Source organism: Anabrus simplex, chromosome 1, assembly GCF_040414725.1.
Source record: "Anabrus simplex isolate iqAnaSimp1 chromosome 1, ASM4041472v1, whole genome shotgun sequence".
NCBI classification, from domain to species: Eukaryota; Metazoa; Arthropoda; class Insecta; order Orthoptera; family Tettigoniidae; genus Anabrus; species Anabrus simplex.
Genome location: NC_090265.1, coordinates 482,764,426 through 482,836,514, shown reverse-complemented (window position 1 = coordinate 482,836,514; position 72,089 = coordinate 482,764,426). Strand labels below are relative to the sequence as shown.

The following is a 72,089-nucleotide window of genomic DNA, read 5'->3' as shown; positions in this document are numbered from 1 at the left end:
CCGGCATAAACTGGAGCGTCTTCAAACTTCAACAAGCTGCCTGGAGCAATCACCAAGTTGGATAAGAGTGGCTTTCCCTGGTGGAGTCATTTAGGGCTATGGAAGAAGTCAGGAGAAGTTTTGACCGAACCTCTGGGAAGGTAGCCGCTGTCAGCAAAACGTTACATAAGAGTCCTGGAGCAGAATCCATGATGGAAAGCGACAGTAAAAGTAGCCAGGATGCTGCGAGGTGAGATAGACGAAGCAATTAAACTAAAACCAGATGAAGTGGCTTCATTGAAGTTTTGTCCAATCACTTTCTGTGATATTGAGAAATCTTTCTCTCAGTACAAAACATTCTGCCCGACAGGAGAACAAGATTGTTACCGTAAAACATTGAAAAGGTGCTTGTTGTAATTTCCTGTTATAGTTATTGAGTGTGTTATTAAATTATAAGTATTTTTTCATGCCTATTTTGTTGCCTATTTTACACATTAGTGCCTATTTACATGCCTATTTTGGCTAATTTAAGAGCCTATATGCCTGCCTATTTTAACTGTTTTTAGTGCCTATAATTCTCGTCTCTAGATATTACCATACTTCCATACATGCAGTCATTAAGAGACTAATCATAGAAAATATTACAAACCTATTACAGCTCATACAGAGACTACAACTCATGAATTTCATGGTGGTTCCGTACTGACTATATAAATAGCACAGAGATCTCACTGGTGATGAAGAATTGTGAAAAATGAATATACGCAGCAGACACAGAATTTCTTGCTACTGGTTTTATGTATCGCCCACTCAGGCAGGTCTTACGATAATAATGGGATTAGACTAGGAACAAAGCAACCGTGGTCTTCCTGAGTGTGGAAATGGGAAACCACAGTAACTGAGGATAAGAGAAAAAGAAATTACTCTTCCAAGACACAAAATAAATTATTCTAAGAGAACTTTTGTCAGGACTGGAAGAAAAAACACTTAAACACCAAACATTGTTAGCAAGGAACTGTTTCACTGTACCAGCTGTATTTTAGATATAGAAATGTTCTTGTAAGATTACTTCCAAAGCAATATCATTCTAGTGCTTCTGATACTCCTACATATTTTACACAAGTCAAAATATATGAAAAACAAATATATATATTCTTATTTACAAAGTAACAAAAGGATTAGTGAAGTTAACCCATAATCCTACTACATAAGGACTCTTGACTAGGAGCGACAATTCATGTTCATTTGAAACCTATTCACTGGAATGAATAATACAGAAATATGAAACTGAAAAGAGGGAAGTTAACTTATACAAAGAGTAACATTCATCATTCTTTAGACTATAAACTTAAGTCTCATAGGGCAGTAACACACTACAATAAATCTACAATAAACAGAATAAAACTATACTAAAAAATCCATTTAAGCAGAAAACTTGAAGCTCTAAACTTTGAACTATGTTATTCTGCTGCCTAGCTGAGGTCTATGAGGGAGGTTACATTAATTATTCATATTCATAAACAGTAATACCGATGACAACTTGCTTTGAATCAAAGCAATATATTGAACACACAAAAAGGTAAGTACAACATCTGAAAATTACTGTCAACATGATTTAAGATCTCTGCTGCTAATCTCACATCTTAGTTGTGTCAACTGTGTCTACAGTGGAGCAAAAGAGGTAACTGTAACATCACATTATATTAAATCTCTTGGACTAAGTCTTCATCAGCAGTGGAAAATGGCATAGACATCAGTTGGGCACAAATTTCAAGTAATGTTGAAATGATGAGCACATTACTAATGCTGCCGTTGATCCAGTTTCAGTACAAGACAAAGACAACATAAATGGAAACTATGTAACATCCATGGAAGTAAATAAAAATAAAGAATTCTAATGAAACATTTATAAGAAATGCCCATTTACATTAAATATATAATGCTTTTCTAGTGACAACAAAAAAAAAGAAGCACACTGCACAGGGGACAAGGAGAGTAAATTTCTGTGAACAACAACATATAGAAAATGCTGGTCACAATATCACAAACGAGGAAATGTTCTTCTCAAATAGCAACATTAAATGTGTGATTCACTTGTGATTTAGGGTGAAAGTTATATGCTTCACCACCACCACCACCACCACCATCATCATCATCATCATCATCATCATCATCATATTTTACCTGATGATAATTACTGTCTATAATTTAAATCTCTTATGTGCTATACAGAATTTGTCTCTTTAGCTTCATGTTAAAGATCATTGGAGCAAGCGTTGTGCCTGGGTATATGGACAACAAGATCATCTAGATTTCCCAGTACAAGTTTACTGACCGTCGAGAAGGAACAGTACATGTCTTATAGCATGAAGATTAAGTCTTACTATCAGCAAACACTGCAGATGTTAAGAAAAAAACATCAAATCATAATATGCATGGAATCTCTGTTTTTCTAGCTTCAACATCTGGTTAAAGCTAAACATACCATAATTAAACTTAAACAATTTTCAGCCTCTTGAACATGCTAGTTCAAAACATAATATATAACATTATAGCATAACTGTAAAAAAAAACTACCACACTAATAAACACCATAAATATATTTTTACAGGTGGAATATATTTAAAGACTCATAGCGGAGTACGGAGCATAGGAGTGTAAAGAAGCGGTGACAGCAAGCGGACATAGTCACCTCAAAGAAGCGACATGATTACAACTAGAGAAACTGAATGAAACCGAACTCATCAGCTATATACATGCTCAGGATAAATAAATAAACTAGTAAATGAAACTGAACTCACCAGTATTTACAAAAAATGTTGATCTCCTTGAGCTGCACACCATAAACCCACCTTCACATCATGCAGAGGTGTCTGCTGTAAAATGTGCAGATTATCTATATCCCAGATCCTATGTTCTGTGAGCTGACATATTATCCACTTACATGAAACCATGCTTCGTTACTCATAAAAAAATAAAGTTTAGATACACGATACCATCGTGGATGCTATTCGTTAAACAAAAACCCCATGGCACTACAGCCTTGATGGGCCTTGGCCTACCAAGCAACCGCTCCTCAGCCCAAAGGCCGCAGAATATGAGATGACGCATGATCAATGCAACAAATCCACTCTGTTATTATTTTCTAGACTGGGGTTGTCATCTTACTGTGAGATAGCACCTCAATTGTAATCACCTATGAAGGGACTTTGAACCAATCTTCAGGACCAAGTAAAAATTCCTGACCTCGCCAGGAATCGAGCTCGGGGCCTCCAGCTTAGAGGCAGGCATGCCACCCCTAGACCCTATTTATTAGCCAATTGCAAAATCTTATTCTTGCAATGAAATCTGTAGGCTGTATGTTATGGACTGAATGAGTCCAGTAAGTCACAATTATAGAGTTGGGAGTCTCCACTTATATTTTATTTTGCAAGTTGCTTTATGTCGCACTGACACAGATAGGTCTTATGGCGACGATGGGACAAGAAGGGACTAGGAGTGGGAAGGAAGTGGCCGTTGTCTTAATTAAGGTATAGCCCCAGCATTTGTCTGGTGTGAAAATGGGAAACCACGGAAAATCATCTTCAGGGCTGCCGACAGTGGAGTTCGAACCCACTATCTCCCGAATACTGGATACTGGCCGCACTTAAGCGACTGTAACTATCGAGCTTCATCTTATTATAGTTACAAGTGTATGTATTTACATTAAAAATATATTATAGTGAAGTACTTCAGCTGTTGAAGATTTCACGAACATCAAGTAACAAAATAGCAAATACATAGTCGAGCAGCTTGTCTCCTTTCTCCCAAGTCTTCTCAGCCCAAACTCTGCAACTTTTTTGTAATGCTACTCTTTTGTCGGAAATCACTCAGAACAAATCGAGCTGCTTTTCTTTGGATTTCTTCCAGTTCTTGAATCAAGTAATCCTGGTGAGGGTTCCATACACTGGAACAATACTCTAGTTGTGGTCTTACCAGAGACTTATATACTCTCTCCTTTACATCCTTACTACAACCCCTAAATACCCTCATAACCATGTGCAGAGATCTGTACCCTTGTTTCCCGGGCTGGTTACTTGTGGTTCTGGTGAAGGCATGCTGTTCCATTTTACTTAAACAGCATGATAACACTGTTCACTCACCAATTTTAACCACACATATTTTACTATAGATTCTGATCTAAATATTTGACTAATGTGTGCCCACTTACTGGCACGATCAAAAAGCTAATATAGATGAAGTTTTTACTATTCTAAGACCATGTATGTAAACTTCAAGTGGAAGAATATTTGGTGCAACTTAATTGCTAGAATATACGACTGTGCAAGTGAACTTCAGGAAAGAAACTCTTGACATGAAATTCACTGTTTTTAATCTGTTGTTGTCACATTTTATCACTAGTAGTCAGGACTGTAGTGCAAATCTTAGAATAAGTAATTGATGTATTTGCTGTTTTGTTACTTGATGTTTATGAAATCTTCAGCAGCTGAAGGTGATCTCCTATTAGATTGAAACTAGTGCTGGGATATAATGTATTTTTAATGTAAATACATATACTTGTAACTACAATAAGTATTGATTAGGTGAAAATGTCCAACCCTATAATTGTGACTGCTGAATTATCAATATGGACATGAAAATAATAACATACAGGTCCAGTAAGATCATAAAATGTAATAATTTTGTTGCATTACGTGCGGATGAACGTGAAGTACCAGTTTCCTGAGCTACTCTCTGAAGAAACTTGTGTGAACTGACTTGCAGTCTAGCCTGCATATCTTCTAACCTCTCTTGTGTGAGAGCTGTTCTCCTTCACTGTGTTTTTTTCTTATTAGTTGTGGAACCAGTATTATGCCACTTGTGAACAAGTTGATAAATGTTAACATTTTGATGGTACTTTAGAACCGGAAAACTGTCTCCGGAATTTTCAAAGGCACGTTTTAACTGGTTTCTTCTTCTTGTGCAAACAACACTTGATCAAAAATATTCTCTGCACTGTAGTGTACTTAACCCTCACAATAATAACCTTACAACACACCTTAAAAGTCCAATTTTTACTAGCGAACTGAGCAACACATCTAATGCCTGAGCTGTTAACACTTCTTATCATGCCAGCCTTGACACAAGCCATATGGCACTAGCTTTGGGATTCCCATGGCCTGTGAGCAGAGGGTGAAGTCAAACTATACTCTCTGTATATTATGTCTTGAACTAGCATGTTCGACAGACTGAAAAGCTTTTAAGTTACCTTAACTATGTCGACACTAGAAATTATGGCTTCCTTCTTAACAAGTTACCATAATTATTCTGATAAAGCTTGCACTGAAAGAGGGGAGGAAAAAAAATATATAATGGACAGCAAACTTGGAGTTTCATACCAAGCAATTTGGCTGAAGGACTCTTCATACTGAAAATAATACCCCAATATCATCTGGCTAGGAAGCAATCATCTTGGGAGGTCCAAAGTAGAGGCTGCATAATTTTATATCTGTTTCTTTGGTTATTTATTTTCATTATCCTTGTTAAAAGTTCCTTGCAAGGGCAAAACATGCAAAGCTATTCTCTAAATTACAATACAGTACATGTACCTTTTGTTTGGCCTCTTGTTATTTTGTTTTTGAACTGACAATGTAATCATTTATTTAATCTACTACAAATTTGAATAATTTTATAATTTGTTCCTACTACTTACTGCATTCAACCTTGTTCACAGGGTTATTTTTGCAATTTTACTGCATTTGGAAATGTGAATATTCCAGCTCTCTTTATTAAAATGCTTACATACGTGAGATAAAAAACTCATCAAAGTTAAAGGCAATAGGCTACTTTACCCATAATGCTGTAAGGATGAACATCATAATTAGTGCAGGGATTTTAAGGTGCAGCACCTTTCCAAAAATATAGCTATTAGGTCAATATATGTATTTGGGGACATGAAATGAAGCAAAATAATCACAATTTGTTGCACCTTTTGGTGAAATTACTCATTTGTGCCACCTTTTCCTTTCTATTTCATCCTTCAGCATGTTTTCCCCCTCTTCTTGAACAGATTTTTAAATTGTGTTGTTTATTTATTTTATTTACATATTTTACGCCCACATTGGAGCACTGAAATCAATACATTTGAGTTAATTTCTTCTTCTTCTTCTCCCAGAACTTTTTCATCCTCTCCGACCTGGAAGCCCTTTGTGTGTCCGATATAGTATATTGTTTCCGTTCAACTGCTTTTAGTTTGAGACTTATGCTTTTGTTCTTCAAAATCCTCTTCTCTTTTCTGTCTTTGATTTGTTGCCGAGTTATACCCAATTCTTCCAAATCGTCCTGAACTTCTTTGAACCAATTATTATTGATTTTATTCTTCAAAAAGTAATCGAATAGTTGTTTCAATATCCTGGTGTCTGCTAATCTTGATATGTGACAGAAAAAGGAAATTCTTCTTTTACGCATTGTAGATATTATTGATTCACATTCACGATAGACAATGTTGTTAGGCAACAATCTCCACTGTCCATCAACTTGGTGTTTTTTATTAATAATTGTTCTAAGAATTCTTCTCTCAGTTTTCTGTAATTTGTCTGTTGTAGATTTTACATTTAATTTGAATAAAGTTTCACTAGCATAGGTTGCCTCTGGTTTAACTATGGAATTATAGTGTTTCAGCTTAGCGTTTATCGAAAGAGATTTTTTTTTATAGGTTGGCCAGGTAAGTCTTTGTGCTTGTTTAAATTTAGTTGTTCTGTGTTCTGTGTTCTGTGTTGTTTAATCAACAATAGTCAATAAATGCATATTAAAATATAATAAAGGCCATGGCCACTTCCTTCCCACTCCTAGCCCTTTCCTATCCAGTCGTCACCATAACAACTATCTGTAACAGTGTGATGTAGAAAAGAAAACTGTAAAAGTAAAATATATGGAAACTATGAGTAATTCATATCTTAGCAACCATGGCCAATCTGCAGCTGTGAAATCAAATTAAAATTTAAACAATGATGCTGCAACAGTTTGTAATAAGTTCAGTTAGTACTGGCATGAATTTAACAATTCCGCCTATAGACTATATACTCTCTTGTTGGCCATGTCTTTTACTAGTCCGGACCAGAATGTATTTTTCACAACACAAAATCTCACCGAAGGATAAGAAGGAGAAGTTGTATGCACTTGCAGAAAAATTCAAGATGCAATTTATTGAAACTGATGGCATCATTCTTCGATGTGCCATCTGCGGAAGTAAATATCGCAATCGATGGCAAGCATCAAAGAAACGGAATAAACCAGCACATCCATTACAGAAAACATATAAAGAACATTGAAATTTGCAAGTCGAAACCCAAGCAAACTACCCTGATATATGCCTTTGCATCAGGATTTGAAAAACACTGGTCATTGCACGAGTTCAGTCTGGATATTGCCATGGCATTAATCCAGTCAGAAATTTCAGTCCACAAGGTAAACAATCCAGCATTCAAACCATTCCTTGAGAAGTACACACAAAGGCCAATACCAGATGAGAGCACTGACAAAAAAAAAATACGTACAGCATGAGAATGTCTTCGAGAAAATAAAAGGAGGCAGTCGATAAACATGAAGTGAAATTCATTTTAGATGAACCTATGGATGAGCTGCAAAGATATATTTTGAATATGCTGATATTTCTATTATCTATTATCTGGTGAATATGATGCTTTTTAAAAGGTACCAACTCCAGAAGACAAATGCCTGCAACAATAATGCAATCATTCCATGACTCATTTATGAACCTGTGCCCAGGAAGCATAAAATACGAACAAGTCAAGCTTGTGGTGCTGATCAAGCATGCTACATGCTTTCGGCTTTCCTACAATTGAAGGGCATGTGACATGTATTTTGAAAGTATCAGGGAGAATTATAGCAGAGTAAATGGCTTCATTGCTGCTCTGAAGAAAATTCTTGTAAAGGCTCTCAGTCATCAAGTTTTGTACCAAGAAGTGACTGGGCTCCACCTTTCACAGTCCTGTCACCAAATGTTGGGGGTTCTTGGTAAGATGCACAGTTTTCTTGTGCGAAAACTCTGATAAAATCAAATGCTTCATGTGTGCCCTAGACTCAACAGATACAGCAGCCATAAAGCAGGTCCAACAATTACTCAACAACCTAGAGCTGGAATTTTTTGCAGTGTATGCCTACAAGTATTTACCTGATGTGATTCAGAGTGTGGAAGAAGAAGGTGGAAGAAATGGGATGAGTTTTAGGGACAACCTTGATGGATTTGCTAAAGACAAATTCAAATTAAATTTGAAGAACAATCCAGATGTGGAAACATTTGCGACTTTGGCTGAGTGCTGACAAGATATGGTCCATTGGTTTCTGTAGATGTCGAGCGGAGTTTCTCTATAAGGATCTACTGAGATCAAAGTGCCAGTGACTTACTGTCAAAAACATTGGAATGTTATGTGTAATCCAATACAACAAGTTTATTAATTATTAGAACCCAGTAAATGGGATAAAGATAGTGCATGTAACTGATTTAAACCTTAAATTGATTTCAACAACACCTTTTTGTCTGTATTTTCAGAACCTTTCTTCCCCCTTTTCTGATCATACTCTCCACCTTAAAATCCTGTCCCTAGTCATAATAATGTTTGGAGGCTTTAAGTAACACTAGTCAGACAATACAAAAGATCACATCCAGAATAATTTTCTATCTACCTAGTAACATAGTAATGCAGATCAAGGATTTAAAATATTCAACAGTAACAAATTGACAGCTAATCAATACTCTTCGGCACATTTATTGTAGGTGATCTGGTTTTGTGTGGCTATAACCATCCTCTAAATGAAATATATGTTTATGATACATTATCTGGTCTTTTATAGTAAAGTTGGTATCATCTTTGACAGCATTAATGTACTGATACTGGCATATAACATGCAGTGACTGAAAAAACACCACAGAAAGGGTATGCAGGCTTCAAAAGGGGGAATTTTGGCCAATATATTCAGTTCGATGGAGATTGATAGTACAACTCATTCAAGAGAACCCATGTCATTCCAACAGAGAATTGGCCCAGCAGTTCAGATGCTCCACGATATCATCATCCGTCACTTGCGCTTGATGGGTAAGGTACAAAATTTAGGCGCATGGGTGCCACACATGCTGAATAAAAAAACAAACTCCAGCGTACACTTAACAGATAAGGTACAAAAACTCAACACACAGGTGCCACAAACACTGAACAAAACAATCTCCAGCATCACACCAGGCATCAAGTGAAAACAAATCGAAATTTCTACATCACATAGTCACAGATGTTGAACAATAATGTGTATACCAACTGCAAAAGAGGAAAGAATGGCTGGGTCCCAACAGGCGAGCAGCACCTTGAGCAAATCTAGAATGACATCCATACACAATTACGATCGATGTATAGTGAGATTAGAAAGTTATCACAACAAAATACTGAAAAACTACACTGTAGCGTTTCATTCAACATCATCATCGTCATCATTTAATCGTCTCCAGTTTCCTAGGTGCGGTGTGTGAGCGCTCGCCACTTTAGTCGATTCAGGTACCGTTCTTCTTTCTGTACTTGGTTCCAATCCACTCCTCTATGTTCTAGATCTTATTTGACCGAGCTCGATAGCTGCAGTCGCTTTTAAGTGTGGCCAGTATCCAGTAATCGGGAGATAGTGGGTTCGAACCCCACTGTCGGCAGCCCTGAAGATAGTTTTCCATGGTTTCCCATTTTCACACCAGGCAAATGCCGGGGCTGTACCTTAATTAAGGCCACGGCTGCTTCCTTCCCATTCCTAGGCCTTTCCTATCCCATCATCGCCATAAGACATATCTGTGTCGGTGCGACGGAAAAAAAAAGGACTAGTTTCGACGCGGACTTGCGTCATCTTCAGCTTTTTTTGAAAATGTTTGTCATTTTGTTTGTTTATTGAGCGCGGCTAGTAATAGCATCGTCTCACGGCATTTTGAGGTTCCGCATTGAACCAGGAAACATTGGTTTCACAAACATCATAAGAAACCACGTTAATGTTTCCACCTCATAGGCCTAAGACACAGAAGATTTTATGCAGAAAATTCCATATGACCAACCTTCACGTTTTTCGAGATGGTTCAGCAGTATACAAGTTGTAGTGAAATGGAACACAACATTTTATCTATCGCTCAACAAATTTAAGGACTCCACAACTGCTTGATCTCAAGAATATCATTTAACCAATGAACTTTTATCATACGACTGACTTGCAAGTCTTTTACTTGTCATAATAGTTTTTAATGAGTTGAGGTTTTAATTATAGATTTAACTGGTTTTCATGCCAAACATTTTAAGACATGTCATGAATTTTAAGGTTGCCTATTTTCCGAAAAAGCTGAAGATGACGCAAGTCCGCGTCGAAACTAGTCCTGTGAAATTTAATATGTTGTAATTGAATACAGCATTAAAATTGTATTGAACAGGTGGAAATATCAAGTTTATTTATTGTAATTCTTGGTTCAATGCGGAAAAATGAAATTTCTTACGTTAACGGAAAAAAAAAAAAAAGATCGTTTGACTTGTTCGATCCATCTCCTTCGAGGTCTGCCTCTAGTTCTTTTGCCGTCTAAGGTTTTCTCCAACCATTCCTTAGCTACTGAGCAAGAATCCATTCTCATTATATGGCCATACCATTTCAATCTTGATCTGATTATGATATCACATAACGATTCTCTTATTTGAATCTCTTGGCGAATCCTCTCGTTGTAGAACTTATCTCTCCTAGTTTTTTGTAGCATTGTCTGGAAGAATTTGATTTCTGCAGCTTGGAGTCTACTTTTATCTCTGCCTATGATAGTACAAGTTTCAAGGCCATAGGTTGTTATGGGCAAGAAGCAAGCTTGATAAAATGTTCGTTTGGTTAGTATTGGAATCTGGTTGTCCCAGAGAAGGCTTCTAACCTGATAGTAAAGGACAGCTCCTCTTTGAGCTCTATTTGAGATTTCAGCATTTGATCACTTATCTTCAGTCAGGACATTACCAAGGTACTGGAAGTGGTTACCTTCTTGCGATTGCTGTCCGTCTACTGTGATATTTGCTCCTGACCTTTGTCTGTTCACTGACATAACAACTGTTTCCTTAAGGCTGATTTTAAGTCCAAATTCCTTAAAATGACAATTCCAAGCATTAATCTTTCCTGGAACTTCTTCCTCATTACCTCCCCAAATTATCTGCAAATGCAAATGCCTTGAATGCATTATTCTTGCTGTGTTGTTCCACTCTTTTCATTATCTCATCCATCACTGTGAAATAGTAGAGGTGACAAAGTGCTGCCTTGTTGCACTCCTTTACTTGTTACAAACCAGTTGGAATAGCCATTTCCTATCCTTACACAGCTCTGGCAGTGTTTGTACAACATTTTTACTTTACTGATGAAAGATACTGGACCATTTCTCCTTCTCAAGCAATGCCAAAGTTTATACCTCAGTATGCTGTCATAGGCTTTTTCTAGGTCCAGAAAGACAAAGATGACATTTTTTCCCTTTTCCAAATGTTTTTCCATTATCATCCTAACAGCAAAAATGAGATCTGTTGATGATCTGTTACTTCAAAACCTGTATTGTTCATTCTCAAGCTATGGTTCAATGACCGTTGATAATCTTTTCTGTATCACTTTCTCCAGGAGACAGGAGTGTGATTCTTGTATAATTGGCACATATCCGTTTTTTTTTTTTTTTTGAAGAGGGGGACTATACAACCCTTAGTCCAGTCAGTCGGGATTTTTTCTTCATTCCACACAGCATTCATCAATCTAAGTAACCACTGAAGTCTACGAGTTCCAGCAACTTTAATCATGTCTGAGCTCACCTCGTCAAGGCCAGGTGATCTGCTTTTGTCAGAGCATTTTCAATCTCAAACCAAGTCAATGGGGATTCACTTTTTTCCAGCCTTGTTCCCAGTATCCAATTCCAAATCTTCTTCTTCTTCAACATCTTGAAGCTGAAAACATGCCTCAGTAAATTCCTTGTGCTTAGTAGGAGAGGAAACTAGTACCAATTTATGGACCCAATTGGATTCATCTCTGAGGACAATGCCAACCTTAAATGGAATGGCATCACTGCATGAATCTATGTGACAATATAAGAAATTGTGGTGTGACAAAACCAGGCAGGAATATTGTGAATCAACTGACTGGGTTAGGAAGAAGACTCAAGAGCATGGTAAAATTCCAGAAGACTACTTTAAAGAACTGGCTCTAGCCTCAGGCTGACACTAACCAAACCCATTATATTAATTATTATTGTTATCATTATTATTATTATTTATTCTTTCTGAAACGTCTGAGGTTATCAAACTGACAAAGAATATCATTCAATACGTATTCAATAATCTAGGTAAACTTTAGGATAAAAGGATACACAATAAATCTACTGATAATATAAGAAAAGCAATCATCAGTGACAAAGTTATATAAAAGAAGCAGATATTATATAAAAGAAAAATACATTCAATGATTTAATTAAGGGAGTGATATGAAGAGGCGATGTCTCAAGATCAATATCGGGGCTTTTGATGTACAGTATGTATGCCCTAGTTCACAATGGTCTCATTCATCACACAAAAGCAAGCAGAAACAAGATATCGTCAAGCAGTTTTCATGGCACAAAGGGTAGCTATGACCTTAGGGGGAGTAATGAAAGGCACTGCACTCTATTGGGTCAGCTGTATCAATGGATACGGTATTTCCTCCTTGTAGGTTACACTAAAGAAATCCACTGGCTGCAACTCCTCTTCAACAGCATGACTGGCCCCACTTGCTTGCACCACTGGTGTTTCCAAGTCACTGGTATTCACCTCTGCCTTGTTACTGTTCCTAATCATCCTCTGTATGAACACAGTGACTGCAGACCCGCAAGTGTTTGACCTATGAGTCTTCTACTAACACCGACAACGTTATGCTGGCCAGCATGATCCAGAAGAGCTCAACCAACGGAAAATATGGCTTGATGACTTTGCATCATAGCTCAACGTGATGAAGACTGAGGAGTGTGTGATTGCATTCTACTTGTGAAAGCTTGTTATTTCAGTCACCCTAACTCCTGTGTGATATGACAACATGTTCTTGAATATCTGGGCACTAGTCAGTGCTGCTCATTCAAGTGGTTTCAGGTCATGGGTGCCCTCTGTACCAGAAATCTAAGGTCTATCACACAAAAGTGACAAATAGACATGAGCAATGGAGGTAAGGTACTGAGATGGATGCTGGGATTCACACAGAAGGATATCATGATATATGAAAAAACCAGGTGAAATACCTTCCAGAGTCACCCTAATATCAGACTGAGGCTGCAGTGACATGGGTATACGATCAGGGCTGATGTAGCATTATGAGTTGAGCATTCGCAATAGAAATAGAGAGTGTGAAAGAAGCTGAAAACAGTACAAAGTGGAGATGCAAAACAGTAGAACCACCATTTTGAACAATGCCAAAAGGCAGAAGAATAAACTACAACACTAATTTTGAAAGAAATATAATAAATATAGTGCAAGTGAACAGCTGAGCTGAAATGCTATCAACTGAAATGGATGGTATTACTGCATTTCCTTCTAACACAGGAATAATAATTCATACATGTTAGGTTATATGTTTTTTGATTATTTGTGCAACTGCTCTCTAGTTTCAGTTTGAATAACCAAAAAGTTTCTGTACTGTTTAATTCTCCATTCTATTTCTACCAAACTGTCTAAACAAAAATATTGGCTACAGAGGCAAGCTGTTTGAATAATAATATTATTTTCTTACTTACCTGCTCCATGGCATAAACTAAAACTTTCTCCAAGGCAGACCATTAGGCCATATTATTTTTTTAATGTCCTTTATCTTCCGGGTAATTTTAGAGATTAATCTCTGGTTTGTGAGTGAATAGATTGACTGAATCCTATGTACACTGGTAGACCATTTTGGAACAAACAAGATAAAGAGCAAAGGCTGTGGAGGTTTCTAATACATAACTGTACCACAGGTGTTTTATACTACTAAAAATTAAGCTAATTCAGGCAAAATAGAAGATAAGACAAATCTCTGATGAGTAAACACATTAACACTATAATTCTCTCAATTTGTTAAAGTGAATGCCCCAGCACATTCCACTACTGACAAAGGCTTAGTATGAAGTATTCTACATTTTCTAATATCATGCACAGCATAATCTCACCTTGACATTCATTTTTATTTTAAATATCATTTTGAATCTCACAGTGTCACTGTTGATACATCACCACATTACATCACTCAACTTTTTCTGTTGAAAAACACAATATTGCACATCTTTAATAACATGACAGTTAGGGAACAAAAGACACTTTAGAAGTGTTGCACATGTGGAAATCTTCTTGCCACATAATTAACCCATTTGAGCAATGGCCATAATTTGAGGGGGTATTTATGTTGGCAGAAGATTTAGGTAATCATTTTTTATAATGCGAGGCTTAAAGAACGAACACATATGTAGTCATTTACATATGCTGTAGTATGTCTCATAAAAGTTTATCATCGGGTTCTTGCTTGGCTAAAGCTGCAATCAATTCACGAAACTCATTGGTATTTGTCTGAGTCTCCATGTGACTTGTAACAGATAGGGCTGGTTTCCCACCACTATTGTTGGCCAAGAACCATGGTCTAATAGTGCTGCCCGCTAGATTATTATCAGAACATCCAGACAGAGCAGTCTGTGTTTCAGTGGACACAAGTAAAGAATCATCCCCTGCAGTCTGAGTTTCAATATCAACAAACCCCAAATCTGAGAACAAAAAATCATCACAAGTCTGTGTACACATGTTCATATGTAGCAGTTGATCCAGTGATGCCAGATCTTCAGTCGTTTGTGTTTCAATATTAGAACAAAGGGTAAAGGAAGTATCATTCTCATCAGTACACTGACAGAAAGAACTGTTAACGTCCGTCTGTGTCTCTGTGCTGCATGATTTGTTTGCATCGAAAATCATTTTTGTTGTATTGCCTGTTAGCATTCTATCCATTGGTTCAGATGAGTAACCAGGCTCATCAGATAAAGTGGAAAGTGCATCCATTGTTGTACCACATGAAGAACTAGTCAATGCTGGGCCAAATGTGACAGATGGATTGATCACCCCTGAACCAAAATTGCTATCTGAAGTATCCTCAAAGTAACTCTGAAGGCTTGTCATTGTCTGTGAAGAACTTGTGTGAATGCCTCTTGAGGATGATTCACATGACTCTGAACCAAACAAAGCAAGATTAAGATCAGTCTGAGTAACACTATCACTCAACATTTCTTCATGTTCCATTAACGTACTTAGTGCTATGGGGCTTGTCTGAGTACCTGAGGAATTTTTAGCTCCTAACCATATATCAGGAAGTCCTACATCAATATCTAGTCGGTACGGACTTGTGTTATTACAAAGAGGGGTGTAAGATGACGACGTTAAAGGAAACTGATTAAGGGGACTAAAATTTATATTAGAATCTGCTACTGAAGAATATTTCTCCACAAAGTTCATCACTTGGTCATTGTTACTGTTGTATACAGTGCTGTTTGATGGACTAACAGTTTGCGTTTCCATACTCTTCCGTCTCTTTTTAGATGTACCTTGACATTTAGTTTCCTTTGGTAACAACGGAATATCAGCAGCCCTCATGGCCTTTTTGAGAATGTAATCCCCCATTGTTTGAGTTTCAGTGCTTATCTTGGGATGTTTATTATTCCGAGTAACAGTTTGAGTCTGTGTCGAAGTTCTACGCCGTATTGATCTTTCTGACGTTTTACACGGACTTGGAGCTTTGCGATGACGTTTACTATCCCCATTTCTTGCCTCAGTCTGGACTCCTTTATCCACAGCTGTACCTAGACATTTACTGGAAAGTTCACTCAGAGCCACTGCTGCTAACAGGCGAACTGGCACTGCTATTGCAGTTGATGAAGTCTGAAGCTCTTGAGTTATATTCACAGCATTACAGCTGTTGTTGCTGTCCACATTTACCATGGGAGGAGCCTCTCTGAAATAACAGATATTATAATTCAGTTTCAGATATTGACCATTAAGAACTGGTACATGTATACACACTATGATACAGGGTGGTGTACAAAAAAAGTAGCTCGCCTCACGGTTGTAAGTGAATGTGATTTTCTGAACACCTGAAATTCTATTATCGTATTCTATCGCATTGAACTGAGTCAACAATGGAAGTTTTATGATATAATTGAGTGTTGTAATTTTTCCTGACAGCACTTCATTCTATTCCATGATTTGAATTACACGTGCCTGTTGGCATTCTACAAAGTAACTTACTCAAAACAAAAAAGAGTCCAATATTGTGGAACCATATGTGAGAGCAGGTTCAATAAAGGAAACTTGCTAGATTTTAAGGGACAAGTTTCCAGGTAGAGGAAAAATGTCAAATACAGGCTTTGATTAAAGTGGTGTGCTATGGGATCTGTGCCAGAAAACAAAGAGTTCCTTCAGTTGGCATACCAAATATCACTGAGGATATTTGCTGAAAGATAATTTGAAGTCCGAAATATCAACATGTAAACTGGTGCAACAGGCACATGTAAGTAAGAGGACTTGCCAGCATGTACACTGCCAGAAAAAAAAAAGTAGCACCAGGGTATAATGTGTGCATACTGAGGGATGGTTGTGTTAGTGATTAATTTGTCACGGATATTGGAGATCAGATGGCGCTCAGGAGGCTTGTCCGTGCGCACTCTGTTTTGACTCTGTAGGCAGTAACTGTACTGAGGTTAGAGGTGAATAGTATTTGCAACATTCATTCTATGAATGAATGTAGCAAATATTCCCTGTCGACGAGTACGTGCTCCTGTTGAACAACTGCAGCCATTTGAAAGGGATCGCGTTGTTTGCCTGCAAGAAGCTGGATGGATGTATCGATGGATTGGGCAGCATGTATCGGTGGTGTGTTGCTGTTTTCAGCAGTGGTCTACGGAATATTCCCACACCTGTAGACCAGGTTCAGGAGTCTGTGTAGTACAGACACACGTCAAGATTGATGCATTGTGCTAGCAGTGGTGGCTGACTGAACAACATCCAGGAATGAAATCCAGTCACAAGTTGCACCTGCTATGTCACCAAGGACCATTGGAAACCGTCTGCTCACAGCAGGATTACGATCATGTGTGCCTCTGACCCGGCTACCACTGACATCATGACAGCACCAAGCATGGCTACTCTGGTATCACAAAAGGGGAATTATAAGAAATAAATTGACAACATATCAAGTAAATAATATTACATCATTCTTGGGACTAGTTTCAGCCACTTAGTGGCCATCTTCAGTCAAATAAAATTAAACAGGTTACATAACAACTAAAACATATGTATACCAAAGACAATGTTGCAGGAATAATTATAACATTAAAATACATATAATAACAAAAATTATGGTTATGATCTTCTTGATAATAATATGATGTCTTTAAGTTGACTTAGGACCTCTGGCAAAAAAGTAAATCTCTATAGTGAAATGTACAGTATATCCAATGCCTGATGTAGAACAAACACTGACTTGCTGGAGGAAGCAGGCAGACCATGTAAACAAAGGAGTGGATAGACAACAACCAAAGACAAGGAAGTGCACTTGATATGATGATTAAGGTTGCATGGGGAAATACAACAAGATCATCATTCATTCTTAATTTTAATCATAGGAGGATAAAAAAGAGCTCTGACCTTCAAAGCAAAATATTGCTAAAAATAAAGAAGGGTCTTAAAAGGTGTGAAAATGAAAGATCCCGCAAGCCTCACAAAGCTAAATATCATTGGGGTCAGAAGAGAACTAGACATGAACAAGGAAATTCAGAAATGAACAATGGAAGTAAACAAAGGATGAGATACAGGACCAAGAATAGTTTGATGAAATAAATTGCATGATGAAATGATAGGGAATGAGTAAGGAATGAGCTAGAATGGTGAAATACAAGAAGAAAGCATTACCTGTAACAACAGAACAAACTCTGAACTTTTTCCTCCTATTTTTGAATGCTGTTAACAGCCAATTTTTTTTTCCTTCTTTCCCTAAAATACTCAGATTTATTTTCATTTTTCTCATTAGTGGTAGTGACAGTGAGAGTGGTGAAAGCACAAGAGGATGTAGAAGGGCTAGGTATTCCTGTCAAAGCTGTGGTTGAAATGGTATTTGAAAATAAAAAAACAAGAAGAAAAACAATCAAGTTCATGTTCAGTCTGTGTGCACCAAACATCAGCCTGGATTATTATGTATCACCATACCAAATCTTACGTACAAACCTTAATAGACTTTGTTGTCTTCGTTGTTGATATCTACTGTTAGTTATTGTTGTTAGCTATGTACTTCCCCTCCTTTCTGAATGTCTCTTTTGGTTTAGACTGTTTTCCAACACTAACTTCTTCTCAGTACTACCCCAATTTTTGCTGGACGGACTCACTGCAGGAATGGATATAAGTGAAAAAATGTGCTATAGCATGTGCCTGAAGACAGTTTCATAGTCATAAAATGACTAAGCCATATTTTAAGAGCAGTGTTGATGATTCTCAATACAATAAAAGAATAAAAACACAGTTCATAATTAGCACAAGTCAAATTACCTTGTTAAAACCAGCTTTTGGAAATTAAATTCCCTACATTACATAAGTAACACACATATCATTTACATTTGAAATTTTTAAAACATTTCTAAAATATCTAAAATTCGCACATGAATTGTGTTGTTCCTGATAATGAAAGTAAGGCTGAGTGTTGCAAGGTTGAAGTGGCTAGAACATGTTAAGTAGATGAAGACAACTTGAATTCCAAGGCAGTATTTTGAGAAGATCGTTCCAGGATGAAGACTGATTTGACCCCCTAGAAAATGTTGGTTAGACCAGATTAAAGAAGACTTAGAGAAGAGAGAAAAAACATGGGATGCCCTAGAGAGAGAAGAAGCATACCAAGACCATAACAAATGGAGGCACATTGTTATAAAATATCCTACCCAGCTTGCTGCAAGGAATTGATGATGATGATGATGATGATGATGATGATGATGATGATGATGATGATGATGACGACGACGATGAGAAATGTTAAAAAAAAATATATAAATATCACACATGTTACTGATGGAATTGAATTCTCACAAACCAGTTTTAATAAAGTAATTTGATTTCTGCTGATGTTTAAAAAAATTAAATATAAATATCACACATGTTACTGATGGAATTTAATTTCCACAAACAAGTTTTAACAAAGTGCTTTGATTTGTGCTGATGTTTAAAAAAAATTAAATATAAATATCACATGTTACTGATGAAATTTAATTTCCACAAACCAGTTTTAACAAAGAAATTTGATTTGTGCTGATATAGACTGTGTTTCTATATTCCTTCACTGCTCAAGACAGTTAGCTGGTCAAACTGGCAAACTGCTGCAAAGTTAGAGATTTCTGAATTTGACATTAGCTCTGCTTTGAAGCAAAGACAAGAGACCGGTTCTCACAAAGATTGAGTATGTAGTGGACGTCCTAGAAGAAAATCTGCTGGTGAAGATAAACACATTGTGATCTTATTTACAGTGAGATACAAAAGTTGAAAACTAGAAAAGCGGCTGGAATTGATAAGATTTCTGGGGATGTACTAAAGGCAATGGGTTAGGATATAGTACCATATCTGAAATACTTTTGATTATTGTTTGGTTGAAGGAGCTATACCAAATGAATGGAGAGTTGCTATAGTAGCCCCTGTGTATAAAGGAAAGGGTGATAGACATAAAGCTGAAAATTACAAGCCAGTCAGTTTGACATGCATTGCATGTAAGCTTTGGGAAAGCATTTTTTCCATTAGACATGTTTGCGAAATTAATAACGGGTTTGACAGAAGGCAGTTTGGGTTTACGAAAGGTTATTCCACTGAAGCTCAGCTTGTAGGATTTCAGCAAGATATAGCAGATATCCTGGATTCAGGAGGCCAAATGGACGGTATTGCGATTGACCTATCTAAGGCATTTGATAGGGTAGATCATGGAAGACTAGTGGCGAAAATGAGTGCTATTGAACTAGAAAAAAGAGTGACTGAATGGGTGGCTATATTTCTAGAAAATAGAACTCAGAGAATTAGAGTAGACGAAGCTTTATCTGACCCTGTAATAATTAAGAGGGGAATTCCTCAAGGCAGTATTATTGGACCTTTATGTTTTCTTATATATATAAAGGATATGTGTAAAGAAGTGGAATGAGAGATAAGGCTGTGTGCAGATGATGTTATTCTGTACAGAGTAATAAATAAGTTACAAGATTGTGAGCAACTGCAAAATGACCTCGATAGTGTTGTGAGATGGGCAGTGGGCAATGGTATGATGATAAACAGGGTTAAAAGTCAGGTTGTGAGTTTTACAAATAGGAAAAGTCCTCTCAGTTTTAATTAGTGCGTTGATGGGGTGAAAGTTCCTTTTGGGGATCATTGTAAGTATCTAGGTGTTAATATAAGAAAGGACCTTCATTGGGGTAATCACATAAATATGATTGTTAATAAAGGTTACAGATCTCTGCACATGGTTATGAGGGTATTTAGGGGTTGTAGTAAGGATGTAAAGGAGAGGGCATATAAGTCTCTGGTAAGACCCTAACTAGAGTATGGTTCCAGTGTAAGGGACCCTCACCAGGATTACTTGATTCAAGAACTGGAAAAAAATCCAAAGAAAAGCAGCTTGATTTGTTCTGGGTGATTTCCGACAAAAGAGTAGCGTTACAAAAATGTTGTAAATTTTGGGCTGGGAAGACTTGGGAGAAAGGAGACGAGCTGCTTGATTAAGTGGTATGTTCCGAGCTGTCAGTGGACAGATGGCGTGGGAGGACATCAGTAGACGAATAAGTTTGAGTGGTGTCTTTAAAAGTAGGAAAGATCACAATATGAAGATAAAGTTGGAATTCAAGAGGACAAATTGGGGCAAATATTCATTTATAGGAAGGGGAGTTAGGGATTGGAATAACTTACCAAGGGAAATGTTCAATAATTTTCCAATTTCTTTGCGATCATTTAAGAAAAGGCTAGGAAAACAACAGATAGGGTATCTGCCACCTGAGCGACTGCCCTAAATGCAGATCAGTAGAGACTGATTGATTGAAGCAAGAGTAATAGAAGGCTTACAGCTGTTGACATCTGCACGTGTCAACTGTGAAATATTGCTTACGTGATGTTGGGTTGTGTGGATGTGTATCTGCCAAGAAGCCTCTTTTAACATGCAGACATAAATCTCAGAGAATTCAATGGGCAAGACCACACAAGGCTGGGACCACTAATGAGTGGAAATGTGTGCTATGGACTGACGAGCCAAAATTTGAGAAGTTTGGGTCAAAGCGTGGTCAATATGTCATCCGGAAGAAATAATGCTAGAAGGCTGCCTAACACCAACTGTGAAGCATCAGGGTGGTAACATTATGGGTTGGGTTTGTTTTGGTAACAATAAGAAGGGAGACTTGGTGAGAGTGGAAGGTATTTTGAGAAAGGTGATGATGATGATGCTTGTTGTTTTAAGGGGCCTAACATCGGAGGTCATCGGCCCCTATTTTGAGAAAGGAGCAGTACCATCTGGAACTCAACTTACTGGAAGAGGGTTTATTCTGCAGCAGGACAATGACCTGAAACACATGTTAAAACTGTGCAAAAAGTAAGAAACCAAAGAACCATCAGGAGTTCTAGAAGTAATGACCTGGCCCCCTCAGTCACCTGGCTTATCACCCATCTAGCTCTTGTGGGATGAACTCAACCATAAGGCAAAACAATCTCCTGTCAACAGTTGTGAAGGTCTCTGGCAATGCCTTTGCAAGCATGGAGAACTATAACCACAGAGAAGTTGGAAAAACTACCCAGAAGAATACCATATATTTACTGAGCAGTAATCACAGCAAAAGGAGAACAGAGACGAGCATGGAATTTGGACAGCGTACCTCTAAAATATATTGTTTCTCATTATTTGAAGCATAAAATGTTTTATAGTGTGTCAGTTTATGTATAATGGATGCCTGTGTTGGTATTTTGATTTAAAATATATGTCATTTGAATATCACTAATCTGCTGCCTAATAAATAACAACAACTAGAGTTTTCTTAAGGTGAGCTGAACATTTTTGACGCTAGTATATATGTACTAGGTATTTGCTGTCACAACTGAACCAGAAGACATGCAATATATGCATACATGCACATTGTGCACATTTTCTATTATAGACCTATCCCCCACTCTTAGGAAAAAAAAAAGTCCCAAGCCTGACACAAATACCGCCTAATTCCCATCACCGAGTCCATCAACTAAAGTCATCGTACTCCCTAGAATTTTCCCAGGCAAGGATAGCGCTGGCACACATTGAGACAGTATTCCGTTTTAAAACCTACATCTTTGATGTATTCTATTTTCTAGTTCAAGGTTGGCAAACTTACCACCTATCAAGGGCCAAATTAAATTTAGAGAAATTTATCAGGGGCCAGCTCATGCATTTTTCGTTTCACCCATGCAGAAAAGAATATACAAGTTATTTAGGTAGATTAATTCAAAAAACAACAGTGGCTGCCTGGAAATTTGTCACTACTCACCGTAAAATAGAAATAGAATAAATGATCTTTCTCCACAAAATTATTGTGAAATATATTGTAACGGTATTCACCACACAGATTCTGAGCCAAGAGGGGCAAGCTGGTTTGGTCCAACCCACAAACAAGCAACGTCACAGCTGGGCTATTGGCCACTGCCTGCGAGTACAACCCAGAAAGGAGGGACTTGTAGTGGGATGTGCTGGCCTCTCTGATATTTCCCTCGGAACCTCAGGCAACAATAACAAACCTTGAGAGAATTGGGGGCTGAAAGGTTTCTGGGTGTATTCACCTTCCAGACTGTTCCAGAAGCACTGGACTCCCTGTTAAAGGCAGGCAATACAAGTCAGGAATGCAGCCAGTCAGTCAGTTCAGTCTGAGAGTGAGTGCTGTCGAGGAGTGTCACAGTGGACAGTGACAGTTCGAGTTGAGGTTCAACCAGAGTTGAGGAGGCAGTATGTGTCTCAGTCTCTGTGAGAATTCTGTTCATGGAACTGAGTGTTTCTTCTGTCTGTTTGTCACCGAGGGGTTGAGTCTCTCGATCCAGTTGCTATTCAGTAAGTGTTGTGTCTGGTGTAGCCTAAGAGAGTTCAGCGTGGGATTGACAAGGGTCAGTGAACAAAGACTGTTGGAAGTGAATTGAAAGTGTACGTCAAACAGGTTTGTGAGACTGCTGCGCGCAAACAGTGGATTGTGTGGCCACGATAGTTGTAGAGTGAGAATAATTGTGGAACTGATTTTGACAATAAGTGTCAGTTGTGAAAGAGTATGCAGTATGATTATTCTAGTTGTAGTGGATGAGTGAACAATTAGTGTGAATAAACAGTGAGAGCTTTCTTTTTTTTGCTAGATGCTTTACGTCGCACCGACACAGAGAGGTCTCATGGCGACGACTGGATAGGAAAGGCCTAGGAGTGGAAGGAAGCAGCCATGGCCTTAATTCAGGTAAACAGCCCCAGTATTTGCCTGGTGTGAAAATGGGAAACCATGGAAAACCATCTTCATGGCTGCCGACAGTGGGATATGAACCCACTATCTCTCGGATGCAAACTCACACCCACGCGCCCCTAACCGCACGGCCAACTCACCTGGTAACAGTGAGATTAAAAGACAGAGAGTGAACTGGTGTAATTGTATAGGGCCTACTTGTGGAGTAGTATAAACAGTTAGTGCTAGTAAATAAATCTTGGAATAAACGTTACCACAGTTGTGTGTCCATTTATCCGCCCACATACGTTATAATAGTTTTATGGTCCTCAACTCCTCTGTACAGTAAACTGTACATGGGTACGCGAGCGTCTTGCTTTCCTTACGGAGGCAGACCGTACAGTATAGGGGTACACAAGGTGGAATACTGCTCATACAAGTCATCTATTGAGATATAATGGAAGCTTCTTACAGTGTGTGTTCTATAAGCCATGATTTTACAAACTATGTTGATTCCTGATAAATGAACAACCGCCTAACGATAAGTATGCTTTGCTTAAGTAGTTGTGAATTTATGGTACATGCCGTCTATTGAGGATAATTTGAAACCTATGGATTCTGAATGCTTCTGTAAGAAGAAATTTAAACTTCATGTAAGGTATTCTGAATCCCTTGTTCTTTCTTGCCACCTGAAAAAAATGTTAACTTCATGTACAAGATATTGAACTTCGTGATGAATTTTATGTTTGTTATAGGACGTACTGTGAATTTCAGCTGGGCTGTCATGTTAACTGTAAAGTAGTGAAATTGAAAGTGCAACCTATGGCCATCCATCACTATGGAGAGACAAAATGCTCCTCTGAGAAGTCAACCTGAAAATTTCAAAGCACTAACTTATATAGTTTTAAAAGTATGTGTTATTTTCTGATAAAGCGCAAAATGTTGCTAGGCAATTTAATTACTGCCTATACCAATGTCAAAAGCAGCTAATTCTCATAAACACCAGTACCCGGAAAATCATTTGCAACAGGTGAGAGTTGCCCTCCCGAATGTTAATCGTGAGTGAGCCACCCGCCTGAAGGTTACTGTAAAGGGAACGTGTTGAGAGACAAGCTCGCTTCAGGCAGCATGAATTGGAACACAAAATTGTCTGAGAAATATTCATTAAGCTCAATACATTGCAACCACGAGTACTGTAAGCAATAATATGTTAAATAGAGCTACAAGAATACAAAATGAAATAACAAAGAGAGATATTAATTCTAATACACTTTTCTTCAAAGTGAGTTAAATTTGACATCATAAATATAGAATGGGTATCTTTGCAGCTTCACGCATAAATATATAAAACAAACAGATGAGTATATAAACCTGAGGAAAGAAAAATAATATTAGCGCTGAACATGGGAAGCTATGGAAACTCCAGAAGAGCAGGTCCAGCGGCAGACCCAAGAGGAGAATATGGAGACAGAAGTCCCAGGAGGGCATGCTGAATCCAAATCTAAAGAATAAACAGAAGAAGCAACAGGAAAGCAGACTTCTGGACAAAAGGAAACAGGAGATTTCACTGAGAAAGACCTGAAAATATCGGCAACGAAACTAAATAGGATGCATATAGATAGACCACCTTGCACAAGTGCCTACTACAAGGAAACGAAGAAGGTGAGGAAAGAAGCCAAGATAGTGGCTGGGACTTGGGTAGAAGAGAAGCCAAGGAACAGGGATCGGCGAGACGCTATGCCAATGACTGTGCCCAAAAGGCCAAGGTCAGAGGGAAGCACGCCATCAAGTTCAGCTACAAAATCACCCTCCAAGAAACAGAAAGAAGCAAAAGTCATGTTCTTTTCAGAAAGACTATCCTCAGTTAAGGTTGCAATAATACCCAAGACCTTTCCACATGGAAAACTCAAGGAGGAAGACGTGACTGAATTGTCATCTGCTCTGATAGCACAAATGAAGCCGCTGTCAGATGGATGTCTGCCAGGCTTCCTTGAGTCACCAAGGCTGGAAAGTGGAGCTATGGTACTGATCTGTGCAAATCCAGAAACGAAAAGTTGGCTGGAACAGACAGTATCAAATTGTAACCCATGGAAAGGGGAGACCCTACAGGTGGCGGACGCAAAAATGGTGCTGAACATGACCAAGTCATCACAAAGTTCCCAAGTTCCCTTTTTTTTTTTTTTTTTTTTTTTACTGAGCTCGACAGCTGCAGTCGCTTAAGTGCAGTCAGTATCCAGTATTCGGGAGATAGTGGGTTCGAACCCCACTGTCGGCAGTCCTGAAAATGGTTTTCCGTGGTTTCCCATTTTCACACCAGGTACATGCTGGGGCTGTACCTTAATTAAGGCCACGGCTGCTTCCTTCCCATTCCCAGGCCTTTCCTGTTCCATCGTCACCATAAGACCTATCTGTGTCGGTGCGTCGTAAAACAAATAGCAACCACCTCGTTTTGACAAGATACAAGTGGAGGATGTTCTTGTCAGAATCAATCAGCACGATACTAAACTTCTCACACAAGAGTGGAGTGTGCCGAATGCCACTTCAATCGACAAGACAGGAAGGACAGTCGTTTTAGCCCTTGGTGAAAGAGACTTTGAAGAGCTCAAAAAGAGAAGCCTTAAGGCTAAGCTCAGACTTGGACAGATCAAGTTCCAGGTCATCAGGGGAAAAACAAAACCCAATGTTAATAAAGATGGTGTTGAATGTCCTTCAGGCCAATCTTCAGCATAAAAAAGCATCTGTGGCCAATTTCGACAGGAAGTTCAAGTCCGGGGCTATTGACGTGGCCCTTATTCAGGAGCCTTGGGTAGTCAAGGGCAGAGTAGCAGGACTGGCTGAATCTGGAGGTAAGCTGATGTACGATACAACATCGGAAATACCCAGAAAATGTCTTCTTGTGAACAGGAAACTAAAATGTCTTATGTTTCAGGAACACTGTTCACGGGACTTAACCGTGGCCAAGATTAAACTTGGAAATAGGGAGGGACCCAGAGAAATAACCATAGGCTCTGCATGCCTCCCATATGACTCAACTAATCTGCTGCCATCAGAAGAAGTTGAGAACCTCATTTGCAATGCAAAGAGGAAAGGCGAACACAGTATGTCATGATATCCAGGAGATGAAATATGTTGTTTTCCGCGTTATTCTACGATAAAAATTGTCCAAGTTAGGATTTTTCCACCCGTTCCAGGACACAAATGACGGTACGCTGTGACCCAACTCTAGTTGTCGGTAATTAGCAGCAAGGCATTGCACGAGAGCTTGTACTTGAAGTTTTCTCACTCCAACCACGAGCGAGATGAAGAGAGACATGTTATCACGTGACAGAGAACCTAGGTCACTAGCAGAGCTCATGGAGGACATCCAATGTAAGAACTAACATTATACCATATTTCCCTCATTCATCCACCACTGCCAACTTGCCAAATTCAATTGTTTTTCACCAGACAATTAATATAAATTGCACAAACTCAACGGATAGTAACGTGCAAACATTCATTTGAATCAGAGAATTTTACACATAATTATGAACACGAGAAGTGCTCTACATAATTGAAAGAGTGGTAATTACGCCGTAACAAGGGTGCACCTTAATGGTTACCAGATGCTGGGTCTCAACCGCGGCAACGAGCTGAAGGATTCCCCTAGCGCTTGTTACCACCCATCGACAGAGACCAAAGGACGCTTTTAAGATTTCTCGAGAATCCACGAAGCTATTTTCATAAAATTCACTCAGTGAAAATGGGAATACAGGACCTACTATTTGATACCCCGTTCGTTACTGCACGTTACATATCACCGGGGCGCATTTTGAGAAAGGGGGCATCTTCCCCCTCTGCCAGCTTCAGGGTATCTTACCCATATATTTCACGCAGCTGCGAAACAGACATCATCAGTTCATTTCAGTTCATTGTCAGTTCGTTACCAGCTCGACGTGATTTGTGTGTGAATTCTTTGTGAAGGAATCATTCTGAAGTGTGAACAGTACATTACAGTGATGTATCAAAGTCTGTGATTTTATGTGGAAGTAATCACAATCTAAGCTATTTATGTGTACAGGGTAAGGTACAGTGTGACGCTAACAAATTTAGTAGAAACAGTACGAAACCGTGATGATCGTTGTCCGTGTGACGAGGGATCGTGCATCGAGCCTCATATATGGCTAAACTAGTACGGCTCAATTCATATAAATAGACACGTATTCAGCTAAGTGCGTGGAGCGAGTGTATCATAAATGGAAGTGAAATATTTAGAAAAGTGAATGAACCCTGTAGCATCAAATTATTTAATATATTATTTTTCTCCTGTTTTTAGATTATTTTTGGCTTTAATGACTTGAATAATTTATCCCATTGTCGGCAATGTATAAGGGCAGTGTCTAGTCAGATAAATCCCTAATGCAGTAAAGAGCTCAACCTATGTATGACTAAATGCAGTGGAGTATGCCTGAATTATTGTTATGTAGTACAAGAATGTTAATACAGTAGTAGGATATCCAGTGATATTTCTAAGAGAACCAGTTAAACTTCAGGGCCTAGAGTAACTATCAGTAAGAAGGATAGGTAGGTGAGGAGGAAATAATGTCGGACTTCAGGGACATAACCGTCATTAGGCTGGGGTGCTCGTGTCATTGAGCAGATCCAACCACATATTTAATCTGTGATGTATGTAAACTAACACATTCACATGAAACAACTTCCCCTCATTTATATAAGGAGTCTACAAGAATGTCGGAGTGAACGAGATATCTAGCTGTCTGCTGTAATTTCGCCCTGTGTAGCAGAGAGAACGAGACATCTAGCTGCCTGCCGAAATTTCGCCTTGTATAGCAGAGATCGTCCGGAACTTCGCACGAGATCATAGGACTTCATATCGCTGAGGGCATCATGACGACCGAGTAAACATGGGTGTGCCCTCCTGTAAAGCTGTGTTCGTGGTTCCTGAAGGATGAGTACATTTTCAACTATTAGTATCTTTGAACGTCATATCATAGTGTAAACACAAAAAGTAAATTTGCATGTAAATGTAACGTAGATCGCCAATATGCTATTTCAGCGGGATGACAGCATTTTATTCGATGGGTTTTATAGGAGATATTTCTTCATTTCTGTTTATTTATAAGGGATTATAATGCATGGCGTAGATTTAAGAACCCTAGATTAACTAAGTGCGAAGTGTCATAAAATAATAAGGCGTAAATATTCTGTATAAATGACTCGGATCATCACTGATTCACTAGCTAACATGAGTCGTCACAAGTTTCTCAATGTGTTGATTGGACACTTCGCGTAATGAGATAAGAAACCCCAATATAATGGTCCGTTATTGGACATTATAAATTTTCCAGCTAACTCATTCTTGGTTGCCTGCGTTTCGACCTCGTGTGCTAAGTTAGGCTCGTCAGTTGGGACTTAGCACACCACCCAAGATGCAAGGCTAGTGCATACCGTGGAGGCCACTGCATAGGCTATTTGAAGCCACCAGCAGTGCCAATGCACTATGAGAGCTATGTCTCATTTCCAAAAAATAGATGCCTGCCTGGCCATCAAATGATGCAGAGTTGATTCCCATAGGGAACCTAAAATATTTGTCCCGAATGAGTAAATTTATAATACCAATATAATGGTCCGTTATTGGACATTATAAATTTTCCAGCTAACTCATTCTTGGTTGCCTGCGTTTCGCCCTCGTGTGCTAAGTTAGGCTCGTCAGTTGGGACTTAGCACACCACCCAAGACGCAAGGCTAGTGCATACCGTGCAGGCCACTGCATAGGCTATTTGAAGCCACCAGCAGTGCCAATGCACTATGAGAGCTATGTCTCATTTCCAAAAAATAGATGCCTGCCTGGCCATCAAATGATGCAGAGTTGATTCCCATAGGGAACCTAAAATATTTGTCCCGAATTAGTAAATTTATAATACCAATATAATGGTCCGTTATTGGACATTATAAATTTTCCAGCTAACTCATTCTTGGTTGCCTGCGTTTCGCCCTCGTGTGCTAAGTTAGGCTCGTCAGTTGGGACTTAGCACACCACCAAAGACGCAAGGCTAGTGCATACCGTGGAGGCCACTGCATAGGCTATTTGAAGCCACCAGCAGTGCCAATGCACTATGAGAGCTATGTCTCATTTCCAACCTCGTGTGCTAAGTTAGGCTCGTCAGTTGGGACTTAGCACACCACCCAAGACGCAAGGCTAGTGCATACCGTGGAGGCCACTGCATAGGCTATTTGAAGCCACCAGCAGTGCCAATGCACTATGAGAGCTATGTCTCATTTCCAAAAAATAGATGCCTGCCTGGCCATCAAATGATGCAGAGTTGATTCCCATAGGGAACCTAAAATATTTGTCCCGAATTAGTAAATTTATAATACCAATATAATGGTCCGTTATTGGACATTATAAATTTTCCAGCTAACTCATTCTTGGTTGCCTGCGTTTCGCCCTCGTGTGCTAAGTTAGGCTCGTCAGTTGGGACTTAGCACACCACCCAAGACGCAAGGCTAGTGCATACCGTGGAGGCCACTGCATAGGCTATTGAAGCCACCAGCAGTGCCAATGCACTATGAGAGCTATGTCTCATTTCCAAAAAATAGATGCCTGCCTGGCCATCAAATGATGCAGAGTTGATTCCCATAGGGAACCTAAAGTATTTGTCCCGAATGAGTAAATTTATAATACCAATATAATGGTCCGTTATTGGACATTATAAATTTTCCAGCTAACTCATTCTTGGGTGGTGTGCTAAGTCCCAACTGACGAGCCTAACTTAGCACACGAGGGCGAAACGCAGGCAACCAAGAATGAGTTAGCTGGAAAATTTATAATGTCCAATAATTGACCATTATATTGGTATTATAAATTTACTCATTCAGGACAAATATTTTAGGTTCCCTATGGGAATCAACTCTGCATCATTTGATGGCCAGGCAGGCATCTATTTTTTGGAAATGTGACATAGCTCTCATAGTGCATTGGCACTGCTGGTGGCTTCAAATAGCCTATGCAGTGGCCTCCACGGTATGCACTAGCCTTGCGTCTTGGGTGGTGTGCTAAGTCCCAACTGACGAGCCTAACTTAGAACACGAGGGCGAAACGCAGGCAACCAAGAATGAGTTAGCTGGAAAATTTATAATGTCCAATAATGGACCATTATATTGGTATTATAAATTTACTCATTCGGGACAAATATTTTAGGTTCCCTATGGGAATCAACTCTGCATCATAAGAAACCCCGTTTGGAATTTAAGATGTCGGAGACAACAAACGAGGCATGAGAATGGAATATACATTGTGTACCTAGTTACCTCGGAAGTGCTTAGAATAACTTGACCCATGTAGTAGATTCATCTGCAAGGTGGCTTGTTTTCAGCGTATCAAGGGGTAAGAGACAGCTTATTGTCCAGGCTATAGCTCGGACTGGAATTGCGAAATGTAAATGAAGCTCCTTTCGAGTTATTGATTAGCGTGAGGCATATGCCGCGCCATAGATAAAATAATTAAGGCCGGAGGTAGATACAATGTGTAATAAGTTGGGATAAGCCGCCAGGAAAAGAATAATGTATTTTGCTGTGCGGAGACAGATTTAAAGGGGCCCAGAGAGGCGACCCGTTGTGTTTTTAAAGTGAACCAGGCCATAGTTGGCATGATTTATGATACCTGGTGAAAGGACGAAGACGGCCTAATCGCTCGCCCTGTCTGTGAAGGTTAGAGGAGCATTATTTGTCTATTTCAGTCGAAACAATGATTCCAAGCTACCATTTATTATACCGTTGATTAAGCCACAGTGTTCTGAGATGATCGATCCCACTAATTTCTTCTTTAACAATTTAAAACGTATAGGGTTACAGATTAGCATATTCATGTCTCAGGAGACCCAGGTTCACTCCTTGGATACAGTGAAAGTTGGTGCTCACTGTTAATATCGACAGATGGATTAAACCTCCTGCAACTTCATCGGTCTGGGGTCGGTCGATCTAAGAACAATATGAAGAAGTGGGGTCTATCTGAAGAGTCAACCCTCTGTGCCTGCGGAGAAGAACAAACCATGGCGCACCTCCTTAATTGCAACTCCTGCCCTCTCGTTTGCACCATGCAAGATTTAGTGAAGACCACACCAAATGGTCGAGATCTTGCCAAACTCTGGTCTGATATGGTATAATTGTTATTTTGAATGTACCTCTAGTATGTTTTTTTTTTACCAGTTAGCCTATTTAATTATTTCTCTTTTAACTAACAATTTATATGATGTATTGCTTCTGATACGAATAAATAAATAAATCTAGTGTTTTTAAAGTTCATATGTTTGTCTATTTATTACAGGAAGTGCAAATTGTATATTCATGAGATATTGTATGTTTGAAGTTGCTCTATGTTTCCGTACACAGTGTTGCAATGTTGTATATAATGTCATGTTGGTGTATTTGCTGGAATCCTAATGAAACAAGCGTGTGTATTATATTGCATATTCAGCAATGATTAATTTAGGGAAATTACGTTATACGACCTTCAAATATTTGGAAATGTAGTCATAAAAACATACAATTTACTTCAGTTCATCCAATGTTGGGGTATCGTAACTTGGTATAATTTGAATATATTAATTCTCAACAGATAAACTGAATTATAGCAGGGTATGTCCATATTAATTAAATGTGTGTAATCATGATAATCAATGTGCAGTGTGATAAGTGCAAGTGCAAAGTATAAATAATTCAAGAGGAAACGCCTCTATAAGAATGAAATAATTGAACGTAGAATGAAGTGTAGAAAGAGACTACAAACATTTATCACGTCAAGACCACCCTAAAGATTATTTGTAAAGTGTATTGTATGGCATATCCTTGTGAATAAGATGTGTTTCACTAGTATAGTAAAGTTGATATATAAGATATGGTTTATCTTCTCATTAGTAATGAACTAGTATTCCTCTCATAATTATTATTCCCCTACTATGGAGATTATTAGAAGATTATCGCCCCATCGGACGGTCCCTTCAGACTCGTAATGTTCTACCGACTTAGCTAGCATATTATTCTAGTATGGGAGATGAGACTTCGATACTGGGCTGTGTTCGAAGTTCATCAGAGGTGCTCCATTCCAATATCATGTTTATAGGCCATGGTATTTTGTTTATGTATTAAAGCCTTGGACAGTACTAAACCTAGGAAACAAGCCTACATTTATAAATAAAAATCGTAGGGAGGTAATAGACATTACACTAAGCACTACGCATACTGCAAACTTTATTAAAGACTGGAAGGTGCTGGAGGAACCATCATTGGCAGACCACAAGCACATCCAATTTGCAATAGATGCAAGACTATGTGGGATTGAGATGTACAGCGACCCAAAAAGAACTAACTGGGATAGATACAGAGAAGTTCCAGGGAAGGCTATACAAAAAATTCCAACTAACGTGAGAGGACAGAAAGAATTGGATGAGGCAGTGGAACTATTAGAAGACGCCATTATAGACTCATTTCATGACAACTGTCCTCTCAAAAATAAGAAAAACACCAAAAAAGTAAGGTGGTGGAACAACAAACTAGCCAAAATGAAAAAAGAGCTTAGGATGTTGTATAGAATATCATCTAGAAATGGTATGTGGGACGTATATCATAGGAAACTCACTGAGTATAACCTAGAGATACAGAAAGCAAAAATAAAATCTTGGAGACTGCTCTGTGAGAAAGTGGAATCACACACTGAAACAGCAAGGCTCCAGAAGGTTCTGAAAGCAACCCATATAAATCAAGTGGGGACACTGGAGAAAACAGATGGGTCATTTACTCAGGCGGGGAGAGACATGTTGGAGATACTAAGGGCGTGTCCTTTCCTGAGGCTCAGGAGATAACAGAAGAAGAAACGGTTGGAACAGAGACCGGAGCTCGAAGAGAAGGCTGGAAATATGTCAATAGAATAATAAAACCATGTAAAATGGGCAATCGACACGTTTCATCCTATAAAGGATCTGGGGCCAGATGAGACTTCCGATACTCCTACAGGAAGGTTGGGCGAGCCTGACAGACCTTTTCAGAGCTAGTTTAGCTTTAGGGTGCATGCCGAAATCATGGTCTGACTAAAGCAGTATTCATACCTAAGCCTGGAAGGGCAAATTATGCCAAAGCATACAGACCATTATGTTTAACCTCCTCCATACTGAAAGCAATGGAAAACATTCTGGATAAATATATCAAAAGAACGGTGCAAATGAACTCAACGTTACATGAAAATAAGTTTGCATATAGAGCTGGCAGATCCACTGAAGTAGCACTCCACCAGCTGGTTTGTAAACTAGAGGAAAGCCTAGAATATAAAGAAATTGCCCTGGCGGCATTTCTACATATAGAAGGAGCCTTCAGCAATACAACCTATGACTCTATGATCAAAGCATTGGAAAAGAGCAAAATGGTTGTCAAATGGATTAAGTCCATGTTAGATGGAAGGAAGATAAAAGCAACTCTGTTTGAAGAAATGCTGATGGTTAGGGCCAACTGAGGCTGTGCTCATGGAGGAGTTATTTCGCCTCTGCTGTGTAACCTCGTGATGAACAAAATCATAGCTATGCTCAACGAACAGGGTTTTAATACATAAGGATACGCAGATGACCTAGCGATTGTGGTACAAGGTAAGGTGATGAGTGTATTCCAGGACTTCATGCAAAGATCACTTAATCTTGTGGAGAACTGGTGTCGGAAAGAACAACTATCAGTCAACCCGAACAAGATAACTCTGGTCCCTTTTACAAGAAGGAGAAAATTAGAGGGAAAGAGATCACTGAAGCTATTTGTACAAGATATATATATATATATATATATATATATACTAGCAAGATACCCGTGCTTCGCTACGGTAATATACTGAAATTTATAATTGAATGCTTATCGTTTTATATACAACCCGACGATATTCGTGATCTGACTCGTTTACTGAGAGATTACGGCAACGTTCCTCCCATTTTTCAATCTTTCTTTCCAGCAATCGATTTCCTATTTCCCGGGCTAGGTCCAGGTATTCCACCCGGTCAGTTGGGTTCCTAAATCTTAGCCATGCTTTCCTATAAGCATTTTTAATGTGGATCAAATCCTTGAGGAGATCCGGCGTGGTGTCCTCTTAGGTGCCTTGGCGGTACTAAACCGGCGGCCGGACTGCAATCGTAGTCATTACCCGTCCAGGACCCATTTCCAGCACGGTCCGCACATGTTGACGACGGTCCAGGATATTATTATTATTATAATATTATTATTATTATTATTATTATTATTATTATTGTTATTAGGGTGGTTGAAATTAATTGAATTTAGGTATTATTATTATTATTATTATTATTATTATTATTATTATTATTATTATTATTATTATTGATGTTCTGGACCCCACAGCAATATGCAAGACCGCTACTTGGCGGTAAAATACATCTGCTGCCATTGTCATTGCTAACAATGTGACCAGCACCATTGTTGCGCGTATGCAAGTGTGTGGAATTTCTGGCGATACGAATGACATACCTCCGTGTATTATTGACCTTATTATAGAGGTGAACAATTTGACGGCCAATCTCATTCCTATCGTTTATTTCAAATGTGTTTAAATTTTTATTTATATGCCAGGAAAATCTACTCTAATCTAAGAACGTTCTCCGAAGGAAAATATGGCTGTTGAAAAAGAACCCAGGAAAGATTAAAAATGATCGGTTTATGATCAGAATAAGTACATCGCAAGTCTACAGCCTGTTTCCTATCATTCGACAGGATCAGTGATGGAATGAATAAAGCCCCATCTAGCGGCGACAATAGGAATTGTGCCGGCTGCCGAAGCTCCCCTCTGGGGCAATGATCGATGAGTGACAAATGAAATGAAATATTGGACAGTGTTGCTGGAATGAATGATGACAGGGAAAGCCGGAGTATCCGGAGAAAAACCTGTTCCGCCTCCATTTTGTCCAGCACGAATGTCACATGGAGTGACCGGGATTTGAAACACGGAACCCAGCTGTGAGAGGCCGGCGCGCTGCCGACTGAGCAACGGAGGCTCCTTATAAGTACATTACGAACAGTAAAATCAATTGGTCTCACCTCCTTTTACACCCCACCGCCGTTAAGTTTATTTACCCCCACCCCCCAAAAAATTAAAAGAAGGCGTGTTTCTTTATGTTTAAAGGAGATTCCAAATACCAATGTTCACGTTTATTACCTTCAGTTTTGAGATATAAGTATCCCCTTAAAAATAATTCAGTTTTTAACTTCCTTACACACTCCCCCCCCCCCCCTCCCTCACAAAGTGATATTAAAGCAAAAAATACTTGTTCCTTTAATAGTAAAGGATCTTCTAAATACCAATTATCACCACTCTAACCTCTTCAGTTTTTGATTTATGTGTCCTCATGAAAGGAATTCAACTCCTTTTTACTCCCCCCCCCCCCAAGATTGTTTCCCCCCCCCCAAAACGTGCTTTTCTTTGTTTTTAAAGGATATCAAAATACCAATTTTCACGTCTGTAACAACTTTAGTTTTTATTAGATGTATGTATTCTCATACAATTAAGTCAATTATTTTTTTCTATCCTTTAACACTCCAAATCCCCTTCATTGGATTTTCCGAGAATACGTGTTTGTTTACTTTTAAAGCAGATTCCAAAAATAAAATTTCACGTGTGTAACATCTTCATTTTTGAGATATCAGCAGCCTAATTAAAAGAATTCAACACCATTTTCAGTCACTTTTACCCCCCCACCCCCCACAACTCAAATTGTATTTCCGAAAACTAAAAATACACTTTTCTTTATTTTTAATAGGATAAAAAAATGACCATTTTTCACTTCTGTACATGTTAAGTTTTTTGAGATATACTGTAGAAATTCTCATTTTAAAATTTCACCCCATTTAAGTTCCCCTTAAGTGGAGTTTCCAGAGACAAATCACCTATGTTTCTTTACACTTACAGGAGATTCCAAATACCCACTATTTACGTCTGTAACATTTTACGCTTCTCAGATATTCTGTAGATACAGTCTTTCAAAAAATTCACCCCAATTTGCCACTCCTGTTTAACCGCCATTAATTGAATTTTCCAAAAGCAAAAAGATACGTGTTTCTATATTTTTAAAGGAGATCCCATTTACAAATTTTCAGTTCTGTAATATCTTCAGTTTCTGGGATATATGTATCCTCATTAAAGGCATTCAACCCATTATTCATCCTTTTACACCCCTCCTATTGGGATTTAGAGAAAACAAAGAAATACGTGTTCCTTTATTTTTAAGGGAGATTCTAAACACCAAATTTTACATCTGTAAACGTTTAAAGTTTTAAGATGTAGACACACTCATTTTAAAAATTCATCCCCCTTTTCACCCCCCCCCCCCATTATTTGGATATTCCTAAAACGAAAAAATACCTGTTTCTTTATTTTTAAAGTAGATTCCAAATACCAATTTTCAGGTCTGTAATATCTTCAGGTTCTGAAATATAAGTAGCCTCATTAAAGGCATTCAACCTATTTTTCACCCTTTTTCACCCTTCCTATTAGGATTTTCCGAAAACAAAAAAGTACGTGTTTCTTTATTTTTAAAGGAGATTTCTAAATACCAAATTTTACATCTATAAACTTTAAAAGTTTTGAGCTATAGATACACTCATTTTAAAAATTTCATCCCCCTTTTCACCCCCCATTATTTGGATTTTCCCAAAACGAAAAAATACCTGTTTCTTTATTAAAGTAGATCCCAAATACCAATTTTCAGGTCTGTAATATATTCAGTTTCTAAGATATAAGTATTCTCTTTAAAGGCATTCAACCCATTTTTCACCCCTTTTCACCCCTCCTATTGGGATTTTCCGAAAACAAAAAAATACGTGTTCCTTTATTTTTAATGAAGATTCTAAATACCAATTTTTACATCTCTAAACTTTAAAACTTTTGAGATATTGATGCACTCATTTTAAAATTCACCCCCCTTTTCACCCTTGCATTAATTGGATTTTCCAAAAACAAAAAAATATGTGTTTCTTTATTTTTCACAGCGATCAAAAGTACCAATTTTGATGTCTGTAATATCTTCAGTTTCTGAGATATATGTATTCTCTTTAAAGGCATTCAACACATTTTTCACCCCTTTTCACCCCTCCTATTGGGATTTTCCGAAAACAAAAAAATACGTGTTCCTTTATTTTTAATGAAGATTCTAAATACTAATTTTTACATCTCTAAACTTTAAAACTTTTGAGATATAGATGCACTCATTTTAAAAATTCACCCCCCCCCTTCCACCCTCGCATTAATTGGATTTTCCAAAAACAAAAAAATATGTGTTTCTTTATTTTTCACAGCGATCAAAAGTACCAATTTTGAGGTCTGTAATATCTTCAGTTTCTGAGATATAAGTAGCGTATCCGGATTAAAGGCATTCAACCCCTTTTTCACCCTTTTTCACCCCTCCTATTGGGATTGTCTGAAAACAAAAAAATACGTGTTTCCTTATTTTTAAAGAAGATTCTAAATACCAATTTTCACATCTGTAAACTTTTAAAGTTTTGAGATATAGACACACTCATTTTAAAATTTCACCCCCCTTTTCACCCCCTTAGCGACGGAATATCCAAAAATCCTCTCTTAGCGAGCACCTACATCTTAATATGAATATATCCCCAAAATTTCATTTCTTTATGTCCAGTAGTTTTGGCTCGGCGATGATGAATCAGTCAGGACAAGCTACTTTATATATATACTAGCAAGATACCCGTGCTTCGCTACGGTATTATACTGAAATTTATAATTGAATGCTTATTGTCTTAGATATATAATCCACCGAAATTCGCGATCTGACTCGTTTTCTGCGATAATCCACCAAAATTCCCGATCTGACTCGTTTTCTATTAGATTACGGCACGTTTCCTCCCATTTTTCAATCTTCCTTTCCAGCAATCGATTTCGTACTTCCCGGGCTAGGCTCAGGTATTCCTCCCGGTCAGTTGCGTCCGTAAATCTTTGCCATCTTTTCCTATAACTTTTTAAATATGGATAAAATCCTTCAGGAGATCCGGCGTGGTGTCATATTGGGTGCCTTGGCGGCACTGAACCCGCGGCCGGACTCCATTCTTAGTCATTACCCGTCCAGGAGCCGTTTCCAGCGCGGTCCGCACATTTGACGACGGTCCGGAACATTATTATTATTATTATTATTATTATTATTATTATTATTATTATTATGTGTTACTGGAATGGCTGATGACAGGGAAAACCGGAGTATCCGGAGAAAAACCTGTCCCGCCTCCGTTTTGTCCAGCACGAATGTCACATGGAGTGACCGGGATTTGAACCACGGAACCCAGCTGTGAGAGGCCTGCGCGCTGCCGCCTGAGCAACGGAGGATCCTTATAAAACCATTAAGAACAGTAAAATCAGTTGGTCTCACCTCCTTCTACCCCCCACCGCCGTTAAGTTTATTTACCGCCACCCTCCCCCCCAAAAAAATATTAAAAGGAGGCTTGTTTCTTTATGTTTAAGGGAGATTCCAAACACCAATGTTCACGTCTATTACCTTCAGTTTTGAGATATAAGTATCCCCCCCCAAATAATTTACTTTTTTCACTTCATTTCACACTACCCCCCCCCCCTAAGTGAATTTTCCCGCAAAAAATACTTGTTTCTTTAATAGTAAAGGGTCTTCTAAATACCAATTATCACGACTCTAACTTCTTCAGTTTTTGTTTTATTTGTCCTCATGAAAGGAATTCAACTCCTTTACACTCCCGCCCTCCAAGATGTGTTCGTCCCAAAACGCGTTTTTTTTGTTTTTTGTTTTTAAAGGAGATCCAAATACGAATTTTCACGTCTGTAACAACTTTAGTTTTTATTAGATGTATGTATTCTCATACAGTTAAGTCAATTTTTCAATTCTTTCACCCCCCCCCCCCCACCTTCATTGGATTTTCCGAAAATACGTGTTTCTTTACTTTTAAAGCAGATTGCACATATCAAATTTCACGTCTGTAACATCTTCATTTTTGAGATATCAATAGCCTAATTAAAAGAATTAAACACCTGTGTCAGTCACTTTTACCCCCGCCCCCACCACCACCACCAAAGTGGTATTTGCGAAAACTAAAAATACACGTTTCTTTATGTTCAATAGAGATAAAGATACTATTTTTCACTTCTGTAACATGTTAAGTTTTTTAGATATACTGTAAAAATTCTCATTTTAAAATTTCACCCCTTTTGAGTTCCCCTTAAGTGGAGTTTCCAAAAACAAATCACCTATGTTTCTTTACATTTACAGGAGATTCCAAACACCCACTTTTTATGTCTGTAACATTTTACGTTTCCAAGATAATCTGTAGATATAGTCTTTCAAAAAATTCAGCCCAATTTGTCACTCCTGTTTAACCGCCATTAATTGGATTTTCAAAAAACTAAAAAATACGTATTTCTTCAGTTTTAAGGGAGATCCCATATACAAATTTTCAGTTCTCTAATATCTTTCGTTTCTGAGATATGTGTATCCTCATTAAAGGCATTCAACAAATTTTTCACCCTTTTACACCCATTGGTATTCAGAGGAAACAAAAAAATACTTGTTCCTTTATTTTTAGAGGAGATTCTAACTACCAATTTTTACATCTATAAATTTTAAAGTTTTAAGATGTAGACACACTAATTTAAAAAATATTCACCCCCCCTCTTCACCCCCCAATATTTGCATTTTCCAAAAACGAAAAAATACGTGTTTCTTTACTTTTAAAGTAGATCCCAAATACCAATTTTCAGGTCTGTAATATCTTCAGGTTCTGAAATATAAGTAGCCTCATTAAAGGCATTCGACCCCTTTTTCAACCTTTTCCACCCTTCCTATTAGGATTTTCCGAAAACAAAATACACGCGTTTCTTTACTTTTAAAGGAGATTCTAAATACCAATTTTCACATCTATAACCTTTAAACGTTTTGAGATATAGATACACTCATTTTAAAATATTACCCCCTTTTCACCCCCCCCTTAATTGGATTTTCCAGAAACAAAAAACACGTGTTTCTTTATTTTTAAAGGAGATCCCAAGCACCAATTTTTAGGTCTGTAATATCTTCAGTTTCTGAGATATAAGTAGCCTCATTAAAGGCATTCAACCCCTTTTTCACCCCTTTTCACTCCTCCTATTGCGATTTTCCGGAAACAAAAAAAGACGTGTTTCTTTATTTTTAATGAAGATTATAAATACCAATTTTCACATCTGCAAACTTTAAAAGTTTGGAGATGTAGATTCACTCATTTAAAAAATTCACCCCCTTTTCACCCTTCCATTAATTGGATTTTCCAAAAACAAAAAATACGTGTTTCTTTATTTTTAAAAGAGATCAAAAGTACCAATTTTCAGGTCTGTAATATCTTCAGTTCTGAGATATAAGTACGGGTATCCTGAAAAAGGCATTCTACCCATTTTCCCCCATTTTCACCCTTTTTCACCCCTCCTATTGCGATTTTCTGAAAACAAAAAAATACGTATTTCCTTATTTTTAATGAAGATTCTAAATACCAATTTTTACATCTGTAAACTTTTAAAGTTTTGAGATATAGATGCACTCATTTTAAAATTTCACCCCCCTTTTCACCCCCTTAGCGCCGGGATATCCAAAAATCCTCTCTTAGCGAGCACCTACATCTTAACATGAATGTATCCCCAAAATTTCATTTCTTTATGTCCAGTAGTTTTGGCTCGGCGATGATGAATCAGTCAGTCAGTCAGGACAAGTTATTTTATATATATATATATATATATAGATATATATACTAGCATGGTACCCGTGCTTCGCTACGGTATTATACTGAAATTTATAATTGAATGCTTATTGTTTTAGATATATAATCCGCCGAAATTCGCGATCTGACACGTTTTCAGCGAGAATCCACCAAAATTCCCGATCTGACTCGTTTTCTATTAGATTACGGCACGTTTCCTCCCATTTTTTAATATTCCTTTCCAGCAATCGATTTCGTACTTCCCGGGCTAGGCTCAGGTATTCTTCCCGGTCAGTTGGGTCCGTAAATCTTTGCCATACCGTATTTTCCTATAATCATTTTTAATCTGGATAAAATCCTTCAGGAGATCAGGCGTGGTGTCATATTGGGTGCCTTGGCGGCACTGAACCCGCGGCCGGACTGCATTCTTAGTCATTACCCGTCCAGGAGCCGTTTCCAGCGCGGTCCGCATATTTGACGACGGCCCGGAACATGATTATTATTATTATTGTTATTATTATTATTATTATTATTATTATTATTATTATTATTATTACTATTATGTGTTGCTGGGATGAATGGTGACAGGGAAAACTGGAGTATCCGGAGAAAAACCTGTCCCGCCTTCGTTTTGTCCAGCACGAATGTCACATGGAATGACCGGGATTTGAACCACGGAACCCAGCTGTGAGAGGCCTGCGCGCTGCCGCCTGAGCAACGGAGGATCCTTATAAGTACATTAAGAACAGTAAAATCAATTGGTCTCACCTCCTTTTCCACCCCACCGCCGTTAATTTTTACTGCCAACCCCCCCCCCCCCAAAAAAAATTAAAAGAAGGCGTGTTTCTTTATGTTTAAGGGAGTTTCCAAACACCAATGTTCACGTCTATTACCTTCAGTTTTGAGATATAAGTATCCCCATAAATATAATTTACTTTTGTCACTTCATTTCAAACTACTCCCCCCCCCCCCTAAGTGAATTTTCCCGCAAAAAATACTTGTTTCTTTAATAGTGAAGGATCTTCTAAATACCAATTATCACGACTCTAACTTCTTCACTTTTAGATTAATGTGTCCTCATGAAAGGAATTCAACTCCTTTACATTCCCGCCTCCCAAGATGGTTCCCCCCCCCCCCAAAACGCGTTTTTCTTTGTTTTTAAAGGAGATCCAAATACGAATTTTCACGTCTGTAACAACTTTAGTTTTTATTAGATGTATATATTCTCATACAATTAAAGTCAATTAATTTTTCAATTCTTTCACCCCCCTCCCCCCGCTTCATTGGATTTTCCGAGAATACGTGTTTCTTTACTTTTAAAGCAGATTGCGAATATCAAATTTCACGTCTGTAACATCTTCATTTTTAAGATATCAGTAGCCTAATTAAAAGAATTCAACACCATTTTCAGTCACTTTCACCCCCCCCCCTCCACCCAAGTGGTATTTCCGAAAATTAAAGATACACGTTTCTTTATGTTTAATAGAGATAAAAATATCATTTTTCACTTCTGTAACATGTAAGTTTTTTTAGATATACTGTAAAAATTCTCATTTTAAAATTTCACCCCTTTTGGGTTCCCCTTAAGTGGAGTTTCCAAAAACAAATCACCTATGTTTCTTTACATTTACAGGAGATTCCAAACACCCACTTTTTACGTCTGTACCATTTTACGTTTCCAAGATAATCTTTCAAAAAATTCACCCCAATTTGTCACTTCTGTTTAACCGCCATCAATAGGATTTTCCAAAAACTAAAAAAATACGTGTTTCTTTATTTTTAAAGGAGATCCCATATACAAATTTTCAGTTCTGTAATATCTTCCGTTTCTGAGATATATGTATCCTCATTAAAGGCATTCAACCCATTTTTTACCCTTTACACCCCTCCTATTGGGATTTACAGGAAACAAAAAAATACGTGTTCCTTTATTTTTAGAGGAGATTCTAACTACCAAGTTTTATATCTGTAAATTTTAAAGTTTTAAGACGTAGACACACTCATTTTAAAAAATTCACCCCCCTTTTCACCCCTCAATATTTGGATTTTCCAAAAACGAAAAAATACGTGTTTCTTTACATTTAAAGTAGATCCCAAATACCAATTTTCAGGTCTGTAATATCTTCAGGTTCTGAAATATAAGTAGCCTCATTAAAGGCCTTCAACCCATTATTCACCCTTTTACACCCTTCCTATTGGGATTTTCCAAAAACAAAAAATACGTGCTTCTTTATTTTTAAAGGAGATCCCAAACACTAATTTTCAGGTCTGTAATATCTTCAGTTTCTGAAATATATGTAGCCGCATGAAAGGCATTCAACCCCTTTTTCACCCCTTTTCACCCCTCCTATTGCAATTTTCCGGAAACAAAAAAAATACGTGTTTCTTTATGTTTAATGTAGATTCTAAATACCAAATTTTACATCTGCAAACTTTAAAAGTTTGGAGATATAGATTCACTCATTTTAAAAATTCACCCCCTTTTCACCCTCCCATTAATTGGATTTTCCAAAAACAAAAAAATACGTGTTTCTTTATTTTTAAAAGAGATCAAAAGTACCAATTTTCAGGTCTGTAATATCTTCAGTTTCTGAGATATAAGTACTGGTATACTGATTAAGGGCATTCAACCCATTTTCCCCATTTTCACCCCTTTTCACCCCTCCTATTGGGATTTTCTGAAAACAAAAAAATACGCATTTCCTTATTTTTAAAGAAGATTCTAAATACCAAGTTTTACATCTGTAAACTTTTAAACTTTCGAGATATAGACACACTCATTTTAAAATTTCACCCCTCTTTTCACCCCCTTAGCGAAGGAATATCCAAAAATCCTCTCTTAGCGAGCACCTACATCTTAATATGAATATATCCCCAAAATTTTATTTCGTTACGTCCAGTAGTTTTGGCTCTGCGATGATGAATCAGTCAGTCAGTCAGTCAGTCAGGACAAGTTATTTTATATATATATAGATATATATATATACCGGTATGGAAGAAAAGGCACTGCACCTAGGTGTAGTGTTAGATAAAAATCGAACCTGGAATGACATATAGAAAGGAACATAACCTGGACCAAGAACTTTCTGTATGCATGTAAAAGGGCCATTGGGAAAACATGGGGCCTAAGACCATCAATGGTAATGTGGATACATACAATGATCATTAGACCGTTGATGGCCTATGCTGCAATAATCTGGTGGCAGAAAGTAAGTCAAGGAAAAGTCAGCAGTAGATTGGATAGCCTGCTGAGAATGGCATGCATAGCCACAGCTTGGGCTATGATAAATACGCTGACAGAAGCCTTCAGTACTCTATTAGACCTCCCATGCAATTTCATTAAAAGGACAGGCTAGAATGAGTTCATATAGAGTAGCACAAAATTAACAGAGTAATAACAGAGGAACTTCTACACATGCCTTATGATCATATGATACCAAAGTACAACTTTGAGAAACCGTTGGAGATCCAGATAATTAAAAAAAGAAGACTGAGGTATCAACAAATGGAATACTGAGAAAGAAGATATAGTGTGGTAGATTGATGGCTCAAAGACTGTGAATGGCACAGGAGGAGGGATCAAAGGGAGAAGACCTGAGAGATCAATCCAGATGAGCCTGGGCAAACACACTACAGTCTTTCAAGTTGAAGTGATAGCTATCACAACATGTCTTGAAAAAAATCTGAAAATGAACTATATGAATAAGAACTTTCTCATTTTTACAGACAGCCAAGCAGCCATTAAGGCATTACAAGCGGTCCGGATAATATCCAGAATTGTCTGGTATTGCCATTCACTTCTCCTAAAGCTCTCCAAGTACAACATTGTCAAAATAATATGGGTACCAGGGCATGCAGGTATAGAAGGAAATGAAAAGACAGTTAAACAGGCCAGGAAAGGGGCAGAAATATATTTTGTAGGCCCAGAACCTGTATGCGGGATTTCCTATGGACAAGGAAAATGGGTACAAAAGAAACAAAAGGAGAACTTGAAAAATAATCCAGGATGCAGGCTTGCAAAGGAACTGATAAAAGGACCAAACAAGAAGCATACTAAAGAACTGTTGAAACTCAGCAGAGAAAATATAAGTTGGGTAGTAGGACTGTTGACAAGACACTGCCATCTGAAAAAACACCTACACAGAATTGGAGTAATAAGAGACAATATATGTAGAAAATGAAATGAAGCAGAGGAATCAACTGAACACATACTTTTCGAATGTGAGGCGCTGGGTAGAATTAGACTCTCCACTCTAGGACTACCAGGTGAAGAGAGAGAAAAAATCCAAGAAGACCCAATAAGAACAACCTGCAGCTTTGTGAAGGGAGCAGGTATATCTAGGTGGAAATGAAGGAAAAACATGGTAGCAAAAGATCTTAGAGGTCGACGCTAATTAGGAACTAATATTTAGAGGCCCCATAAGGAAAAGAAGAAGCGCTGAACATTGTTGACAAATGTAGGAAATAGAATTATATTATATTTCTTAAGAAACCTAACATCTATATTAACATGTTGCAACAATCGTAAGCAATAATACTAACTGCCAAATCTATAATAATAATAATCGTATGGCCTCAGCTACCGTGTGCAGACATTTCAATTTGACGCCATCTGGCTGTCTGCTCGTCAATTTCGACGTTCCGTTTTTCTCTAGGCCCACTAGATGGCAGACCGAGTAAACCGAAACTCTCTTGGGCGTCTATGGCTGCGATTTAATGAAATTTGTCGGGTAAACACCAAATGTGTCACCAGAGATCTTTTACATGCCGACATTGTACAACATAGAGTGTCGAATGGACTTTTATCCTCCGTTCAAAAATCCGACTACCTCTGCCGGGTTTGAACCCGCTATCTTGGGATCTGGAGGCCGACACTCTACCACTGATCCCACTAACTACTTTTGTCAGTAGAGGTGCCGGAATTGGGTCCCACAGGATTTCTTTTATGTGCCTGTAAATCTACAGACACGAGGATAACGTACTTGAGAACCTTCAAATACCACCAAACTGAGCCATGATCGAACCTGCCAAGTTGGGGTCAGAAGGCCAGCGCCTCAACCATCTGAACCATTCAGCCCGGCAGCTGCCAAATGACAGAAACATACTGATTCCAAACTCACGGACTCAGACATTTGCTTTATTGTGCACAATGAGAATTGAATCCTTGGTTTCCAGAGATACTGGTGTTCTACTCTCTGGTACAACAACGTGTGCTTTACCAAAGTTTATTTCACTTTATGTACTGGTGTTTGGAATACAATTAACTCTTTTGGCTAGCACTGCTAATTTTGGGTACCGAAATTGATATTTTCCCCAGCAGGAAATAATTCTGTAATATTAATGCCAATGGCTGCAGATATATAGCTGCTACCTTCACCGCTCCCCACAGGAGCAGGAAGCCACTTGTCAAAGTCAAGGTCAATTAGACTTTTTTCTCTGACAGTTCTGGCTCGTTTTCTGAAAATTACCATTGAGTTTTACTAATATAAACATAATTTTACAGTTTTTTAAGTATCTTAGTTAGGCTATGTAATTTAACTTGTGAAATATATCTTCTGACATTAAAACAAATGGCTTCTTTCTCCTCAGCCCACCACACTTTTAAATGACAGAAAGGTGGCCGCAGAAATGTTGCTATTTTTTGTGTCATTGTCACCCGACTCATTGGCTGAATGGTCAGCGTGCTGGCCTTCAGTTCAGAGGGTCCCGGGTTCAATTCCCGGCAGGTCGCCTAATAGGCCGTCTACTAGAAAAAGACCTGCACCAGGCTTTTTCGGAGGCCATATGCCATTACTATTATTATTACTTCCAGCTTAAGGGGTATGAAATAACATGCTCATTTTTTCACTGTCCTCATAGCCTGAAAAATCACATAGTGGAGATCTTAAATAACTTTGATAAATAGATCTATCAGAATCTTGATGTTTCAGCCAATACCCACCTGACAATCACCTTCTGTTTCCTCCGAATTTTTCAATAGTTTCTGTTGGCAGAGGAGAACCAAATGAAGAGTGGAAACATTTTCTCCTTTCAGTCTCAGTCTTCCATTATGGATCCTTTCTTTTCCGATGACTAGTAACATTTTAATACGTTGTACTGATCATTAAGGAACTCGAGCATTTGAACATGGCTATTCTACACGGTCTCTGTACGTTGATAGTCGATTTTAGATTTGTTACCAAATCACTCTTTTTCAGAAGAGTCATGGTGTGTTTTGATGCTTCCATTGTCAAACACACTTCTTTGAGGCTCTCACAATCTAATTAATCTCTTTCGGTCTTTAGTTCAAATACATGCTTTAGAATGGTACTTATTCAATGGTCAGAACAGACTAGCCTTCTGTAATTGGAGAATTATGATTTAATATTCACCCACTTGTTCTGAGACAAAGATTATAATTAATTTTTATGAATATTAAGCCATTCCATGTTGGTTTCTAATTCCTCACTAATACTGAAACCATTTTTAGCTCTGTTTTCCAGAAACATATTCATGAAAAGCAGTTTTATTGAAAGGTCCAACTGACATCTATGTGGTCGGACGTAACTGTCAGATAATCATACCCTCTGTATTTGTCAGTCCCCATATCTGTTGTAATATAGCACTGTTTCTTAAGAACAGCCTCCTTTTATTCAAGGTAAAAACTTGCCCTTTACTTGATCAGAAAAGTTGTGAATTTGGCGCGAGACTGTACTTTTTGATGGTAGTACGTCCTCAGCTGTTACAACTCTGTACATGACTCACAGTTTGAGCAGCTTGTTTGCCAAGTTAATGAAGCATTTCCTCTCCAAAATTTCAAAAGGTCTTAAATCAAGGGTATAGAAAAGTAAACATGCCTTCAAAATGTTGTACTTTGTTTCTTTGGGTAGGTACTCTCTTAGGCCTGAATTTGGCACAGATGTGCCTTCTGGGGGATGAATGGAATTACTATTATATGCTAGTATGGCAAAACATTGCAGACACTGAACGTAACCAATGAACTTAATTGTAAGAAGATTCACACTCTGGGAAAAATTATATCTAAACTGAACTTTCATTATCTGAAACATTTTGTAAAATGTAAATTCTCATTTAGTTTTGCTTTCACCTGTTCTTTGTTCTCGAATGCCATTTGATAACCTCGTAAGAGTTCTCTTCACACAGCTCACTCTTGGGACGGGATGACTTATCTTTCGTATCCACTGTGCTTTGGGTAATGACTCCTCGCCTGTTGCCAATATCTAGCCCAGGGGTTTCCAATTAGTACGGCCATGAGGGCCACATTAGAAACCCTAGGCATGATCTCGGGCTGCACTTTAATAATGGGCCAATTTCGTAAAAGTCCGCAAATAGAACAGAGATAACAATACGCAATAATATGCATAGTTCAATTGAAATGAAGGTTTAATAATTTTAATTGCTTAAAACACTATTTTACAATTGCATAAAAGAGTGAAATTAAAAATAAGCAAATACTATTATACCTAGGACAACTGAATTTGAAGAAGAGCACCCAACAATGCCAGTTCATTTAAATTAATATTTGACAAATGACAAAAAGAGAAAAAATACCTAAAGGCAAACTGAAATTAATAATGTAGTCAAACCAAAACTTAAAGAAGAACAATTTAGTGGGAGTAGCGTGAAGGGAACAATAATATACAGTTATAAGAGCCTAAAATCCCAGCAATGTACTTCCCTGAAAATTTCTTCAACAGTGCAGCACTGTGTACCAGCCAGTACTACTAATGAGAGAAGAATGAAGAATTGCAGCAGCTTCTTACACCAATGGCAAAGTATTTCTTGGTATTCATTTCATACTACGTTGCATAAAATGTCCACAGTGAGATTGGCATGGAGTTCAAGAATTGGTATGGTTCCCATAGCCATTTTTATAATGGTTAAGACCAGCACTGGCATTTGTGAGGGCTCATTTTCTGCTGAAGTTTGGGTTTTAATTTCTTAAATAAAAAATAATCTATTCAGACCAAGCAAATACTTAAAAACAGGAAATAATATTAATAATAATGTTATTTGCTTTAAGTTCCACTAACTACTTTTACGGTTTTCGGAGACGCTGAGGTGCCGGAATTTTGTCCCGCAGGAGTTCTTTTATGTGCCAGTAAATCTACTGACACAAGGCTGACACATCTGAGCACCTTCAAATACCACTGGACTGAGCCAGGATCGAACCTGCCAAGTTGGGGTCAGAAGGCCAGCGCCTCAACCGTCTGAGCCACTCAGCCCAGCGGAAATAATATTAAAGATGAATTAGTTCCAACTTGGGTCTTTAGAGGGTAGAACAATTAATATATTTTTGAACGAGCAATGAAATATTTTTTGTAAATTTTCGTCACATTTCTTAAAATATGTATTTTTTAAAGCCCTCGTGGGCCGCCATATGGAAGCCCCTGCTCTAGCCTGTAGTCTAGTAGTCACACCATTAAAGTACCAGCTCAAGGGTGAAAGAGTTACTGATATCCCCTGCTCCCCCTACACACACACACACACATACGTGTAATTTTTAATGGGAACACTGTGGTTTCTGAATGTGGGAAAGATACAACCATGTTTTTAGCATTTGGCCCTGCGCCTTTTCTTGATTCCTTTTTAACTTTATTAAATGAAAGTCAAACAATAACACGTTTTCTACCAATCGTATCAAACTGTTGAGCTTACAGTAAAATACTAGAAAGTCAAGCAGCATGTAACACATCTACACTCTACCATTAAACTTCATCAACTGTTCCAGCTACTTGCTTCACAGCCTGCACCAGAATCTGGAAGGGAATTACCCACTTGGAATGGGAATTCCAATGGAATGGTTCATTACTCATTAGGTTAATATGAACAGATTATTGAATGATTTAACTGGATAATTTTATAGTAATATAAATAAGTAAAGTTTTAGCAGTAATTAGAATTACAGGTAATTAAAAAATTAAGGTGGGTTATTTTTAAAAATCATTTGGTTTGGCCAGGGTTTAAATCACTGCAGTTTAAACCTGCCATCCCTGGCAGAGTATTGAATTTACTATCACTATCATCATCAGCATTCACTTGCTGGCAAGTAAAACAACCATCTTCCAAGTATAGATCACAAGTTAAGCTGCAATGCTGCCACATAAATTCAAAGCTGCTTCTTGCTGAAGAGCCTGATGGTCAAGTCTTCTCCAATTTTCATGTGTTTTTCTGTGATCTCTTTTATTGGACTTGTGACTCCATTGCTGTTGTTCAAAATACTGTGGGTTGCTGAAGATAATACACTGCCACATCAGTTAATGAGACTCTATGATCCCATTTCCCAATATTAATTTGGCATATCTTCAGATTGAATAGTTTTCATTATCCTCTCAGATAATGCTGTCCATCTTTCAACTGAAAATACATCACTTACTTTGGAATGCAGATTAGGTATGCGGGCAATGTAGCCGAACCATCAAAGTTGACTTTTGATAATCATTGTCTCAATCTTTATGGAACTGCCCTCTTCCAAGACACTGATGTTCATTCGATGGCCCTGCCCTAAGTATTCTGGATTTTAAGTGTCTTCTTTAAGTATTCAAAGACTTGCATCTGTTAGTAATATAACATAGGGTCATACAAATGCAGAAGTGCATAAAAAACTAGTAAACTGAAATTCCAAATTTAAACAGTACTAGCTGAAAGTAAGTCACTCTAACAGGGATGCTTTCAGTCTGCATACAAGAAATATGAACTAACATCACAACTAATTGAGCAAATATCATTTATACTGCTTGGGCTTTTTCAGAACAAGAGGTATTTTTGTCACCACAAAAAAAATCATTACAGGGTCCAAGAAAGAAAAAGACTGCCATCAAGTCAAGATTTAAGGATAAGGGAAAACACAGAAAACAGTGGCATATTTAGCAAGTATTGTTGACAAAGGCTACATAAGGTAAAGAGCAGGTGCTTTATAAGCCTAACTATAAACAAAAGCCAGCAACATTATAACAAAATAACAGTTAAAATATTTGTTTAAAATCAGCTACTGTCATAATAGTGTATAGTAAACCACGACCAACAACTCCATAAATTCTGGCAACTGAAATTTCTTCAGAGATAAGATATATACCAATACCCTTTATAATGAGAACTTTTATGAATAGTAATAAAAGAATTAAAAGGACACAATCCTATTTCCATTAATTCGTAATGACCACTACAAAAATTAATGACATAATAAACAAAAGTCAGTTACGGTAGGGCCAAATAGTACTGTATATAAAGGCTTCAACTACCATAATGTACTTCAAATTTTATACTGGATCACAATAATAAAAAGTACTATAGAGAACAGCAACTTACTTTCCATAAGTCTTAAACCTCTCATCAAAAGTGTGTTGATATCGCTTAGCATGTGTAATGAGAGCTTCATAAGAGTCATACGAGTTACTACAAGAGCAAGTAAACTTCACCCCACACAAGCGGACATGCTTCTTTTTGGCTGCTTCCGTAGAAAATCCCTTTTGACACTTTTCACATGAGAAGTTCTTCTCAGCATGGACTTTTAAGAAGTGCTGTGGTACAAAAACATATTAAGTCAAATGAAATTATTTTTGGCTCTATTAGAATTCTACAACTGTATTTACTTGAAAACAAGTTCCTCATCATTTATGCAACAATGTTCATTTTAGAACTACATATAGGAATATTCTTTTTCTAATTCTTTTTAAACTTTTGCACTTTCATGTTGCCTAATGCGGATAAGAACCTTGTTTATCCGGTCCTCATTAATCTGGATCGAAAATAATAAAAATTTATTTTGAGTTGTACAGTATTTCTTTTACGGGGTTGACTCTTTTTGAATGTCTTTTCCGCCAAGGATAGTCAAGGACAGGAATTGAAAGTAATTCGGCCACAGTCTATCAAAGGTACCGTCCCAGCATTCGCCTGGAACTGAGAATGGGAAACTGTGGAAAACCATTCCCAGCACGTCCAAGGTGGGATTCGAACCCATGCTCTTCTGAATGCAACGCACTACTAACGTGCTTAGTCACTTCATCAATCACTTTTTTAACGACTGTCCTGCTGACATGGAGTCTATGACACTCATCCGCTACTGCGTACATTATCTCGGTTTCACATCATTGTTCAGTAATGACCCACTGTGTGACTGCTTAAGATGATGAAAGAGGAAGGGAATAAGTCATATCCAGTAGTCTGTGAGAGACCACATATCAGTAGCTGAAGGTTAACACCACGTTGTACATTTACAGTAATTTCCTGTGCAGTATTGTATTGTTTGAGTGAGCGTGAAATGACTTCAAAATGGAAGAAAGCTATTGTTTCTATGGACAAAAAGTTAGAAGCATTAAGGGCAATGGAGAACTTTTGAAAAATATTGCTGCAGACTATGGCGAAGGGACTTCAACTGTGTCTGATTGGAAGAAAAACCGAAAAGAAATTGAAGACTTTGCTTTAAAATTATGACGAAAGATAGTTTAGAGAATTGTGCCACACTAAAGACAGCTAGAAATTAATCTCTAAATGACGAATTTATTCATGTGGTTTAGTGAAAAAAGAGAACATGGTGTTCTGATTTTAGGGCCAATTTTACAAGGAGAGGCGCTTAGTTTAAACAACAAGCAAATGGAGATCCTAACTTCACAGCTAGTCAGGGTTGGTCGGAAAGGTGGAAAACTCGTCATGGCATACACCAGCTTTCAGTAACTGGTGAAAGTTTTTCAGGGGATAAAGCCACGGCTGACAGTTTCATAAAGGAATGTCAGGACATTTTTTGCTCCGATAACTTAACGCCAGATCAGATATATAACCCCAATGAAACTAGGCTGTTTTATCGCATGCTACCAAATAGGACACCGGCATCTAAATTAGATGAATCACCAAGGGGTTATAAAAAAAGTAAAGATTGCATTACAATTATGGCATGCGCCAATGCATCTGGATGAAATAATTTCCTCTCCTGTTAATAAGGAAATTAAAAAAATTCCCATGTTCTTAAAAAAGTGAATCGAGCTGCCTTGCTGGTTTCTTACACATCCGAAAAGAATACATGGATGGACAGTGGAACTTTCAAAAACTGGTTCCATGAAGACTTCGCGCCAAACGTAAAAAAGTTTTTAACGAAACAAGTTTTGCCACTGAAGGCTATTTTGATCATTGACAATGCGTCGTCACATCTGGGAGTAGAAGAGTTGGTCAGTGGTGATATCCGAGTGAAATTTCTACCACCTAATGTAACAGCTCACGGACCAGGGTGTATTGGAAAGCATCAAGCGGTTATACAGAAGGCAGCTGCTCAGCAAACTGATTGAAGAAAAGGGGGGGAATATGGTGTAATTTTGGCATTGAAATCAATAAATATGAAAGATATTATTTATATGATCGCATCTGCATGGGATCAAGTTAGTGAAATGACAATTAAAAAAACTTGGAAACATCTGTAAGGCCTTCTATCTGTGCATCTACCACCAAGGTTTGTGAAGTTTGTGAACTCTTCTGAGTTCCTTGACACATTTGCATACATTCCCGCATGTTCGGACGAAGATGAGAACGATGTAAACGACTGGTTGAAAACTGTGATTCAGGCTACGGCATAATGACAGATTAAGAAATGATTGCTCCTTGTTCCTCAGCAGGTAGTGACGAGAGTGACGGTAAATTCGAAAACGAAACTGGCGCTTCATCAGAAGAAATTATGACTCATGGAGAGGCAACAATGCCGCTGGACAAACTGATGGCCTATTCAGAACCCCAGACTGAAACCAAACCGGCTGAACTGAAGTTAGTAAACATCTTCGTGATCATGCTGCGCGCAAACGCTATACAAATGTAAATCAGAAAACACTTGCACATTATTTTGATGCTTGTTGTTTAAAGGGGCCTAACATCTAAGGTCATCGGCACCGCACATTATTTTAGTGCATAAAACAGTTGTAAATGTAAGAAAAGTGTCCTTATATTTTTTTAGTATAATTGAAAAAAGGTATTACTGTACAACTTATGTAAATAGATCATATAACATGTGCTGTATTTGTTTGTTTAGTTTTTTCTGGATTATCCAATTTTTGATAATCTGGATTAGTTCTGGTACTACTTCTACTTAATCCAGATAAATGAGGTTCTTGTCTACTGATATTCATTTATAAGCCTCTCCAAACATTTGAACTAATATCTCAATAGAAAATACGGGTCTCATTTTCAAGTAAATATGTTAGATTGGCATGCAGCATTTCAAGTTCAACAAATTGAAAGAAAGAACACAGTAAGTAATATATTTAAAATGTACACATCTAGTTAGGATAAACTTCATAGCATTGCAAAATGGTACGAACTTTCAGCAGCTGAAGTCTTAAATTGCAGAATAATTCAAGCAAGAAACAATCACAAACTGCCAACAAGGCAATGGGTAGCCGAACTGTGTGCACGCTACAGGAGAACAAAGACTTTATCGCAAATTATAAATATTTTTTTTGCTATTTGCTTTACATCGCACCGACAGAGATAGGTCTTATGGCGACAATGGAACAGGAAAGGCCTAAGAATGGGAAGGAAGCGGCCGTGACCTTAATTAAGGTTCAGCCCCAGCATTTGCCTGGTGCGAAAATGGGAAACCATGGAAAACAATCTTCAGGGCTGCCGACAGTGGCGCTCGAACCTACTATCTCCTGGATTCGAGCTCAGATATGCGCGCCCCTAACCGCACAGCCAGCTTGCCCGGTAAATCATAAATAACAGACTGGTGGAAAGTAATTCTAAACCACAGAAGTATTTCTAAAAGGACTGTACTGTTCTCCAAATTTTGCCTAAAATTTATTGCTACACACAGTACTGCCCAACTTATTCGAGATGCACATAGCAAGTGTGGCCACTATTATCGCTCTATTTACACGCAGGTCAACATAACAGTGTACAGTCCCGGTCCATATCAACAACACGTTGAACATCTTGTGCTCGGCCAAAGCGACACTGGTGTACACAGGGTTTGTCAGCTGTCGTATATTATGAGGGCCATCCGGAAAGTAGTACCCGTTAGCGCCGCATGAAGCGCTGACGACTCCGGTAGCCGCTGGGCAAGGTCAAACCGCGTCAGTGGCTTGTCTGTCTGCTCTGTGCGAGGTTGCGTGACGCTAGCATTGCCTAATGTAACGCCTTGTGTAATATAAATGCCTACATGCTGGCCTATTTCCCACATTTTGGCTGATGATGACGCCATACAGCGTCGAAACTAGTTCCAAGTGCAAATATATGTTATAAATAAACTATAACATTTTTGTACTGAAAAGGTGGACCCTTTTAAGTTTCCCTATCTTCCATTCTCAGTTCAATACGGACAAAAATGAAATTCTTAGATTTAAATGCAGTAGACGAATGCGTGGGGAACGATGGGCGCGTCACTCCGAACATTTTCCTAATGTGTCTCGAACAATTGTGCATGAAATTGTCAAAGACCATCTGCATTATTTAAAAATCTGTGCAAGGTGGGTCCCTTGCGTGCTTACAGAGGAGCACAAAACCAAGCATATGCCTGCAGCACTGACATTTCTGGGACGTTATTCCGATGAAGGAGACTCTTTCCTGACTCGCATCATTAAAGGGGATGAAACATGGGTTTGTTATGCATCACCTGAGAGTAAACGACAGTCAATGGAGTGGCATCATGCTCATTCACCAACCAAACCAAAAAAATTCAAGACAGTTCTGTCCACCAGGAAACTCATGGCAACCGTTTTCTGGGATCGCTGAGGTGTACTGCTCATTGATTTTATGGCCCGTGGAGACACAATTAATGCTAATGCGTATTGTGAAACATTAAAGAAATTACGGCGGGCAATATAAAATCGACGACGAGGTCTATTGTCTACAGGCGTCATTCTCCTTCATGACAATGCCAGGCCTAATGCAGCTGCGATAACACAACAACTTTTGCAGCAATTCAAGTGGGAAACCTTCGACCATCCCCCGTATAGCCCGGACTTGGCCCCTTCGGATTTTCATCTCTTTACGAAGCTTAAAGACTTTCTGGCGGGAAAAAGATTTGACAGCGATGAAGAACTTAAACGAGCCGTGACTACGTATATCAATACGCTGGCGGCGGAGGACTATGACGCTGGAATACAAAAACTCGTCCCACGTTATGACAAATGCCTAAATTTGCTTGGAGATTATGTGGAGAAGTAGTGTAAAGTATGCTCTTTCCAATAAAAATCTGTATATTTGTTAATATTTACTTTGTGTCTTTATTGCGCAAACGGGTACCACTTTCCGGATGGCCTTCATACTTCGTATGGGGCCAGACAATATATGCTGTTTGAAATAATGTAAATTACTTTATTTCTCTTCAAGTTAAAACACACAGCGCACATTTGTGAAATAAATTCAAAGTGAACATTTCTTGAATTATTAAACTACTGGAGTTTTAGCGTTACGAGCACATCAAGTACTTCATATTGTTTGGATAGCTGCTAAGGAGCCTTCTATTTCTTAACCTGTTTCAATTTAACTTCCTTTATCAATATCATCTGTCGATTCTGTATGTGAACTGGAGATGAATGAATCATCATCACTACCAATGCCAACAGAAATAATAAGCCACTCTAATTCTTCTATTAATCTTTTGTTGCTCCTCCAGTAATCAACTGTATTATATTTTAATATGCAGTATAGTGTTTCTCCTATCTACTACTGTAATTTTCTGGGATGTCTCGAGTATCATCCTTTCTAAAGCTGCTACAGATGTAGTTTCCACATTGTTTCCACTGATGAATCTTTCATTTGACCCCAGATGAAGTCACTGGGGTTAAGATCAGGATGGAGGAGGTTGCCATAGAGCAATAAAACCTTTTGCAAACAGAGAATTCAACAAGTGGCTTGTTTTGATTCATTAGCTTTAACAATTCAGATTTTATTATATCTTCTTCGAACAGAATATTGTTCTTTCCTGTACCAACCTACAATATCACATTTTAAATATGCTGTTGTTGGAGCTTTATTTTCTTCCTTACTTTGGTAAGGGGTGTTTTCTAGCACAATTACGTACCCTGAGGGTAATCCTGGTATTATTTTGTTACACATCCACTTGTAGAAATTTTGTATATTCATTTCCTGATAACAACCTGATTCAGATTTTGCATCGCACTTATGAAAGATATTTGGTATAAAGCCCATTTCTCCATCTGGATGTCTCTAGCCTGGGCTGTCATTTGTGTACACACCTGCTATGGTGACTACTTGCTTTTTTTTGTTTTGTTTATTGTTAGAGGTTTAATGTCGCTCTAACATGGTGAATGTTTCCAGTGACAGAAGAATGGAAAAGGGCTAGGATTGGGAAGGAAGCGGCTGTGACCTTAATTAAGTACAGCCCCAGCATTTGCCTGGTATGAAAATGGGAAACTACAGACAACCACCTTTAGGGCTGCCAACAGTGGGATTCGAACCCACTATCCCCGAATACAAGCTCACAGCTACGCAAACCTAATCGCACAGCCAACTCACTCGCTACTTTTACTTTCTATTTCTCCCTCTCCCCATACTGACCAGTCACCATGTTTATCCTATTGTGTGTTTCTTTCAGTAAACCTATCTTTCTACATATGGCAATGACAGATTAGTTGGAATAGGAAACAATACAAAGGACAGACTAGGACTAACACGAAAACACATGACATGGAGAAACCACACATTTATCACTGTCTTCTTCAGTCTCTCTCTTTTCATCAATCTCAGTTTCTACATCATGAAAGATCTCTCAAGAAGCATCCCTTTCATGAGCATGGTTCCTTCCCACTACCCTTCCAATTAAGCTGGGAAGAAAAGAGTAAGCTCATCAGGGTCTGAGAAGAAATGTATGCTATGTTTACAAAAGAGCAGTATATGAAAATGTAGAGTTTGTCATTTTTTCTATGATTTTCCTGTTAGTCCTAGTTTCTCTTTTCTGTCCTTACCGGTACATCTTCCTATACTGATCCTTAATTGTGTTAATCCTATCTTCATTCATAGCTTTCTTTATCTATATATATAAATTAAGAGTTTTGTCTGTAGATTGCTCAGATTTTGATAAAGCATGGTATTTCTGTATCGGTCATGTCCACAGTAACAAGGATATGCACTTTTTACTTTTCCGTAATTTCTGTCCGTCTGTACGTACAACCTACAACCTATGCCATAAATCATTTTATTCATGCTGAGAGAAATGGTAATTTAAGGGAAGGTCTAAAATTTAATTCCTCATATATTTGTATTATTAGTGGTCCTATTGATAAATACTACATAATAAATGTTATATAGAATTACATTTCCAATCAGCTATATCTTATACATTTTTTTTTTTTTTTTTTTGCTATTTGCTTTACGTCGCACCGACACAGATATGTCTTATGGCGACGATTATACATTTTTACCATACCGGCTATGATAACACAGATATTCATCAATTTGTATTTTTGTTGCCAAGTCCATATCAACGCCGAGCCACGAGAAAATGGATTAACAGAATTTAATGAAAATCAGTATATAGAGTCGGGGAATAAAAAACTACAGTCCAAGATATAAACAATTTTATTCACCCTGGATGAAATTGCAGTTTAGGGGAAGGCACCTAAAATTTAATTTTTAAATACCTATGTTACTGGTCCTATCATAAAGTACTACATAACAAAAGTTATAGAGAATACAATTTCCAATCATTTATGTTTTGTTCAGTTTTACCGTACCGACTATGATAAGTGTGGTATTTCAGAGTTGGAAGAAAACTAAATGTGAAGGACTACAATATCGAAAGCTCTTAAAATAGATCAACAACAACATTACATTGATCATTGTTTGATGTGATGTTCTTTGTCTCTTATGCTGCCACTCAACTCTGATAGATGGGATTACTGCTGTGTACAGAGTATAACAGCATGACTGAATATTGGTGGGAAATAGCTGGGGAGTTAGAAAACTTTCTCCTTTAGCATGCCATTCGCCTGGTTCATACATTTTCTGATACTGCCGATACGTAACACACTGATTCATCATAGTATTCCAGCTATTCGATTCCTACTCTGATGCGCTGTTTTGAATGAGCAGTGCACACACTTAAGGCAGAGGCTCACTCAGTAGTAGTAGTAGTAATAGTAGTAGTAGTAGTAGTAGTAGTAGTAGTAGTAGTAGTAGTAGTAGTAGTAGTAGTACCTGGTCTAGAATTACAATTTAGGCCTATTCCAAATTATAGCACCACAATTCGCTAAATAACTCAAAATTCAACCCTGAAAAGAGCAGTTTCTTAAGAAAAGCCTCTTCCTCTTCACTTTTATTGAATTCTAAATTAATTTGCCTCCAAGTCAGATTTTTCCGCCGCCAGTGTAGTGGATTGAGATGTTGCGACTCATGGGGTACTCCTAGGAAACAGATTAGTAAAAGGGCATAGTTTTTGCCCTGGGACTCTCCCCTATCAATCCCCCCCGGTCCCGCCGAAAAAAAAGATGAAGAGTATTCACGGATCATGGCTGTCTGCGGTTTGGTCATTCCAGCTCTGGAACTTTGAGCTGTTCGCTAAAAGTGAGAAAATGTTGGTTTTCCATTTGATCAAGTATTTCATATGGAAGCATTGCTTTTAATCTCGCCATTCCTACCGACGTCATTGTAATGACGTATGTTTATTTCAGTTAGGAAAACCACTACGACAATCTTTCTGAGGATGTAAAAAGGCAGGTGGAGATTGAGTGTCTGCCATTTTAATTAAAACTCTCCAACCTGACTGTGACTGATAGTAGCCAAGCGGACCTGCCATTGCAATGAAAATTCCCTAACCCAGTCTTCATATAAGAAAAGACGTTTGGTGACTTCCCCATCGCGTTTCTACGGTAAAGTTAAGAGTTATGCAATTTAATACAGTCTTGCTCACAACATGTACACTACCTAACCTAGAATTCTGTATACAATGTAGAATTCCGTGGCAAAGCACGGGTACATCAGCTAGTTTTATTATATATTTAATTATTGTGACTAATTATACAGTTCTCCAATACCCCCAATTCTTGGATGTTCTTGCCTAGAAGAACCAGATTTTTTTTTCCAAGCGCGTTACATACAGTTTTGTTTTCTCTATGAAAAATCTTATTTCAATAACAAATAATACAGTAAAGAGAAAAGCTCACCTAACTTCATCTTATTAAATCATTTACTGTACTGGTAATGAGTTTAAAAAATTATATTCTACAACTTCATTTACAAAAATACAGTCTAATAATCACTTGTATCCAATGTTCTTTTCTTCTGAAATACAAGGACTGTTTTTAGACCAATATTTATCATAAAATCACTATAGTTTGTAATATTTACCACTAAAATCAAAAGTTAGTAGAGAGATAAAAGAATGGCTGAGGGAGGCAGGTATAAGGACTGTGTGTCTGAGTGGGAATTAAGGAAGATGAGGGAAGAGAGAGCAAGTTTGAGGGAGATAATTCCATACCTGAGAAGCAGAAGGGCTTGTGTCCAGTTTGTTAATTTTACAATATAAGCTAAAAACAGTAACTGGCTGCACATTTATGCCAATTGCTCATTATAAAAATGCGATAGAATTGTAAATGTTTTATATATTTATTCTGCAAATCATACATTTATGTAGGAGTTAAATAAATACATATTCATAAATTCCAATCTAAATTGTCTTGGGAAAACTGCAAAAATGGACATATGCCTTTTTTCTTAATTCCTTATTAAACTTCTGAATGCTGTAAAAGTAAGTTAATAGGTAAAGAGCTGTTTTAATATCAATTTATATCTGTTCTGTAGCCTAAATGAACAAGAAAAAACATAATATAGCAAACACAAAACTTTATAATAATTATCACATTACGAAAAATTTTCACTTTTTTTTTTTTTTTTTTACATTATTTTTGTCACTGAAGTTCTGTGTAGCTTATGATTATTATTGTAACTAATTACTTTTTCCCAAATGAAATGTTTTCCAGAGAATTTCAATGTATGTCTGTAGAAGTATCACACATCAGTAGGATATTCTTCTTCTTCTTATTTATTATTATTATTATTATTATTATTATTATTATTATTATTCACAAGGGAGATCACTGCACTGTACTGCCATGGAATCCACTGAGTTAACGTTTTTATGTCCATGTATTTTGCTGAACTAATGGGTTTGGGTCTGTTTCATACGGTTGGAATTTCCTTTGGTAACAGGAGAGCATTTCTATGATGTCTTCTGATATCAGTTTCTTCAAAACAGGCATCATTGAAGGATGTCTATAGGCATTAATTACAGGTTTGTCAGCTGAAACTTAAAGCCATACAACTTTTGAGATTAGAAAGATTTCACCAGTAGTGGATTTCTTGCGATTTGCAACAGGGAATCCAGATTTTTCAGTTAAAGTTATGAAATTTTTGAAATTGCTACATTGCATTTCATTGGACTACCAGAGACTTTTTTATGTGGCATGTTCTGATCAACTGAACTCAAACACATGGCACAGCAATCTTCAAGTTGGTGAGTTTTGACCTTTTCCTTTCAATGGTTGAATGAATGCTGTCCACTTCCATATGTGTGCGGCCTTTCAGAAGAAATTTATGGTTGATCTCTTGAAGTTGTGGGAACTGTGTCAGAAGCCAGTTGTACATGAGAGAAATTTGAATTTTTCTGTTCTGACCAGCACAATTATTGGACCGCACTGTTAACACCTGAGTTTGATCTGACAAATGACACTGAATCCACTTCAGTAAACAAGACGCTATTTCATACCTCCTCTCCCTGCAATTGTTTCATCCCACAGCATACAGTAACCATCATTTGAAGTGACGCCATGGATTGTCAAATTCTGTGCCCAGAGCTAGCGCAAATAAAATGACAGTTTGATAGGTAGGGTGTAGGAAGACATTTCTGAAGGTCCATTGTGACTGTTCTCTTTCCTGTATCTATTTTTGATTCCTCTTTGTCTTTCTTCTTAAAGCTGTACCTGCCATCAGCTTTAGTATGGTGATTTTCCAATTAGTTTACAATTTTCTGCTTCTCCTCCTTTTTCAACACCTTTCAATTACTTTTGGAACCAATCACAGTCGCTGCAAGTGTCTTTGTTAGGGTAATGGAAAGAGAGATTGAAATCTTCGTTGAAAATTTTTCTATACAACTATTCTTTGGCTACATTTTCTTCAGGGATGTTATTTTCCTTGAATTCTCTGATGTATGTTCTATACATCATTGAAATGTTAAGATGAGGCCCAAGATACTTCCTTTCTGTCCTTTGTCTGCAATAATGACTCTCATATTGTGGGTATTTCAAAATATGAGATTTTACACTTTGCATCACCGTTTCTGGTATTTTATTGGTCGGCGTAGATTACCCTCTTCGATCACATGTACCTACCCCCTTCATATTTTTGTATTCACAAACCCTGACAAACTTGTCAGTGACACACAGCATATTAGAAAACATAATTTTACACACAAGAATTATTTCATGTTTTATTTTCCGTGTGTAGAGTTTTGTCATCTTTCTTCTCTCTGTAGAACTACCCATATCTTTAAAGAGTTCTGTGTTTATTTCTTGGAACTTCCTTCACCGAGGTTCCTATTATCTGACGTTTCTGGTCCCAAGAACTAGACTCTAGCAATATGCGATATTTGTAGTGGAAGTTTAGGAGCTAAGTTTAATGCTGATAAATAACACTAAAATAGTAATAATAATGATGATTAAGAAATTACTAATAATAGAGCATATGTTAATGGGATCTAATTTCAATAAGTTGAAGTTAGTATTACTTCTTTCTATACTTCAATTGATCTACTCATCTTCAGCTTCAGCACGACTATGGATCTTCATATGTGTTCAATTGCGTTATGACTTTGTGCCTAACAGTGTATACAAGCTAGCTCATTCAACCATTCTCCGCTTTTCATAAACATTATAAGACTTTGCCTAACACTGTGTGTGCCATACTGCCGTTCAGAAAATTACGCACTGTTTCTTTTAAGTGACTTACATTTTACTTCTTCTGAATTTTACAGTGTCTACCCCTGTCATTTTTTATATCGCCTCTTCTACTGATCCAGAGTGAACTTGATCTTTTATTTTCTTTTTCCTATGCATTGTTTTTCATGTTTTAATCGGCTGATGATGACCTGGACTAGGGTCAAAACCGGTACCACTTCTATTTATTATTAAATAAGAATGTAATCACTGCATTTCTTATTCTTTGGTATTGAATAGATTGAACCTCTTTATTTATTATTTCAATTTTAACTTTGGTGATTAGGGCGTAACTTCACAAAGCATAATTAGTAACAAAATGTATGCTAATACGGAACTCCTCAGTAAGAAACATACTTACCTCTCAATTCACATACTTGCTTCAGAGCAAGTTGCAATATCATCTTCCCTCTTGAAAAACTATTCATTTTGTGTACGTTCAAATACCAAAATCTTACTAAACTTTTACCTTCTTGTAGATTACAATATTTCACTGTTGCTGCTTTCACGCAAATTTGCATGCAATAAGGCAGGTCTCTTATATTCCCGTAACACAGGAAACAATAATAATGTTCACAATAATAAGCAAACATCATTATCATCCTCCAATAATGTAGGCATAAGGCGAATATCCATTGACTCTTTCTTCCCACGGATATATTATTTAAGAAGAAAAAAAGGCGGATGTCCCACATGCTACCTTGCAGCACTAAAACGTTTTCTGCAAAAGGCAGATGTCCCGCATGCGCCTTTTCTGTCCTAAAGGCACTCTGGACTACTGCCTTTATGCCACACTCTAAATCTACAGGGAATGGCAACAGGATAACTGCCTTTATTCCATAGATGCGATTGATTATACCGAACACAAAAATGGCCGTAACTCAAAATCACAAAAAATGGACATACGCCCTTCTGCCTCTCAGGTACGGAATTAGGCTTGTAAAGGAGGACAGGAATGAAGGCAGGTCTCCCTCAAACAATGTACAGAATACGGTAAGTAGGCAAAAGAAAGGGGGAAGGAAGGGGAGAAGTTGTGGAAGGCAGGTGGGCTAATGTTTTAAGGGGAAGGGAAATGAGAGCTACGGGTATTTCTCAGCGAGTGGGCCCAGGAGAAGTATCAGTGAGGACTCAGTATGAGTCACCGCAGGTAGATCAGCAGATGAAAGATGGAGATCGGGGAAGTGTTACAGAGGAGGTGAAAGGCAAGAGGAAAGGGAAATGCACAATAGAGGATAGGAAGAGGTAGATGGAACAGCGTAGTGAAAGGAGGAGAAGGGAGGAGGAAGTAGGTTCTGCAGGCATCAGGAAAATTAAGAGGGACCAGGAGCGGAGGGGCTCTAATGAGAAGTGTGGGGTTGACGTTCTAGCCATGGGTGACTCAATTGTTAGACATCTGAGGAAAGTGTGGAGGAAAGGGTAGAGTGTTATCTAGGAATTAGGTTAAGGCAGATAGTGAGTAAAAATAGAAGGGAAGGAGGAGGGTAAAGTATAGTTGGCACTAACAATGTAGGGCAAGTAAGAATTGGTACAAACATAGTCGGGGATGTGTGAGATCTGGTTATGGCAGCATGGAAGAAGGTTTGGTTTGTTTTTTTGTTTTTTTTCAAGTTGCTTTACGTCGCACCAACACAGATAGGTCTTACGGCGACGATGGTATAGGCAAGGGCTAGGAGTGGGAAGGAAGCAGCCATGGCCTTAATTAAGGTACACACCGGGCGAGTTGGCAGTGTGGTTAGGGGCGCGCAGCTGTGAGTTCGCATCCGGGAGATACTGGATTCGAATCCCACTGTCGGCAGCCCTGAAGATGGTTTTCCGTGGTTTCCCCATTTTCACACCAGGCAAATGCTGCGGCTGTCTGAAGGCCATGGCCGCTTCCTTCCCATTCCTAGGCCGTTCCTGTCTCATCGTCACCATAAGACCTATCTGTGTCGGTGTGACGTAAAGCAAATAGCAAAAAAAAATTAAGGTACAGCCCCAGCATTTGCCTGGTGTGAAAATGGGAAACCACAGAAAACATTTTCAGGGCTACCAACAGATGGGTTCTAACTCACTGTCTTCCGAATGCAAACTCACAGCTGCACGCCCCCACAGATATATATATTTACCAGATAGTATAATAGGAACTGAATTATGGCTGAGAAGTGATATTTTGGATGCAGTAATTTTCTCCTGGAACAACAGTGTTTACCGTAGACAGGCTAGAAATGGCAGGAGGGGGGAATATTCATACTGGTGTAAGCAATGAAATGTCAAGGATGAGAAACAGGACATTCTAGGTGTAAAACTTCCCTCTAAAGATAATAGGCAACCTGATGCTTTTGGGGTATACAGACCTGGCAAGACTGGCACTGATACTGATGCAGAATTGTTTGATAAGATAATCAGCTATGTGGGGAACAACACAGACACGAACATTATTGTAGATGGCAATCTCAATTTACCAAATGTTAAGTGGGAAGAGAACGTGAACGACAGAAAGCATGACAAACAAATAATGAATAAGTTAATATGGGAAAGAGCTGAATATGAAAATGATGGAACCAACTAAAGGGAAATATATTCTAGATGTGGTGCTGATAAAACCAGATGAGCCCTACAAAGAAACTGAAGTGAGAGAAGGTATAAGTGATCAAGAAGCTGTTTATGTCATCATTAAAAACAAATGTCATAGAAAGGTATGTTATAAAAGTAGGACTATTAGGCAATTCCATACGGCTGATGAGAGAGCAGGGGAGAATTTTTATTTTACAATTGGCTTTACGTTGCATCGACACAGATAGGTCTTATGGCAACGATGGAATAAGAAAGGGCTAAGAGTGTGAAGGAAGTAGCCATGGCCTTAATTTTTAAATGAAAGCAATTATGCTTAATGGAAAATGGTAAATAAAAATGTACACAGCCCATGGGGTGGGTTCAAAGCAACTGTTGAGGAGCGTGAAAACAAGTATGTACCTAAATGGTAAGACAGGGAAATAAAGAGATTAAGGAGGTGATGCAGTTTAAAGAGAAATAGAGGCAGGAATGGTTGCAGGAGTAAGAGATTGAGGGTAGGCCTACTTACCAGGAAACTGAAATTTAGCAAAACAGTCAGCTAAGGATAACATGATGGCAATTTGCAACCATATGAATTTTAGGGAGCAATGGCAGGTATAGATACTTTAAGGCATATACAGGTTGCAGGTAGGATATTCCAGGGATCATTAATGAAGAAGGGGAGTGTATGCATGAGGCAGAAGTATTCAGTCAGCAGTATCTAAAGATACTTGGATATAAGAATAAAGTCCAGACAGAGGAGGGACTAATACTGGTGAATTACTGAATTGTACCTATGATAATAAAGATATTTACAAAAAGATACAAAAGTTGAAAGCTAGAAAAGCAGCTGGGATTGATACAATTTTTGGGGATATATTAAAGTCAATGGTTTGGCATATAGTTCCATAACTGAAATACTTATACGATTACTGTTTGCATGAAGAAGCAAAACCAAATGGACGGAGAGTTGCAATAGTAGCCCCATTGTACAAGGGAAAAGGTGATAAACATAAAGTGGATAATTACAGGCCAGTCAGATTGACATCTGTTGTTTGTAAGCTCTGGGAAAGCATTCTTTCTGATTATATAAGAAACATTTGCAAAATTATTAACTGGTTTGACAGAAAGCAGTTTGGGTTTAGGGAAAGGTTATTCCAGTGAGGCTCAACTTCAGGAAGTCAAATGGACTGTATTGCTATTGACCTATCCAAGGCTTTTGATAGCATAGATCATGGGAGATTACTGACAAAAACAAGGGCTATTGGACCAAACAAGAAAATGGTTGAATAGGTGGCTAAATTTCTAGAAAACAACTCAGAGAATTAGGGTAGGTGATCTTGTAATGATTACGAGGGGGGTCCCACAGGGCATTATTATTGGACCTTTAGGTTTTCTTATATATATAAATTATATCAGTGAAGAACTGAAATCACAGGTAATGCAATTTGCAGATGATGTTACACTGTATAGAGTAGTAAATAAGATACAGAATTGTGAGTGACTACAAAAAGACCTAGGAAATGTGAGATGGACAGCAGACAATAGTATGATGATAAACAGGATCAATCAATCAATCAATCAATCAATCAATCAATCAATCAATCAATCAATCAATCAATCAATACTGATCTGCATTTCTACACGTGATTATCCCATTTAGGGGTTGTAGTAAGGATGTAAAGCAGACGGCATAAAAATCTATGGTAAGACCGCAATTAGAGTATGCTACCAGTGTATGGAACCCACAGAAGACTACTTGATAAGAGAACTGGAAAAGATCTAAAGGAAAGCAAAACAATTTGTTCTTGGTGACTTCCGACAAATGAGTAAAATTACAAAAATATTGCAAACTTTGGGCTGGGAAGACTTCAGAATAAGGCGATGAGATACTCGACTAAGCGGTATGTCATATGATATAAATTTCATGATTGTCTATATTGATGATTCCATGATTAATACAGTAGCTAAGTTAATTAAGTGGTATGTTCCGAGATGTCAGTGAAGAGGTGACGTAGAATGACATTAGTAGACAAATATGCTTGAGTGGAGCTTTTAAAAGTAGGAAAGATCAGAATAAGAAGATAAAGTTGGAATTCAAGAGGACAGAATGTTCCCCCTGTGGGTGAGGGCAGTAGAATAACACCAACGGTATCCTCTGCCTGTCGAAAGAGGTGACTAAAAGCAGCCCCAGGGGCTCTTTACTTAGGAGCGTGGGTTGGCAATCATGGGGTCCTTAGCTGAGAGCTGGCTTTGCTTCCACTTACTTGTGTCAGGCTCCTCAATTTCATCTATCCTATCTGACCTCCCTTGGTCAACTCTTATTCTTTTCTGACCCTGACACTATTAGGTTATGAGGGCTAAGAAGTCTTTCATTTTCATGCCCTTCATGGCCCTTGTCTTTCTTTGGCCAATATATCTTCATTTCTTGACGTGTTGGTTCCCTTCCATTTTTTCTCTCTGATTAGTGTTACATAGAGAATGGTTGCCTAGTTGTGCTTCCTCTTAAAACAATAATCATCACCACCACTATCACCACTTCAAGAGGACCAACCGGGGAAAATATTCTTTTATAGGATGAGGAGTAAGGGATTGGAATAATTTATCAAGGGAAATGTTCGATGAATTTCCAAGTTCTTTGAAAACATTTAAGAAAAGGCTATGTCAACTGATAGGGAATTTGCCAACGGGGCGACAGTCCTAAATGGAGATTATTGATGACTGATTGACTAGGTCTACCCAACTAAAATCAAAAGCAAATATTAAGATACTTTGGTCTTGGGGCAACCATTAACCCATTAGCAAGTTTATCATACGAGGAAACAAAAATATCACTGGTTTTACAGTTTTAGAGATGCCAAGGTACCAGAAATTTGTCTTGCAGTAGTTCTTAAATACCGGTATGCCAGTAAATATACCAGCACAAGGCTAATTTATTTGAGCATTTTCAAATACAACTGGACTGAGCTGGAATCGAACCTGTCAACTTGAGCTCAGAAGACTGGTACTCCCCTGCCTGAGCTACCCAGCCTAGCATTATAAAAAGTTTTCAAGGGCTGTCCTCCAATGTGTTGTACCATTCAAGATTCTTAGTTACACCAGACAAAGTCTACACGTATTACTATATAGGCCTATGGCAACAAAAGAGAGAAAAGTGGTGGTGACTGTTGTTTTAAGGGGTAAAACTATGGCACTGCAAATAGAGGTATCTGGAAGAAAATCATCGACGAATCAAACCACTAAATCCTTTTGAGAATGAAAGGAATAATAGGAGATAGGGTATCTGTACATATGATCAATGGACATGTATTCACAAACAACTTCCAATTAAGGAAGAAGTGTAGGCTATCTCTTTGTCATTAAACCAGTTTTAGTTTATAACTGGTCTAGTGGGAACAATTTTAAAATATTACAGTGTCTGTCATTTTAGTATTTTAGATACATTTTCAACATTCTCAATCAAAATATGGAGCATTGTTTGTGAAAGATGCTAAAATACATGTCTGGTGATAAAATTCTTTTATCATACAACAAATACAGCATTATAATGATGAAATTAAGTTTGGAAATACCTGCTTTAAGTACTTCATGTTCTTGAAGAAACGTTCAGAGTTCATGTTGTAAGAACATTTCTCAATTGGACAGTGATACTGATAACGCATCTGGCTGTTATTCAATCTTATAAACTGCTTATTTGCCTTCTTATGATGTTTCAATAAATGCATATCTAGATTAGACGAATTAAGAAACATCCGATTACAACCTTCTTCTGTACAAAGGATGTTCTTTTTAATCTCAGAGAGCTCCACTGGTAGAGGACATATCTTTTTTACCAATGAATTCTCCATGATACTAACAAACAGATTTCTACAGAAAAAAAGAAAAGAAACACTTGCATTAATTAGATTTAACAAAGATCATGGTTATGTGTTGAATAAGCTTTGTAACTACTTAAGTTATATAAAGCACACTAAACAATGAAACATTAGATACCTGTATGCCATACTTTAGCAAAATATAATAAATAATATAAGATAATCCAAGTTAATAAATAGGAATATGCAATATCCCAAACTGACTGGAAAACAAACAAATATAATAGTAAGCAAACAAGTATGATTCGGTCAGTTTTATATAAGATATATTTACCCTTGAAAATTACCTAAAACAATAGCTCATATGCGCACACTCGCATTTTAGAATACTAAAAATATGATAATATACCATATGATTTTGACAGAGGTAGAACGTAACCTCGAAATGTCCTCTCAAATTTTAAAACCACATTGCAAAAGTCACATCGCGTTTATATATTTATTAACTCTTCAAACACAATAAATCACTTATGTGACATAATTGCTAACGAGAATTATTATTTCATTCAAAATATATTCATACACAATACAAAATTGTTTACGGAAATGACGAAATTACTACCATGAAATGTATTACTGTCATCTGTTTTTACTGCAGGACAGTGCCGCCAATACTCGAAAGTAATTAAAAATTGCTATTATACTACTTACGTTGATGACGCTATAATCAAATACAGTAGAGACTTTGCTATAATATAAAAGGATTGGACTTCCTTTTAATACCAAATTAGGCCTAAATGACGGTGATACACATTAAAAAATATATAGTAATCGTCTCCACCAATAAATCTTGTCACCGATGGCATCAGTTTCGGAGAGGTTTAGACTGTGCATTGAAAATAAATAATGTTTAGTTTGGCGGTATATTGCAGACTAACTCATAATACTTTCCTTCACGTAAATGTCTAGAGATCGCATAAACTAGACATACCAGTAGTCCACCAGCCGGTCAGTTTTTAGCAGATGAGCTTTCGGTGTATATAACCTTGACCTCTTTTGATACCGTATTGATTTTTACAGAGCTATAAATGAGGGGCCTTCAACACAATATTCTATCTAATTAAATAATACTAAGAACAATTCGTCGGAATGTATCCTTTTCTAGCTGGATTTTAATTGTTCAATGCAGAGAAAAGTTAGTTGTCGCAGCTTGGAGAGGAGATACTTCAGTGGTTCATCATGGGGACATCTCGTTTACTTTGTTTGAATAGATAGACAGAAATGTTTTAAAATACCGGTATTTTAGATTGCTGAAGCACCCCCCCTCTCTCTCTCTCTCTCTGCTAAACTTAGAGAAAATAAAAGCAAATTATTGTAGCCCATCGTTATCAACACAGCAAAGTTAGGCTATACGCCTGGTACGGTACCCTAGGTCTTATCTCGGAATACGCCTCTTAGTCACTCAAAGTTCATTTCCGTATTATATTTATAAAAACAAACCAATAAAAATATACTGTATCTCGAGGTTTGACAACATCAATGCGCCATTCAGTATTTCATTGACGTACATTGGCCATGTCGTATCATAGGCGCTATTAATCTAAAACTCGTCGCAACAGAATCAGTGTCGGAATGTAAGTTTAGAAGCAGCAGTGTTTCACTCCAAGAGGAGCCATAAATATTAATTTGGTGGAAGTATTAGTGCTCTGTTCTGAACAGTTATTTGGATGATGGCTCCTTATAAATTTAAACGAGAATATATGGTGACGGATGGTGATTCAACACTCCTTCACTCATGGAACACTTCTGGATTTGAGGTAAGTTCTCTCTGTAGAATTTCAACGTTGATACTTTATCATCAGTTATCTTTCAATGTCGTTAAGTTGTATAGTCTGCCTGGTGGCCATGAAAGCGCCAATTCCATATCGCGCTGCCGGGACAAAACCTCCTATGTGATATATTGTAGCTTAGAACTTTGGCCGGTAAGGTTCTGTCATCTAAGGTGCAATATTGTGTGAATATTGTCAAGGCATTCGCACTCTTACTTCATAATGAATGTGCTGCGGGTCAGCATATCTTAAAAAATACGGTATTATCACATAGGAGGTTTTGTTCCGGCAAAGACGAAATGTTCTATAAACCGTAATTAACCGGTTCGAGTCCCGTTGATAGAAAAAATGCTCACCGTCAGAATGTTGGCCGGCAGGGTAGGAAAAAGTGGACGTAGGCCTATACAATTTGTGATCACTAAATTGCTTGGCAAAAGCCTGGATTCAATTTCAAAACGCTCCGCAGTATTCATATTAAGTGAAGGCATGACGCTGTTGATGGAGTAGCCTATGTGCCGACATCGGTTTCATCCTCTCCATATATCATCGTCGTGTCCGGCTCAATGGCTAAATAGCGTGCTGGCCTTTGGTCGCAGGAGTCCCGGGGGCTCGGGGCCTGGGTGTATGTGTCCGTCATTTCATCATTACGACGCGCAGGTTGCCTACGGGAGTCAAATCGAAAGACCTGCACCTGGCGAGCCGAACATGTCCTCGGACACTCCCGGCACTAAAAGCCACACGCCATTTCATTTTTTTCATCGTCATCATCATCATCATCCCA

General features: G+C 37.9%; 1 protein-coding gene across 3 annotated transcripts; it reads right to left on the bottom strand.

Annotated features, from left to right (window-relative positions):
* Positions 1-14,162: 14,162 nt before the first annotated feature.
* Positions 14,163-70,085, bottom strand: LOC136867442 (serine-rich adhesin for platelets). Of its 3 annotated transcripts, none has more exons than XM_067144665.2 (4): positions 69,814-70,085; positions 69,237-69,531; positions 51,512-51,723; positions 14,163-15,978 (listed from the first exon to the last, which is right to left on the bottom strand). In XM_067144665.2, exons 2-4 carry the CDS (start codon positions 69,510-69,512, stop codon positions 14,481-14,483), a joined length of 1,986 nt encoding a protein of 661 aa, XP_067000766.2. In that variant the 5' UTR covers positions 69,513-69,531; positions 69,814-70,085; the 3' UTR covers positions 14,163-14,480. The 3 variants fall into 3 exon arrangements, with proteins under 3 accessions (XP_067000766.2, XP_067000752.2, XP_067000759.2); XM_067144651.2 differs by having other exon boundaries at positions 69,827-70,085; XM_067144658.2 differs by lacking the exon at positions 69,814-70,085 and adding an exon at positions 69,658-69,775.
* Between the last annotated feature and the right edge of the window lie 2,004 nt (positions 70,086-72,089).

What these genes read in the sequence shown, in the direction of transcription:
- LOC136867442 (XM_067144651.2), bottom strand. Translation starts at nt 69,891, where the DNA reads ATGGTATATTATCATATTTTTAGTATTCTAAAATGCGAGTGTGCGCAT. An exon ending in CATATGAGCTATTGTTTTAG is followed by an intron (nt 69,532 to 69,826) that starts GTAATTTTCAAG and finishes TTTTTTCTGTAG; the next exon opens with AAATCTGTTTGTTAGTATCA. An exon ending in AGGTTTAAGACTTATGGAAA is followed by an intron (nt 15,979 to 51,511) that starts GTAAGTTGCTGT and finishes CTGTTATTTCAG; the next exon opens with AGAGGCTCCTCCCATGGTAA.